Genomic DNA, 72,089 nt, shown 5'->3' with positions numbered 1-72,089 from the left:
GGGAGGAGAATGGGAGGAGGTATAAATAAAAGGAGATGATACATAGATAGATAGATAGATAGATAGATAGATAGATAGATAGATAGACAGACAGACAAAAAGAGGGGCCCTGCAGGGATTGATGAGGAGAGGGTACTAGGAAACAAACAAGTGAGATTCACAAGGATCATTAAGTAAAAATGAAATTCACAAGGAATATTAAGTAAAATAATCCATATGAAATGCTTAGCAAAATACCTGGTCCACAGTATTCAGTTGATGTTAGTTAGCTGCTGTTGTCGTAGTCATCCTCATTATCACCACCATCATTTCTTTACATGGCCAATGCCATTCCTGTAGTAAAAGAGAGAGCTGGAGACTGTTTCCCACAATGGAAAGAGAATGCTTTCTCTTACACTAATTCTACCTCCAACATTTCCTTTTGTGTAATCCTAGGCAAGTTACTTATTTCAGTGCCAGCTTCCCCATGCAAGCCTCTCATACATCTTCAGCATTAAATCTAACTCTTGGCACATCACTCCTCTAGCGGCTCCTTTGGAACTCCCACTCTTAGGCCATATTAGTTATTGTGGAAAAGCGAAGACATCAGCCTGACCCTCAGAGAAGTCACCTCAGTCCTAGTGAAATTACCAGACCCCTTAGACATACCATGCCCTATAACACAAGCCCCATCGGTGCAGCCTACAATGTGTAGCCCAAATAAGGGGTCATTGAAAACTATCAGTGTTAAATGGAATCAGAGAGGCCCAACCAAGATGGGATAATCCAGGTCACCCACCGTTGTCCCAAGGATTCTTTTTTTTTTTTTTTTTTTTTTTTTAAGGGGGNGGGCTCCATGCCCAACATGGAACCCAACGCAGGGCTTGAACTCACAACTGTGAGATGAACAGCTGAGCTGAGATCAAGAGTCAGTCGCCCAACCGACTGAGCCACCCACATGCCCCTATTATCTCAAGGATTCTACTTGTCTGGTTCCGACTTTGTATTTTCTATTTTGTGTCAGAGTTACCCAGGACTCGCTTTGTGTTAGGAGTTTAGTCTCTCATTTAGCCTTTATAAAAACCCCGTGAGGGAAACACTGCTCTTGTTACCATTTTATGGATGAGGAAAATAAGGCATAGGGTTATTGAGGAATTTACCCCAGGTTACACAACTAGTTAAGTGGCTAAGCCAGAAGCTGACCCTAAGCAGCTGGCAGCAGAACCCTGCTACTGTCCAGCCTCTTAGTAATTCCTAGGGAGTTTGGCAGTTCTTGTCAAAATGGAAACTGGACATAATCTTTAATCCAGCAATTTCACCTGAATGAATTTATCTGACAGATCTGTTTGACTTGTTGCTTGAATGCCTATATGGCAAAAGGGGAAAAAAAGGAAACATCTATTTACAGGGGACTGGTTAAGTAATTTATGCTACATAACTGTAATGGGGTGATGCAGACTCATGAAAAAGAGGGGTGCCTGGGTGACTCAGCAGGCTAAGTGTCTGCCTCTTGATCTCAGCTCAGGTCTTGATGTCAGGGTCATGAGTTCAAGCCCTGTGTTGGAGCCTACTTAAAAGAAAAGAAAAAGGATAATGCAGGTTTATATGCATTAATATGAAACTATCCCCAAGATATCATCTTAGGTGAAAAAAATCGTTTGCATAATTACGTATATTTAAAAAAAGATTATAAAACAGTATATATTGCATGCTATCATTAATACTCTTTAAAAAGAGATGGATACACACACACTATACACAATTGCAGCTTTATCTACAACCAATATCTCTAGAGGCATAGATAAGAAATCGGAACTAGTGCATATCTCTGATGAACAGAACAAGAGGACTGGAGAGCTCCTGGGGAAGGCAAAATACTTCTCACCCTTTTGTACAATTACATATTTTAAATCATAAATGTTTATTGCCTTTTCACTGATTATTTTGAAAGAGAGGGAGCAAGGATAGAAGAAAGACTCTGAGATATGGAGGTTTCAGACCCTTCTCTGAGGTTCCAGATCATTACTGGGTTTCTGGGGAAACATGGTCCAGCATCGTGGGCTAGCATTGTTCGAGTGCTTGCTTTGTGGCCACTTCTGTGTTAAGGCCTTGTGTGCCTTATCACAATTAAACCTGGCAACTATACAGGTCATTTTATTTTACTTACATCCTACAGATTACTCTCAAGCAGAACTGAGTCTGCAGAATAACCTGAACAGATCCTCCAGAAGTAAGAAAAATCTAGAGCAGGCCTCCTCACCACTATCCCATCCCTATTCCACTCAGTTGTTAAGGGTACCGAGGGTCTCGTAGACCAGTGGTTCTCAAAATGTGGGCTCCAGACCAGCAGCAGCATTATCTGGGAACTTGTTAGAAATGCGGATTCTCAGGCCCCATCCCAGACCTATTGAATCACAAATTCCAGAGAGAGGACCCAGCAATTTCTGAGCCCTCCAGGTGATTCTGATACAGGTTAAAATTTGAGGACCACAGTCTTAGGCCTAGGGCTTCACCTGGGAAATGTTTAAAAACAGCAATATCTAAGTCTTTCCCCACCAGAGACTCTGACATAATTGAATCACGATGTGGCCTGGACATGGGATTTTTCAGGGCTCCCACGTGATGGGAAACTACTGTGACCTCGATCTTTTGACGTAGCTACTGGCATCTGGGAATGGCTAATGGCACACTTATGGCATAAAATCAAGCTCCAGGGATTAGCAAATGTGTAAGAGCATCACAACTTCCCAATTTTAACTCCTATTCCCCTCTCCAAACCCAGCACCTAATCCTGCAGGCAGAGCCATAGGTGGGCAGGGCCCTTTGGCTAAGCAGATATGAGCTTATTAGTTTGAGCCCTTTAGTAATATTACTTATTTTAAGCCTGTAAATTCAGTCTTTAGTGAATGTTGACAGGAGTAGGAGAGAAAAATATCAAATTGCCCACAAAATAATTGAATAAAGGAAATAATATCTATATATGGCATAGTAAAAGCCTAATATTAGCAGCCTACTATTTCTTGGACTTAAATATTTTATCCTGAAGGTCACATCATATCACATAGTACCTCTCCAGCATAATAGGGGTTCAATTGGCATTTGTCTAATAAATGAATCCACTAATTAATAAATTTATGAATGGTTACAGGTGCAGGAGAGGCTGATTCTGTCTTTGGCATCTGCTGCCCAACTTACTTCCAATGCTGTTCTGGGAGTGAAGCATGGGGGGCAAAAGTCCATTGACAATAAATGTGCTAGGATCAGGTGAGAGAGCTGAATGTCACCTAAGGAAGACTGTAAACCCAGATGGGGAAGGAAAGGGACAAAGCAAGTCTGGAGGTCATAAAACCTGGCAACCAAATACTTCCAAGTCTCCTCCCCCTGATATAGTGGGGATGGCACATCCCCACCTGTGATATTGTGCTTTGAAGAAATATGTATTTGGTCGTTCAGATGCCTAAAATATGTTTCTCATATATATCCGGTCTTTGTCCACAATTCCTGACTCACAGCTCCCAGAGGTGTCTCTTGTTATGTTGATGAGGTGACTTTTGGATCTTACCTAAGGTTGGGGGCTGATTGGCAGGAGAACAGACCATGTGATTGGAAGGTTGGAACTTTCAGTTCCACAGGCCCAACCCCACCCCTGACCTCTGAGCAGGGGAGAAAGCCAGGAGGTTGATTGAATCACCAGTGGCCAATGATTTAATCAATCATGCCTATGTAATGAAGCCTCTGTAAAAACTCAGAAAGAACTGCGTCAGTGAGCTACCAGGTTAGTGAACACATAGGGGTATTGGGAGAGCGGCACGTACTTGGAGAGGTCATGGAAGCTCCCGCTCCTTCCCCCTATGCATCTCTTCCAACTGGATTTCATCTGTATTCCCTATCATATCCTATTATTATAAACTGTTTCCCTCAGTTCCGTGAGCCACTCTAGCAAATTAATTGAGCCCAAGGAGGGGGTCACTGGAAACCCCAGTCTGTAGCTGGTTGGTCAGAAGCACAGGAGACAACCTGGGTTTGTGACTAGAATCTGAAGTGGGGAGGCAATCTCATGGGCCTGAGCCTTTAACCTGTGGGATCTGACACTATCTCCAGGTAGACAAGTTAAGAATTGAATTAAATTGTCAGACACCCATCTGGTGTCAGAGAATTGGTTGGTGCGGGAAACACCCCCACACATTTGGTGACCAGAAGTGTCAGAAGTGTTCTCTGAGAGTAAAGGACATATACAGGAAAGAAAGAGATAGTAGGGAAAAACTGGACTTTTTTTTTCCAACTCGGGCAAGAAAAAACTTGAGTTTTTCCTTTATACCACCCCTCAGAGTTCTCTGTGACCATGTGTCTTGCTGGGGTCACTGAAAAACGTTGTGCTTTGCTTTAAGAGCCAGTATATGATCTGTCCTACTTCTCTGTAGGGTGACCAGCCTTTGGTTTGCCTGGGATTGAGGAATTTCCTGAGCTGTGGGGGTTTTAATACTAAAATTGGGACAGTTCCAGGCATTGTTTCAGGTAGAGAACATTCCATCAGCTTGGGTCTGGGGGTGAGGGCAATTTGAAGCAGAGCCCCATCAGACCAGAGACTCAGAAAATTGAGATAACTCACCTGTGGACACATTGCTAGCAAGATCAGGGATGGATTTCAGACCACATCTGACTGACTAAAGAGTCCACAGTCGTGGCCACTCCACCCAGTCTCTTATTGAAGGTATCTTTTTTAATTTTATTTTGCCTTGAAGACTCTTGTCCACAAAGGTAGGTGAAAATTCCAGCTTTCCTAAATTCATTAAATGACATTCATTCCACAAACATTTATTGTGCCCTACTGTATTCAAGGCTCTCTGTCTCAGTGTCATGGGCTACACAGAGATGAAGAAATGCCATGATTTCTTTCCTCAAGAGACATACAACATAGAGGGAAGGTAGACCATACCAATTATATCACAAAAAAGAAGCTGATAGATGTTATTAAAACATTTTATATACTTTTCTGTACTTGGCAAATTGATCACACTAAGCATGTATTAGTTTTATGATTCTAAAAGCATTTATTTTAGAAAGCAACAATTAAAACATTTAAAGTATCTTTATTTCTCAGATCACCGATTCTCAGTATAACAATAGTAATAGTGACATCTGGCTGGCCCAGTCAGTATTGCATATGACTTTTGATCTCAAGGTCATAAGTTCAAGCCCCACGTTCGGTGTAGAGATTACTTTAAAAATAATAATATTACCTAGAAAAAGAAAAAAATGTATTAATGCTTTCTTTTTTCTGAAGGTCAGTACCATTCATTCAAAGATGATAGTACAGTTGTACTTTTGACCTTCGGGACAAGGGCTTTGAAATTTCATTCATTTGTGCTCACAGATTTCTCACTGTATTCGTGGTTCCTCGAGTCTGCATGCCCACTGGGCAGGATTCTCTGGCAAGGATCAAAGCCAGCTAACTGGTCCAAAAGAGGATAGTCTTTGTTAAGGAATGAAGTGACCAGGCCTTCCTAGAGATCCTTCCCAATGGTGCAAGGGCATTAAGAATAAAGACTTACCCAGAGAGAGGGTGGTGACCAGGCATGACCAGGCATGCAGCAGCGAAAATTTGAAGCCTGGGGCCTTGAAGATAACTGAACTCTCTTGGTAGCCCTGGACAAAGAGAGTATAGTTTTTGGGAAAAGCATTACTTTCCTTCTGTCTGCAGTTGGACAGCCTCCAGGGCTGCATTGAGGTTGTGGTCTCTGAGTCAGTCAGCAGTACCCATTGCTCTGGTGGCTTGAGCAGAAGTTAAGCTGCAAATGTATGTATGTTGGAACTGTTTGGGGAATGGAGGTAGTAATAAGCAAACATGCAAAACCTACTGCTTTGAGATGGTTAGTAATAGCTGTGCTCCCTACAGAATGAGTTTCCTCATTGCCTAGATCCAAGAGCATCTCCTGGGTCCTCCCTGTTAGAATGCTGAGTGTCCATGGAGAGTTTGAGATGAGGAGGGAGGAGGCCATCTTCCAGCCAAGCCCGTGCAGTGATCGGGCAAGGCACTTCAACTGCAGCAGGGGCGGTGAGGTAGTGCAGAGGGCCTAGGGTCTGTCAGAGCCAGGATTACAGGTGATCATGCTTCCACTGAGCAAGCCAGACACAGACTTGAATGTCATCATAACCTGTGCTTGTGACATCTTTGCTCAAGAATAGCACAGACTGAATTTATATGTTCTTCATAAAATGGAAGGAAAGATATTGACTGAGACTCTCCTTCATGTCTTGAGACTTCTCATTTTATAGATAGGTAGGTAGATAGATGATAGATAATATGAAATATGTATATATATTATAATAATATGTTATCTTATTATAGTACCATACCAGTCAGGATAGTCTAGATAGGCTACATGAATACATAACCCAAAAATACTATTGACTTGACATAATAAAAGTTTACATCTTACATCACAACCCAATGTAGGAAGGGGACACTCTTGGGTACCTCTTCCAAGTGGTGACTTGGCAATTTGTCTTAAAATGCCATCAGCTTCAACATACGGTCTCAGCAGTTGCCACAGAGGGAGAAGGGAATATATATATATAAGACCAGACAGGGGGATATGAGACTAGGTCTACAAGTACGGTTTGTTACTTCTGCCACATCCCAGTGGCAGAACCCAATCACATGGCCCCATCCTAACCACAGGGGAGGCTGGGAAATGTTGGGAAATGTTATCTTTTGTGTGCCAGGAAGAGAAAAGGAAATTGACAAGTCTTTTCCACAAGTTTCTATAAGTTGGAGTTATTTCATAAGATTTTTCTTCTAATTAGGATTTGTATTTGATACTGTTTAGGCTGGATCCTTGCCTTGTGCTATATTTAATGACATCCACATGCAGTATCCCATTCTCACAACAGTGCTATGGGTTGTCAGGATGGGTGTTATTATACATATTTCATAGATTGAGGACCCTGAGGCCCAGAGTAGTTACATGACTTGTCCAAAATCACGTACTACTAAATGACAGAGCTCTCTTTCAGGTTAGTGTCTCTCCACTATTCCCCATTGTCTTCCACAGATGCTCAAACTAGATAAGGCACTGATCTCAGTATACAAACACAAGAATGCCGAAGTGTATATTACTCCACTATAATCAACCTACTTTATCTTTTCAGCTCTGGCTCTATGTTGAAAGGTGTCAGCAATGACTTCCATCATTTGGGTATTTCTCTACCTTTGAGGGTATATCTAAGCTTAGGGTGTGGTGCAGCAGGAGTGCACAGGTTAGGGGCGCCTGGGTGGCGCAGTCGTTAAGTGTCTGCCTTTGGCTCAGGGCGTGATCCCGGCATTCTGGGATCGAGCCCCACATCAGGCTTCTCCGCTAGGAGCCTGCTTCTTCCTCTCCCACTCCCCCTGCTTGTGTTCCCTCTCTCTCTGGCTGTCTTTCTCTGTTAAATAAACAAAATCTTAAAAAAAAAAAAAAAAGGAGTGCACAGGTTAGTGCAAGGTATTGGAGATCCATTTGTTCTTCAAGTTAGGTGTTTGAGGAGGCACCAACCAAGATGTCTACAGTTCCTTCTAGTCTTCCCACTGATGCTGATATATCTGTGCCTACTGCCTGTTCACATGGCCTATTCATGTACAGCAGCTTTTGGGGCCACTCCAGGGTCTAGGAAGTTCTGTAGGTCCACACCACACAGCCATTCTTCTCCACAGGCTTGTTGCCTTCCTGAGGGAGAAGGGCAGGGTACGGAGGAAGGACCCATTCATAACTTTGCTCTCTCACTTTTCATCCATCTCTCCTCCTACCCCAGTGAAGGGAAGTGTTTCTACTGTTCCAAGAAAGCCCCACTGTTGTCAAACCTTTTCCTTCTAAATCCTTTGGCTATATTCCAAATCCTCTCCTGTCCTCTGAGGGCTTTTATAACACAAAACATAACTCACAGAAGTTTTGTTCTTGTTTTGCTTTTTACCCTATCACATCATTCCTCCACCTTAAGGTAGTGAGACAAGGGCCTGCTGTCTAAGGCATGGAAGTGGGGATAGGGGAATACCAAGGAAAAAAAAAATTATTGATCACATGTGTATCACATTTAATTTCATCAGGTCCTTGTGAGGCGAAGTCTCTGTGTCATTTTCCTAAAACTAACGGTGTGGCAGGGCGTCAGGGTGGCTCAGTTGGTTAAGCGTCTGCCTTTGGCTCAGGTCGTGATCCCAGGGTCCTGGGATGGAGCCCTGCGTCTGACTCCCTGCTCACAGGAACCCTGCTTCTCCCTCTCCTCCCTGCTCATGCTCTCTCTCAAATAAATGAAAAAAATAAAAATAAATAAAAATAACAATGAGGCGAAGAAGCATTGATTAATGGGAGTTCTTCTGTCAGGGGAACTAGCAGATTAAGCCCCTTCCTGCCTGATTGGTCTTTAAATGTACTGTTTTCCCTCCCCCACCTCAACCCAGATGGCTCCACCCCTGATGGCTTGATCCTACACTCTTGGTGATCAGGTTTTCACTTGAGAATTGGGAACTTAGGGGCACCAGGGTGGCTCAGCCAGTTAAGCAGCCAACTCTAGATTTTGGCTCAGGTCATGATCTCAGGATTGTGAGATCGAGCCCTGGGTCAGTCTGGCCCCATACTCAGTGGGCAGTCTGCTTAAAGATTCTCTCCCTCTGCCCATTCCCCCACGCATGCATGTGCACTTTCTCTCACTCTCAGATAAGTAAATCTCTAAAAAAAAGAAAAGAGGGACGTGTGGGTGGCTCAATCAGTTAGGCATCTGCCTTTGACTCAGGTCATGATCCCAGGGTCCTGGGATCAAGTCCTGCATCAGGCTCGTTGCTCAGTGGGGAGCCTGCTTCTCCCTCTGCCTGCCACTCCCCCTGCTTGTGCTCTCTCTCTGTGTCAAATAAATAAGTAAAATCTTTAAAGAAAAAGGAAAAGAATTGGGAACCCGGTCTTAGAGGAAGACTCACAGCTTCGAAAGCCTATCCGTGGATGATTTACTAGTGTTCTAAATACGGAAAAGGTGATTTGTTTCTCTGAATGTTTTAGTGTTTATCACTTCCCCTGCCTCGTTATGAGCACACACTCTAGAGTAAATCTGTTCCCCAGGGGGACAGGTCATTGTACGGTAAGCACACCCACAGTGCTGAGAGGAAAAGGAAGGCTTACAGCAGCATAAGTGGAAAGATTACCTACCGCTAGTGAGAGCTGACAAACTCAGACCAAATGACAGGTGAAGAGATGCTGCCTTAAAGCAAAACATCATTTAAAAAATTCTGTTTTGCACCAAATCCTATTCGCAAAGTGGATTTTAAAATAATTTCAAAGTACACGAGGCTTTCAAAAGATGTTTGTTTTAAAGAATACAGTTGGCTTGTGGTCAAAAAATGAAGTTTGGTAATGCACAGTAACAACTCTAGTATAATTACCGGCCACAAAATACCAGATGTTCAACCAAGCCTTTTCTACCCATTTAACAGAGCCAAGCCAAGCAAAAATGCCCTGCCTAGCCATACCCATAAGTTCAAAACTCAACCTTTGTCATCAGGAAGGAATTAATTCAAAGAGCAAAGCCATTAATAGGCACAACCAGGTATTTTATTGTAAACACTTTATTGTTAATACATGTGGAGAGCCGAACTTTCTCACATTTGAAAGAGGCCTGCTTGAGAGGGAATTTAAACAAGTTGGGCTCAAGGTTGTTGTTTTTTTTATTTTTTAGATTTCTGATAACATATCTATGGGATGTGCACAGTAGGGAGGTGCTGGCCTTGGTGTCCAAAGGCTCCCCCAACTATCATTTGACCTAAGAATTATTGTGTTCCCAGTTCTGTGAACAGATCACTTTAATGTCAAGGGAATGAAAGTGCAGAGAACAGACAAAACACAGAAATGTTATAGGGAAGAAACATATTAAGAGACCTAACAATGCACTTCCTCATTATATGTAAGGAAACTATTTCCTAGATTCCTTGAACTATAAAAAGCCAAGTGAATTTGCGTAAGTTAATAAATGTTATTTAATTATATAATGACAGTACTGCAGCAAAATGTTTTGTTTCCTCTCCTTTTATTGCTTCCTGTTAGTTATTGAGAGAAGAAATCCAATGTAACTTTTTTATACTCCACTAATGATGAGGCTATCTCATTTGTTTTGTTCGTGCTTCCCAGTACATGTGTATGTGTATATATAATCAAATTGAATAAGATGGCCACATTGTGTGGTTGCTACAAACACAGATGTAAGGCTAAAGATGGGGCCCAATTTTGCTAGAGCAAGACCCCATTATAAAAGCCCTTTGCTGTGCTTTAGAATTGGTTGTTCCGTCCTGAGAGAAAAAGCGGAAACTTCAATTCTCAGAACAACTGAAAAATCTCAGGTATAAACCTTATTCTCCTTTCCTAACCCTGGGATGAGACTGAAGCTCTACATTCGGCTAAGGCGGCCCATCCCCCTTGGTTTGTCAGGGCTGCGCATCCCGAAACAGTCTGGGGCTCCCTACGCTCAGCTGATGGCGTACCTGGGCCCTCAGTGCTTCTTTGCCAGTGGTGCCCCAGGAGACAGCAGTATAGTGACACCACTGGACGGGAAGTGTGACTGTTCGGAGCACGTTCTCACCGCTTCCGGTCTGCATGCATTCTAGCTGGGTGCCTATCCACCTTTCATGCACGAGGAGACTGAGGAAGAGAACAAGTTATTAGACTTAGCCATGTGGATTCCCGTTTTTGCAAGTGAAAAGGTCTAATATTGGCAAGTTCATATGACTCAACCTAACACTTGCCCAATTTTACACAGTTAGTAGGGGTGATGCCAGAGTTCGAATTCTCAAGTACCCCAAGATAATAGCTGAATATCTGTATTTCATGTTTTTAATTTTATTTTTTTTAAGATTTTATTTATTTATTTGACAGAGAGCTAGAGAGAGCCAGAGAGCACTATTGGGAGGAATGGCAGAGGGAGAGGGAGAAGCAGGCTCCCCGCTGAGGAGGGAGCCTGATGTGGGGCTCGATCCCAGGCCCCTGGGATCATGACCTGAGCCGAAGGCAGATGCTTCACCGACTGAGCCACCCAGATGCCCCGGTATTTCAGATGACAGACCAGGGCTCAGGGCAAATGCATTTAAAAATAAATAAATAGTGCGATCAGTAGACTACTTCCTTTCTTCTGCAGTCTCTGGTTTCAAGTACTGACTTTATTCACATCGTCCTGTGAAAGTTGGCTCAGGTCAGACAAGAATGCCCTGCCCGTGGCTGCCGGTCCTGCTGTGCAGCTGCAACCAGCCCATCAGATCAGCTCTGTCAGGCTTCCTGCCTCGAAACGCCTGTCTAAAAACATCTCCCTTCCAGGATGACACAGAGCCACACACCCCATCTCCCCAGCTGAACTCCCACCGTTAGAGCCACTTGGCTTCAGCCACACGCCTTCCTCCCAGAGCCATTGTTAAAACCCCTCTGTGAACCCCAGCATCCTTTCCTGTTAACACACTGATGATTAGTTTATCATCAGATTACAGGAGCTCAGGACTTGGACCCAGTGAATTTTGTTTGAGAGCTGATGGGTAAGGTTGGGAGTATGAGAGTGAATCATGAGGTGTTAGATGTGGCAGTAACTTTAGAAGCTGTATTGGCCGATGCCAGCATTCTACAGGTGAGGAAACATATTCAGGTGCCAAAGCTGTGACATCTCGATTTTTAGGGTGGCTAATCACCCCAGTTTGCCGGGGACTGAGGAGTTTCCTGGCAGGTGTGACTTTCAGTGCTTGGCCTGGGAAAGTCTAAGATAAACCAGGACTAGCTGGCCACTTTGGTTCTTTGGAGCTTCAAACTCTCCTGCCTCTCTGGACTGGAGCCTTGAGCAGGCCTTGCAGCGACAGCTTCAGAGAGGCTCGGTACAGCGCAAAAACTCCAGATGGGAAGATGACCGCAAACACAAGCTTACATGGCACAGTTTAACCAAGGCTAGTCCCCGAGTGGTCAGGTCAGTCTCTAGGCATGAACACGGATGCCACAAGGGAGGAGCAGCCTTATGACTGAACCCCGAGCCTCTGGGGCCACAGCATTTGGGAATGCTGGTTGGATCAAGTCAGTCTGAAAATGAGGCTGAGGTCTGGTTTATTCACTTCATAGAAGAGCTGCAGCCATGCCGTTCATGGGGCCTGCAAGGGGAGGGCTGCTGCTGTTTGTCTGCTCTGGGCAGCTGCAGGGAGGAAGAAATGGAGAAGTGCTCAGGCAGGGAGAAGTGTCAGCAGGGTGCCCCATGCTACCATTGCTTCCTTTTTCAGAAGTTTTGTCATTCAGAGGTTTTGAATCCTGCAATAAGTAGTCATTCTTGGCTAACCTTGGACTTTTTCCCTCATATGTCATGCACCTAATTTTTAAATATTTCTTGGTTTTACTTCTCCTCCTGGTCTATTTTGTCCCCAGCCCTCAGTTGCTTGGCAGTTGTCTTCCCCACCAGGCCTCCTGCTTTCTGTTCTGCCGGGACCCAGCCTCTAGTTCATGCCCTAAATATGGGGGTGAGTATGTGTTGAATAGAGAAGGGATGGAAAGGGGGAAACAAGGGAGAAACAGTGCAAAGATCCTAGTCAGGCAAAACTGTGAGACAATACAAGTCCTCTTTAATATTCTCTTCTCCACGTGCATTCCTTGAAGCTACACCCCCATGCGCCCACTCGCACATGCCTGCTGGAATCTAAATTTGTCCTGATCCTCCCTTGTTCTCAACCACTCATGAAATGTCCTTCTTAGTGCCCAAATAACAAATATATTGATGGGGTAAACGAATTACTTTTACTGGGAATTGAAGTCAGAGGTAAAGACCTCAAAAGTAAATCTTAACTGTGACCTGTACAGTTAATATTCCTTCTAGGTCGTCTTAACACTTCAGTGAACCTAATTCCAGTGGAGGGATTTGAAATTGGGGGAGGAGGCGGGCAGCATAGTGGAGGATTATTTTGGGAAGAGTTCTGTGGTAAGTGTTGCCAGATTTAGCAAAGAAAAATTCAGAATGTCCGGTTAAATTTGAATTCCACATAAACAATAGATAATTTTTTAGTATAAGGGTGTCCCTTGCAATATTTGTGATATACTAAAAATCATTCGTTGTGTATCTGAAATTCAAATTCAGCTCAGTGTCCTGTATTTTATCTGGCAACCCTGTGACCCATGAGGTCTCCCAAAAATATAGCCTGTGCAGTAGAAGGCCAGGATTGCTGCGGAGTTTGGAACACTTTGCAGATGTCTGGCGGAAGGGAACCAGTCCATCTCAGAGTGCAACACGTGGTACAGTCAGGTGACTCTCTGCCCTCAAAGCCAAGCCTGCTGATGCATGGGGGCATCTGAAGTAGGCCTGAACCGAAAACCCCTGGAGACTGGCCAAGGTGCCAGTGAAAAGGGAGTGTTCTACTGGATCCTTCCCAGAAGATACAGTGTCTGGTTCCGGTGCTGACAACTAACCCATCTGATATCCGTCGCACTAAAACATTATTTTTAGATCTGAGGAAGGAGTGGCAGGGTTTTAAAAATAAGGTACTAGATGTAGGGAGAACTGCAATCAAGAAGCTCCATCCTGACCGGGAATGCAGGCCATGGGCCTGCCAGCAAGAGACCTAGAAAAGGTCAGTACTGGCAGTTTTCCACATAAAAATGCCTAAGACTGAGACCCCACACTTTCCTTATAAACAAAGGTGATGCTACTAGCTTCAAGAAAACTGCTTTTACCACCTATAATAATCTTTTTTTTTTTTTCAACTAATGAAGAGAGAGGCTGTTTCGTTTTCTGGTTTTGACTTCTGCACTGGATCTACCTTCAGTCCTTCTTCTCTACCCTGCTGTGTGTTCTGGGAAGCTGACCCTTAGGGATCCCTTCTCCACTGTCTTCTGGTTAGAATGAGGCAAAAGGAGACATCAGCAAGAGATTGGAAGTTGTGAGGACAGATAAGGCAGAAGAATAGCTTTAGGGGCGCTTTGGTGGCTCAGTTAGGCGTTAGGCGAGTGCGGGGAGGGGCAGAGGGAGAGGATTCTCATGCATACTCTCGTTCTCTCAAATAAATCTTTTTAAGAAATTTTAGCACAGCCTCAATAAAAATATCAGTTTTTATTCTTTATGAACTTGACAAAATAATCCTCAAATTTATATTGGGGACAGGAGGAGAATAGCCAGGGAAGTTCTGAAAAGAGAAGAAATATGTACTTCTGTGTGTGGCAGAAGGTGAAATGGTTGGCCCTACTAGATATCAAAACACATTATAAAGCCTCAGTAAGTTAAACAATATAGAATTAGTCCATAAATGAGCATACAGATGAATGGAACAGATGAGAATGTTCTGATATAGACCCAAAGAGATGCTGGAATTAGTATGCAATTAAGGTGACATTGCTAATCACCAGGGAAAAGAGACTATTCAGTAAATAGCATTGGTGAAACTGAATAACCATCTGGAATAAAACTGGGCCCATTTTATACGCTATCCAGTAAAATACATTACAAGGATATCAGATAAGTATTTAAATGTTAAAAATTATAACTAAAATCACTAGAAGAGGGGTGCCTGGGTGGCTCAGTTGGTTAAGCGTCCAACTCTTGATTTCGGCTCAGGTCATGATCTCAGGGTTGTGAGATCAAGCCTTGGGTAGGCCTGGGTAGGGCTCCGTACTAGACGTGGAGCCTGCTTAAGATTCTCTCTCTCTCTCTCTCTCTCTCTCTCCTCCTTCCCCCACTGTTGTCTCTCTCAAATAAACAAATAAATAAAATAAAATCACTAGAAGAGGGGCACCTGGCTGGCTCAATTGGAAGAGCATGTGACTCTTGATCACAGGGTTGTGAGTTTGAGCCCCATGTTGGGTGTAGGGGTTGCTAAAAATAAACTTAAAAAAAGAATTTATGGTATTAAAAAAATAATAAAATCAGTAGAATAAAACTATGGGAGAATTTCTTTATAACCTTGGAAGGTCTTGGTAAATATGACTGAAAATCCAGAAGCCATTTAAAAATCGATAAAATTAATTACATTAAAATAGTTTCTTTTGGGAATAAGAAAAATCACCGTAATTAAAATTAAAAGACAAATGACAAACAGGGAAAAAGTATTTTCAACTCATATAACAAAGCACTAATATCCCTTATATATAAAGCACTACTAGAAATAAGTAAGACAAAAAGCTGACAACCCAAGAGAAAAATAGGCAATGGAAATGAATAAATAACCAAAGGGTTCTGGTACCAATTCCAACAAACAATTCTCAGACACCAGCTGGGTGTCCTACAATTTAACTCCGTTCTGACACTATTTACCCAGAGATAACCTCAGATCCCATAGGTTAAGGATTCAGTCATACAAGACTGCCAGCCCTCCACTTCAGATGCCAAAACAAGTCCAGGTTGTCACCTGTGCTTCTAAAGATGGGTTATAGATCAGAGGTTCCAACAACCCCCTTCTGGGGTTTGATTAATTTTCTAGACCAGCCCACAGAACTCAAAGAAACATTTTACTTCCTAGATTACCAGTCTATTAGAAAAGGATGTAACTCAGGTGTAGCCAGATGCAAGAGATGCATGGGGCAAGTATGAAGACAGTCAGAGTTTCCATCCTCTCTGAGAGCTCCACTCTCCCAGAATCTCCACGTGTTCGGGGCACCTGGGTGGCTTAGTTGTTAAGCGTCTCCCTTCGGCTCAGGGCGTGATCCCGGTGTTCTGGGATCGAGCCCCGCATTGGGCTCCTCCGCTGGAAGCCTGCTTCTTCCTCTCCCACTCCCCCTGCTTGTGTTCCCTTTCTCCCTGGCTGTCTCTATCTTTGTCAAATGAATAAATAAAATCTTTAAAAAAAAAAAAAAGAATCTCCACGTGTTCACAAACCTGGAAGCTCTCTGAGCCTTGAAAGTTTTTCTATGAAGACTTTATTACATGGGCATGATTGATTAGATCATTGGCCATTGGTGATTGAATGCAAAGTCCAGTTCCTCTCCCATCCCAGGAGGTCAGAGGGGTGTGACTGAAAGTCCCAAGCCTCTAATCAAAGGTTGGCTCCCCTGGCAACTAGCCCCCATCCTTAGTTACCTTCCCCAAGTCACCTCATTAACATAACAAAAGATATCTTTATTGTGACTCATCACCTAGGAAATTCTAAGAGTTTTAGGAGCTCTGCCAGAAACTTATGGAGACCAAATACGTATTTCTTATTATAAATCACAGAGTCACAACTCACAGAAAAGTTCATATATATATGAAGAGATATTCAACTTCACTCATAAGAGACATGCAAATTAAAGCTATGTTGATATATCATTTTTTATATATCAGATTTTCAGAACACTTAAAAGTTTCATTATCTTTATGGGATTGTAAATTGATACAACTCCATGGAGGGAAATTTGGCAAAATCCATCAATCTTACAAATACACATCTCCTTTAACACAACAATTCCTTATAATCAAATATATCCTATGAATATGTTTAACACATAAAATGACCTAGGTACAAGGTTAGTCATTGTAGCATTACTTGTAATAGCAAAATTGGAAACAACCCAGTGTCCATCAATATGAAACTGGTTAAGTTGGGGCACCTGGGTAGCACAGTCGTTAAGCGCCTGCCTTCTGCTCAGGGCGTGATCCCGGCGTTCCGGGATCGAGTCCCACATCAGGCTCCTCCGCTGGGAGCCTGCTTCTTCCTCTCCCACTCCCCTGCTGTGTTCCCTCTCTCGCTGGCTGTCTCTCTGTCACATAAATAAATAAAATCTTTAAAAATAAATAAATAAAAATATGAAACTGGTTAAGTAAATCATAATGCTTCTATATATTGGAATATTATGCAGCCATAAAAAGGTAGAAATTCACAAAAATATGCTGTACTGATATGTAACAATCTCCAAAACGCAATATAAACTATCTACAACCTTTTGTGTGAAAAAAAATAAAATCTATATGCATATAAGTATGTATAAATTACTCTGAAATGATAACCCAAGAAACCAGTAACAGTGGATTGGGAAGAAATCTAGTGAATGGGAGATAGGGAAGGGAGAGAAAATTTCACCTTTTATATTTTTTAAATATTTGAGTCATGGGTATATATTACTTATTCAAATATTAAAAATTGTAAAGGTGCTTCTGAAAAAAATCAAATGATACAGAAATGCCTAAGGTAGAAATTAAATATTCCCCTACCCCTAAACCTACCACTCAGAGGAAACCAATGCCAACAGACAGCTATTAATCTTCAGAGATTTAGTCACTGAGAAGGAGATAGGATACTTTTTTAAAAATCATGTATTAGGCAAGGGAAACACTATTTCTGAGTCTCTGAAATGTTGTTGTGGTGCTGCCAAAGACCCTTAGACCAAAGATGAGCAGTGGAAATAAATATTGACCTCCTTCTGCAGGCTCACCATGAGCTGCTGGGCTTACATAGCACATTCAATCCTATGTGAGTTTGGGTATATGTAAAATTAGAACTGGAATAATTCTGAATTAGGTAGCAATGTAAACGCGAATGGTAGAGGCCATAAGCTCTAATGGGCTAAGTATTATGTGGATGTGAAATGAAGACATTAACATTTCAGCAAATGAAAATGTTTAGTCTGAAAAGTCTTGGCAACGAAAGCACAGAATTCAGCCAGCAAAGGCTTCTAAATTACAAGCATAAAAGAGTTGCAAAGAACACTAAAAATTATTCCTAATTTTCCACTGTTGTTATTAAAAATTATTAAAAATATTTTCTAACTGGAATCTGACATTCCACCAGTGCAATGAAGCAAACATCACATTACGAAGACCCCCTCAAGATCATGTTCCTTTGACTCAGAAAATCCCTTGATGAGTAGTAAATGAATTTTTATAAGTAGCTATGAAAAAAACATATAGAGCCTCCCTGTCTCAAAATAAATATCAGGGTCTCTAGCCAAACCAGCAGTTGATATTTTTAATACATGTGCCTTATTACAACACAACAAAACAGTGTTTATACAATACACTCTCTTTCCTCTATTCTTATAAAAGTAGTGTGTTGATGTTGGAAGAAACTTTAGAAATCAACAAGTCTACTCATGTGAACATTCATTCATTTAACAAATGCTTCTCTAGTGCACCCATGTATCAGACAAAATAAAAAGCCATAGGATAAGAAGATGAGTAACAGTTTCTGGCCCTCGAGAAACTTCCCTAAACTAACTCCTTTATTTTTATTTTGAAGTATCTCTAGGTCTCTCGAGTTCAGACCAGTATTTCTTTTGATTATGCCAAACATCAAGCATTTACGAAAATAACTAAATCTAAAGGAATGGCAATTGCCTATTATTACTTCAATGCTGTTCGCATAGTAATTTTTTGGTTTTGGATTATCATTTCAGAGAGTCTACCTGCTCTTCATTTTCACAAGTAACTTTATATACATTATAACAGCTTCACAAAACTTTCATTTCACAGATAAGGAACCTGATGTCGGTGATATTCATCAACTTTCCCTGCATCACACAGCTAGTAAGTAAGTGAACCCAGCTCTGTCTGTCTCTAGTGCTTATGTTCTTTCTACCATAGTACCCAGCAGGATTCGTCAAAATGTAAGCTTTAGAAATTGTAACTAGTATAAATACTTTAAGAGTACACGATTGTCATTTTGGTTGTTAAATACTCCGCTGCTTCACAGAGAATTTCTTAGAGAAAAGCACACTGTAACTGTAAACAATGTATTTCCGAGTACCTTAATTTCAGTTCAAGAAGGCCATGAAATGACACTGGATAACTATTCGTTTTGGTCATTACAATACCCTGCATTAAAATGATCAATGTGTAAATGAAGTTAGTGTTTTTGCCAACATTATAGACCTTTACTTTTAATCCTCAAACCTTCCTATAAGCTTATCTTTTGTTCATTTGAACTGCTTAGCTCTGTCTTTTGAGTATCCATATCAAGTCTACTATATTTTTAAGTTACTACAATATTTTTACATTATATTATTATTGTTTTTAAAAAGGTATCTGATTTTTCTTCTTTTGGCCCCCCTGGTGTGACTCCCCTCCTAACACACGTGCTCCTCTACTTTTAAGCTTTCCAAGGAGCAAGACAATCGTTTTATAGTGAATTACTGATGCATAGCTTACTCAGAGCAGGGTTTGGGTTTTTGCAATCATGAAGGTGATCTACAGGAAAAGATAATCCGGCTAAAGTCCTGTGATGGAATCTGCCACTGATTGTCAGTTAGTTTTAAAGACCTTGGACCTTGGAATCAGACCATAAAATCTGAATCATGTTCCTTAGAGCGATGTTCTTCAAATTCACCTGTGAACGACTAGCAATCACATACAGGTTTTTAGGGGCCCTTATAATTTCTTTCTTTTTTTTCATGTATTTACAGATTTGGATCATTAGGAGAGGGTTGGTAAGCAGCAATCAAGAAAGACAAAAATGTGGAAATCTTTAATTTCAACATAAAAATTATAGTACAGTGTATATAGCTTTATTATATCCCAATAGCATGAAATTATGCTACACCCTTCAAAGTATATCATACACTTAAATGAGGTTCATGGCAAAAATAATGGTGTAGATTATAGTCCTTATGTTGTTAAATTATGCACAAATACTTAATTCATTGTGAATAAATTATTGTAAATAATAATTGGGTGGTATCTTGGGACCTAGGTTGGCCCAATGAAAAGGCAAATGTTTTGGAATGAGCTAAACCTAGGATTTCATGTGAACTCTGCCACGGAAGCTTGGCCAAGTTATTGAATCGAGTTGTGTGACCTTAACCAAGTTACTGTACCAGATTGAATTAAGCTTTATCACTTGTAAAATGGTTGTTGTGAGGATTAGTAATGACTGACAAAAGGTTTGAAAGTAGAGGCTCTTACAGAGTAGGTGCTCAATAAACTCAAGTCTCACCTGGGATACTTCACAAAGCACACACAATGATTTTTTATTAAATTGAATTGATTAAAAGGAAATTAAGTGTTGGTGTTATATGACCTTCCTCCTGGAATGGACAATTGAAATTGAAAGGACATATTTCCTGCTGACAATACGGTACTTACTTCCCCAGGAGACTAAAACAGATCAACTTTAGCAAGAAATGTCTCCATAATGTTCCCTTATGAAGAATTCTATAGTATACACAAAAACTTCCTGTATCTTATAAATAAGTATTGTCACAAAATATCTATTTATTCAGTGTTTAGTTCTTTGTTGTTATCGTTGTTAATAAATCTTCAGTGACTTGTCAGGGTAGTTAATAGATGATTTTAACCAATTTGGCTTCAATTGTTTATGGTAACAACTATGGTTTCAAAGAAGAGTCAAGGTGGTAAAAGAAACAGGTAATAGTTGTTGCTTCTCAACACAGTTCAGAAAGCATGAGTAAGTAGGTCCATCAATGCATGGTGCATGGAAGAAATTCTGAGATACCAGTAGAAAGTAAAAGCTTAGTATTTTGTAGTTTCTTTCTTTACAAACTCAAATTTGCATTAACATGCATATTTATATTTTCTGGAATTTTTGTGTCATTTAAATCAATAGTTAATGTTATTTTCTTCCCATAATTGCTCTTTGATTATCTAACAGCATAGTTTCTTTCTTTCTTTTTTTTTTTTTAGAGGGAGGGGAGAGGGTTAGAGGGAGAGGGAGAAAGAGAATCTTAAACTGGCTCCACACCCAGCATAGAGCTCTATCCACATGTGGGACTCAGTCTCACAACCTTGAGATAATGATCTGAGCCAAAATCAAGAGTCAGACATTTAACCTACTGAGCCACACAGGTGCCCCTAACAGCGAAGTTTATGACAATGAAGCATCGTATGGGGATGTATCCCTTCCTTTTAGTGAATGTATAGAAAATATTATATTATACGTTAAAACTGTTCTGCCATGAAAAGATAATCAACTTCTTTAGTCATTAGAGGATTTGAAATTAAATGCAAATTAAAACCACAATCACACACACAAATGACTATACCAAGTAGTCTTAGCAAGAATGTGGAGGAACTGAAGCTCTGATAGACTGGGGAGGGGCAGAGGGAGAAGAAGAGAGAGAATCTCAAGCAGACTCCCCAGTGAGCAGGGAGACTGACTGTGGGCTTGACTCTACAACCCTGAGATCATGACCTGAGCTGAAATCAAGAGTCAGATGCTTAACCAACTGAGCCACCCAGGTGCCCATAGCAGATTCTTATAAAGTTAAAACATACTCCTACCATATGACTTAGGCATTCTATCCTAGGTATTTACCCAAGAGAAATGAAATGGATACCCATACAAAGACTTGTATGTGAATGTCCAGCAGCTTTATTCATAGCTTAAAAAGGGAAACAACCTGGGGCATCTGGGTGGCTCAGTCAGTTAAGTGTCTGCCTTTGGCTCAGGTCATGATCCCAGGGTCCTAGGATTGAGCCCCATATCGGGCTCCCTGCTCATCAGGGAGCCTACTTCTCCCTCTCCGTCTGCGTGCCCCCTCTGCTTTCCACTCCACCTGCATGTGCTCTCTCTTTCTTTCTCTGTCAAATAAATAAATAAAATCTTAAAAAAAAATGGAAACAACCCAGTGTCTACCAACATGTGAATGAATAAACAAATTGTGGTATATCCACAGAGTGAATACTACTCAACAATAAAAAGCTATTAACTATTGATACATGCAAAAATATATGAACCTCAATTATGTGAAGTGAAAGAAGCCAGATTTTAAGAGTACAAATTGTATGATTCCATTTATAATATTCTAGAACATGTAAACTAATCCACAGTTCCAGAAAGTAGATCAATGGTTGCCTGGGAATGGAATGGGGACAAGGAGAAGCAGGCAAACTCTGGAAGTGATGGATGTATTTATCATATTGATTGTGTTGATGGCTTTACACATAAATATCAAAACTTATAAAATTATTGTATGTCAATTATACCTAAAACTGTTTTATTTTTTTAAGATTTATTATTTATTTGAGAGAGAGCATGTGAGTGGGGGGAGAAACAGAGAAAGAGAATCTCAAGCAGACTCCCCGCTGAGCACAGAGCCGAACTCAGGGCTCAGTGCCACAACTCATGAGATCACGACCTGAGCCAAAACCAAGAGTCAGTTGCTCAACCAACTAAGCCATCCAGGTGACCCCTAAAGCTGTTTTGGGGGAAAAAAAAAAAGCATTGTGTCAATTTTTCATAAAAACGAAGAGACGACCCGGACCCTGTGCCATTAGGTTGGCTAGATCCACTGCCTCTTTTCTGCAGCATCCACCACTTCCTGGCTGCGGGCAATGGTGATGTTTTATTACTGGATGGTAAGGGCCTTGAATTTAGAATCCATGTTAATTCATCTGGGTCTTCCCTCAAACCTCCAGCATGGTAACCCCCATCAACTGTTAATTTTTAAATGAATAAATTGCCTGGATACTTTTTGGCAAAACATTTCAGAAAACAGTTCTACCCAAATTCCCTAATTAACTCTTGCTGTTTTGTTTTGTTTTGTTTTGTTTTGTTTTGTTTTGTTTTTGACATCTAACAGAAGCAGCAAATCTTCATGCTTAAGGGCTTCAGTGCCAGGGACCTGCTCAGCTACTTACTAACTGCTTGGCCATAGATAAAAAATAGCTGCTCCAGGCCTCTGTTTCCTCATTTTTAGAGGAGGAAATAATATACCTATGTTGTTCGTTTTCTGATAGGATTAAATAAAATGATCCATGTAAAGTGCATGGCCCATAGTCAAAACTCAATTTTATTTTATTTTATTTTATTTTATTTTATTTTATTTTATTTTATTTTATTAAGATTTTATTTATTTATTTGAGAGAGAGACAGAGAGAGGACAACCAGGGGGAGGGACAAAAGGAGAAGGACAAGCAGACTCTCCACTGACTGCGCCTGATGTGGGACTTGATCCCAGGACCCCAAGATCATGACCTGAGCTGAAGTCAGACACTTAACTGACTGAGCCACCTAGGCATCCCTCAAAGCTCAATTTTTAAAAGGTGACTGAATTCATACATTTACCATCACAAACTTTTTTAAAGTTTATGAACCCCAAAGACTGAAATATTTTATCTTTCATCAGAAGAAAGAAATGTGATAGGGGCACCTGGGTGGCTCAGTTGGTTAACCATCGGACTCATGATTTCAGCTCAGGTTGTGATCTCACAGTTATGAGATTGAGCCCTGCATGGTCCATGCTCAGCGTGGAGTCTGCTTGAGAGTCTCCCTCTCCCTCTACCCCTCTCCCTGCTCTCTCTCTCTCACAAATAAATAAATAAATAAATAAAAGCTTTAAAAGACAACAACCAAAAGAAAAAAAGAAAACGAAAAGAAAAGAAAAGAAAGAACTGTGATTAACAGTTACCTAAACCTTACCAGGAAAGATAGCTTTAAACTGGCAGCAAAGTTACTGCATATTAGGCTTTTTAGAAGCAAACAACCAGAGGAATTTAATTTATTGGAAGAAGTGCAAGGATTATAATAGCTTATTGTCACTACATTTTATACCAATGCTCTTAGATCTTTTCATTAAGACAGAAAAATAAAAACCCTACCATTAAGTAGAGAGGCTGAAGTTGCAAATGGTCCATTTAGTTTTTTCCTGCCCTTCACTTTGAGGTTCTTACATGTAGAAATCCTGTTCTCATATTTGTTTGCAAGTTTTCTCTCTAGTGAAAAATACTTTATCATTCTGTCCATGGGGAATTAATTAAACAGAATGTGGAAAACTGTAATCTCCAGGGAACCTTGCTGTCAGTACTCTCAATAAATACAGCATAGCCAAGGGACTCTACTGAGACCTGACCTAGAGTGGACTGAGCCTGGCTTTAGAATTGGCCAGCTTCAGAGGATAATTTTCCTGAGCTTTGAGCAACTCACATCATTGTTTTGTAGCCCTCTGATTTATAATATTGGGTCTAATCACATCTCCATTATTTGTAGGGAATATTTTTTAAATACATGAAATAATTATCATCATTAATAAACTGGGTTATTAATCTCCTCCAAAAATAGGGTGCTGGCCTGTAAATAAAATTTACAACTGACCCTTTAGGGCTGGTCCAGTATTAAATTTGCCTCAGACGGTTAAGTGTCTGCCTTCAGCTTAGGTCATGATCACAGGGTCCTGGGATCAAGTCCCACATCGGGCTCCCTACTCAGTGGAGAGTTTTCTTCTCTCTCTCCTGCTGCCCCCTGCTTGTGCTCTCTCTCTCTTTGTCAAATAAATAAATAAAATCTTTTAAAAAAATTTTTTTAAAGAAAAAGAAAGAAAATCTTAAAAAAAAAAAAAAAAGAGGAAAGTCCTAGTCCATTTGTTGCATGGGAAGAATGTGATACCAGAATCAGGAAATGTTATTCCACTCCTGGCTCTGCCAATAGCTAGCTCTGTGATGATTGGTAACCCCTTCACCCCTCAGTTTCCTCAAATGTAAAAGTAGAGAGTTGAACTAGATCAGGGAGGAAAAATACCCAACACATGCCACTACTCCTGTCCTTCTCTGTTCAGGGCAGACATTACTAATCAATCACTGAAATTTTTCTACCAAATTGGAAAGCTGCTTCTAAATTCTCAACAAAGCATTGTAGAGTTTGCAATCAAAGTAAAACTTAATTGCCATCTTTGGGCCAGAAGATCTTTAAAGGTTCTTTCAATTCTAATATTACTCAAAGGCCAAAATGAGAATCTATGAAATAGCAAATGCCAAAAGACAAATAACTGGGCAAATCTTACTTCTCTTTTTCACATTCCAGTATCTGAGAGTGTTAAAGACTTTGTCTGAAAGGTCTATCCAAGAGGATACTTTGCTCTTCCATGATTGCATTCAGTTTTTTTTTTTTCCAAAATGAAAACAGTTTCTTTTTTCCCCTAATTCTAAAAATGCTTACTGTAAAAATTTGAACAGTGCAGAAAAGTACAAAATAAAAGTGAAAATTACCTGATATCCAACACCCCTTGGTAACTGGTCTTGCAGACATAGCTCTAGGTGTGTTTTTCTGTACTCTGTTTATTTTTTTAATATGACAATGTTATGTATGGGCAACTTTGAGTATCACTCCGAAGCTGTGGTTCTTAGTCTCTACTCGATGTAGTCATAAAATTTCATCTTTGTCTGGGGGCTCCTATTCTGGGTGAAACTTTTCAAATGTAACAGTAAATTGAAAGAGCAAAGGATTTTTAGACCCTTACCACAACAGCACTTAAAGATTTGGTCAAATTCTCCAGGGTCCACTCTAATAGATACAGAATGGAAAGATTTGCAAAGCTTGTGGTTAAAATTCAATTTGAAAATGAAATGGACCCAGTGGCTTGGGAGAAAAGCAAGTGTTCCTCCTTTACCCCATACCCCAACCCCACTTTTTTTCCTTATTATTATAAAAGTAACATATGTTTATTTAGGAAAATACAGACAGGCAAAAATGAGAAAAATAAAATCATAAATAATCTTATCAGAATATTTATGATTGAGGCGCCTGGGTGGCTCAGTTGGGTAAGAATCTGCCTTTGGCCCAGGTGAGGATCCCAGGGGCTCCACCTGAGCCCAGGGTCCTGTGATAGAGCCCAACATCGTTGGGCTCCCTGCCCCTTCATCCCTCCACCCGCATGCTCTCTCTCTGTCAAATACATAAATAAATAAATAATTTTTTTTAAAAAAGAGAATAATTATGATTAACATTTTGGAGCCATATATGTTCAGTCCTTTTTTCCTATGCATATACATTTATATAAGTATCAACACATAATTCAAAAGCACTCTTTAAACTTCTGGGTTTTTCTCTTGGCTCATTGCACTGCAGTTTCTGCAGAGCATTGTTTCTATTAGCAGGAAACTATACAAGTTAAAACTGGCTTTGGAGATATACAGTTCTTTGTATCAGTAGTTTGCATAGTGAGGTATGCACACCAAGGAACCAAGGTTATGGGTGTGTTTTGAAATTAATACACCAATTACTTTGAATACTGCTGTAGGGGAGTTTAGTTTATCCAGTGAGCATGCTGCTCCTGAAGTTCAAATTCCCTCAGCAGATATTAACAAGTATCTTACATAACTGGTATAAATGAGGTCATGTCAGGGCCAGAATTTCTATATGCATTTACATCTCCATCTATTTAATTGATGAAATGTCTGTGTTCCTTAAGTGTATTCTGAAAGGAATATCTCATCATCTACCATCATCTACCTAATGGTATGATACTGACATATGCTGTGAGAAGGTGACTTACTTTGTATGTAGCAACAAGTATACATCATAAGAAAGACATCTTCCTCACTCACAGGGAAGTCAATTTGCTTCTAAGGGTTTGAAACTCTATTAAAATTGCAAAATACCATCCCCATATGTGTTCCCAATGATGGTTAACAAACAAAAAGCAGCCAGGAGAAACCTTGCCTTTGATATTTAATATATGCTATTTTGTTATCTATCCCTGAGGAACAAGCCACCCCCCCCCCAAAATTTAGTGGCTGAAAACAACTGGTTATAATCTCTTGCAATTCTCTGGGCTGATTAGGCACAGCCAGCAGTCTTCCATGGGCCTTGCTTGGAGTCTCTAATTGATGATGTCAGATAGTAGCAGGGGCTGGACTTCACTGAGGGCTTGACTAAGTGGGCTGGAAGGTTCCAAGATGGTTTCTTCACTCACCGGTCTGGTGCTTTGGTTCACATAGCCTCCCTCTCCACTTGGAGTGTCTACCCCCAGGGTTTTCTCCGTGGCCTCTCTTCCCACGAAGATAGGACTTCTTCCATGATGGCTGACTTCTAAGTATAAAATTAAAAGCTTTCAGGACTTTTTAAGGCTTAGGCAGAGACCTGGCATAGTATCAGTTTCAGCCTCTTTCCATAAGTTAAAGCAACTTAGGGCCAGCCTTGATTCAATGTGGGGGGCTATACGAGCACATCAACATGGGGGGTGGTTCACTGGGTGCCATTTTTGGAAACTTGTTACCCAATATTCTCTAACTGTATGCTGGACAAATTTAGAATTTCAACTATAATTCCAAAAGAGTCTGGATATTTTCTGGCTCAAACATGGAGTACAATTAAAAAGAAGAGGGAAAGAGCCTCAAGGTGATAAAGGATTTTAAAGCAATAGGTGCTTTCATAGCCTTGCAAACTTGGCAGATTAGATCAAAGAGAAGAAGGTGAAATAAATGGGTCACTGCATCACCACTATCCAAACTTTGTGTACTCAGAAGACTTAACTGATGATTGATGATGCTTATTTTTTTATAACTTTAGAACAAAGTATTATAATTCTGAAACATTTGAAGCATATATGGCGGGTTGTCTTTCCAAAAACAGCACAGAATTCAGACATCAATGGAAATGTGCAAGGGTTAGTAGCATGTGAAACAAATTGAGGGAAAAAATTAATTAGTAGCTAGGCGAGCCGGCAGTAAAGATTCCCATGGCACCAGGACAGAAGAAAACCAGCATCCTCTTTCCTGTTCCTCTGGAGCTTCTCAAAACGAATAGTATCTGTGCCCCCACAGCACAATAGGTAAGTTTATAGGGCAAGGAAGGGCCCAGGTTCTCACATGAAGATGTCATTTCAGTGTCTGCAAAGACTGGGAACCTCTTTGACATGGATGGTCTGAGACTAGGGTTCCCTTTCCTGGTGCGGAACCACCATTGAACACCAAGCAGCTTTCATTAATGTTTATTTTCTTTAACATGTTTAGACTGTTATCATATTATTCTCCTCCCTTTGGAAATATGTACTCTGTAGGTGCCTAAAATAATACACTCCCAGCAATTGCAGTTTTGAAGAATAAAGGTTATTTCATTCATTAAACTCAATGGAAATTTGTTGCTTAACAAGGAAATTCCAAACTCTTTATAAACTTCTTGAGGGCAGCAACCGTGTCATATATGACTTTGGTATCTCCTACCTTCTGGGTTCATTGTCTACTTTCTCCCATGTAGTAGTTTTAATAAGTAACTTGAATTGTTAAAGAATATACTCCTGTGCCCTTCTTTGACGCAGAAATGTCTTTTCATTATGTCTCTGCATGTTTCATGTCAGGTTCATTGTAGATAATTGCTCCTAAGCTTGTTTTCAGTGTGCAGATCATTTTGCAGGCTTTTCAAAGAACAGCTGAAAAGGTTTAATTCAAGTTGAAGAAGTTTGCTTCAATTACAAGCAATTAATTTAGGCTTCACTTACCTCAAGGAATATTTGAACATTTAAATTTACAGATAAATCCTGGGAGTGTCAAATTATGCAACCAAGAGAAGTAAGTTCTTTGTAGTTTTTTTGGGCGTTGATCTGCAATAGTCAGCCACCACCCCACACCCCCCTCCCACTCCCGACAGGTTTTTGAATGAAATAGTAAAACTTCTGCCAACACTACTTCACCTGGCTTTGCATAATTCCAAGAAACCAGAAACTAAAAACAAGGATTCTTAAAGAGTTAGAAAGATTGTTAATGCATAAGAGAAAACAGAACAAAACCATTTATCTCTTCTCTCTTAAAAAGATTTCGCAATATTCCTGTTTTCAAGTACTTGAAATTTTTTGTGGACAATGATTACTTTTTAAATAATCGCTTTTAATGTAAAACGTGATACATGTTCATTGTAGATTTAAAATAAAGTAACAACGAGGAAGATAAAAAACATTCGTGATGTTACAGCTACTATTTTGGTGAACAACTTTCAATTCTTTTCCTAGACACCACATGTTTTTACGAAGATGGGTCCATACTACACAAACTATTTTATAACTTGTTCTTTTTTTATTCTTATTTTTCAAATTATACGCTGTGTACGTAAAAAGAAACTTGGAAAGATTATGGCACGTTGTAGTATTGTAGTGTTAAAAGACGCCATCTGTGATGTTGTGTGTGCGCTCTAGTGGAATAGAAAACTCTTGCGGGGCAATACTGACCACTATCCCGACCAAAAGAGACCTCCCCGTTTGCCCTTGGCGATCTGGGCCTAGTGAGAGTGCCAGCGCGGGGGCAGTAAGCGGAGGGCGTTCAGGGTGACTGCGAGCACGAGCTCCCCGCGCGGTCCACATCTGCCCTGGGCAAGTCCCGCTGGCCCCGGCCCCGGAGGGGACGGAGGACGAGAGGGCAGTTCGCCTTGCGCAGGGCCTGGGTCCAAACCTTTAGCCCCCTCCCCCAGGGCTGGCGCCACTCTCGAGCGGTGGAGCGAGATAAACCTGGGCAAGGTTCTGCAACTCCAAATCAGGGAGGCGCAGCTCCGATACCCGCGCCTCTGCCGGGTCTCCAGGCGTGTTTGTTCCAACTGTTTAAACTGTTCCAAAGCGCCCGAACCCGAGCGACCTTCGGCAAACAACTCTTAATCTCGCGGGCCGAGAGCGTAGGTTTTATTTGCGGGGGTTGGGGGGGAGGTTAGCTCAGGGAGCGGGGAGCTAATGCAGCCCTCCTCCGGGCACGCGGCTCCTCCGCCCACGGCCGCCCACTGGGACCCCCGCCCGCAGCCACCGAGCTTCTTGCGTCAGCTGGAGCGGGGGTGGGGGATTTTCGGAAGCTGGGCCCGCGCCGCCTGCCCGGGAAGGAAGGGCCCGGGCTCTTGCCCCGCCCTCGGGGGGCGGAAGGCGGAGCGGGGCAACAGCCCGGCTGGCCACTCGGGCTGTGTTGCGGAGTAGCGAGTGCCGGGGGGTGCGGAGTAGCGAGTGCCGGGGAGTCCGGAGGAGCCACTGCCACCGCCTCCGCAGCCGGGTCCGCGCCGCGCCTCGGCAGCTGGGACAGGGCCGCCGTCGGGGAGCGCCAGAGCAGATCCCCAGCTCATCATGATGGATTTGGAGCTGCCGCCGCCCGGACTGCCGTCCCAGCAGGTGCTGCCCCGACCCTTGGAGCCCCGTAGTGGTCCCAGGACAGGGGTAGGGGCGCGAGGGAGCCGCAGACCGGGCGGGGACAGCCGCAGCCGGCTTCTCCCGTCTACGGCCGGAGTCCAGACTGCAGCGGCCGCACACTAGAGCCGCTGCGCTTGCGCCGCGCCCGGGCGGGGAGGAGAAGCGAGCGAGAACTCGGGAGGGCCGCGAGGACCCAAGGGGCAACGAGGGAGAGTAGGGGGTGCGGCCTCCGAGGGCGACTGGGTGGAGGTCTGGAGGCTACGTTCGCGTGCGTAGGGCGAAGGGGCCTCTGTAGCCGCGTCCGCAGCTTCCGGAGCTGGGACTCGGGAGCCCCAGCTGGCCCCCGGAGTTTGAGCGGCCCAGAGGTGGCCGGGCAGGAGGAGGGGGCGGACGCTGGCGGTCTGAGCCGGCGCGGCCCGGCCCTTCCGGGGCTGCGCTGCTCCTCCGCCTCGGAGCCGGCAAAAATGTGCCTAGTCACGGGGCCGCTCTCGGGGGAATTGAGGTCTCCTCCGAACTGGGACCCGGAGCCCCTGCTCTGCCACCGCCCCCATCCACGGCCTCCGTGGGCGCGGACTGTGGCGCTGCGCGCCCACCCCGCTGGACCGTCGAAGGGCGCTTGGTTGCGAAGTAATCGGTCAGTCCCTCCGCCGGATAGCTGCTAGGCAGCTTGGCGAGAAAGCCCAGCCCCCAGGCTGGGGGAGGGAAGAGGTCGCGAATTGCCCGGCGCGCTCCGATGCCCCGACGTGCGGCAGTCCAAACGGACCTGCGCGCTTGCTCGCGTAGTGAGAAAGGTTCGGGCTCCGAGATGCAAGGTCAGCCTCTGGCAACCGGCCGGTAAGTGCGGGCGAGGCCGCTGACTGAGGTGGGACGCCGCCGCGCCCCAGCTTCTCGATCCCCGCGCGGTGCTTCGCGGCGTGCGCGGATTCGGCCTCCATGGCAGTGGACGGTTGGCTGTCACGGCAGCCCTTGGTTGGCCCTTTCCTGCTTTATAGCGTGCAAACCTTGCCGCGCCGGGGCCAAGGGACAAGTTGGAGCTGTTGATCTGTTGCGCAATTGTTATTTTCCCCAGGGCGGCTTTGTCTTTGGATTTAACGTTTCAGAATTGCAGTTCCAAAATGTGTAAAGCAGGATATTCTGTTCTGTGCTGTCAAGGGTAAGAGTTTCGAGTGTAGATTAGAATTTCTATTGATTTTAGGCTGTCACTAAATTTTCTGTCGTACGCTATTTCTTCTTTGGGTGCTTTATACAGTTTTTCTTTTTCTGTTTAAGAATTTGCCTCGATTTCGTAGCATGTTGCTTCTTTTGCTAGGGCGGAGGGAGGAACACTTCTGTTTCTTAATGTTTTGCTAACAAGTTTTGTAAATTGTTATAAAAGTGAAAAGTTTCTGTTCATACTTTGTAGGGACGTTTAAAGAAGTAGATACTTCTATTTCCAACTTTTTTGGTAATTGTGTTCTTAGGAAGAAATATTTGGTTCAAGGAAATGTAACGTAATAAGTACAGTAAAAGCATATGTTTATATTCTTAAGTGTGAAGTTTTAGACTAATCTTGAAGATTTAAAGTAAGATTTTAAGTTATTGATAATTTATTAATTGTGCTTTTTTGTTGTTTAAAGCTGTTTGCCTTGAACTTTCTCCCAGTAATGATTAGGATCATATTCCCCCAGTTCGCACTAGTATGAGATAAATTGTGCTTTTCAGTTTAGCTGCTATTCAGCAGTAATTCATATAGCCGGATAGACATTTATAATCTTTATGATCGAAGGATATAAGAGGCTAATGGACTTTTGTTTTTCTAAATTGCAGCCTAGAGCTCTCTATTATTTTTAAATAATAACAGTAAGAACCGTGTAATTTAATGTTCCATACATACAAAAGCTCATAAAGCATGTGTATTGCTTTCTCTTTTAAATGTGAATTTTCAGTTTCATTTAACTACCTTTCCACCTTTAATCAGACACAATTTTCATATCTGAATACTATGAAAAAAGAAAATGGAGTAAAATTTGGAATCAGTTTCATGTCTGTAACTGTTGATTTATCTTAAATAGTTGTTGGTATTCTGGAAAGATTTCAACAGAGTCAAAAATGGATTCTGACCTTTGTCAAAGAAATTCCAGGTGTGAGATGGTACTAGGATACAGTTTTTCATCTGCGTGGGGGAGGAGATGTTGATAAACAGGGTAGTAAGGAGAGCCTTAGATTCTGTATTTCCGTTAGGTGGAAGGAACCATCCATTACCCTTTCCAAGGGTGTCTTGGAGAGATAAAGTACTTTTATTTTAGAAGGGATGAAGTTGATCTTGGACTAGACTGATAAGATTATTTTTCAAAAGAAAAATAAGACAGGTCTCTCATCTGAATGAACGAGAACAGCTTGACTTTTTAGATACGACTTTTCAGACTTTTGAGAGATTATGGAAGCTGCCTGTCGGAGAATAAATACACAATTCACAGTAGACTTTCTGCATTAAAAATAACTTGGGCCATTTTGGAGTCTTTCTTTCTTGTTAACTTGGGTTTTTATAAACAATGCCGGAAAAAAGAAATGCTGTCTTTAAGATTACCAGGATGAATTGAAAGCCAAATACACTATTTTTCTTAATATTTATTTTTATTCAGGATGAAATATCCTTCAGAGCCACATAGAAAAGGACCCCTCTATGGACTATAAGCACATTTTTTCTGAGAATTGCCTCCCTACTGGCTGAACATAATTTAAAGGGGGCTTTGCATAAATATTTTCTCTTTAATTTTTCCTTGGTCTGGGGTTAATTTTTCAGTGCAAACCCTTGAGTGCAGGAAGAATTTGGCACTAAGATGGTAATAGAGGAGTTATTGGGTACTTCCTTGCGTGCCAGGCACTGCAATAATTGCTTCACATGCATAATTCCACACTAACGACACGGGAAATACTATTATCTCAAGTTTCCAGGGGGAGAAAAGAATCCAAGAGTCCTGCTTAAAGTGCCTCAACTATTTTTTTTAAATTAATTCATCTATTTAAGTAATCTCTGCACCCAGTGTGGGGCTCAAGCTCAAGATCCCGAAATCAAGAGTCACACGCTCCACTGACTGAGCCAACCAGGCACCTGTGATCCCCCAACTAGAGTGGTAGAGATGGGAATCAGACCTAGATAGTCTGACTCCAGTGGCTTTTAATCACCACTTCCAAACAAGATCAAGACTACTTAAACTTTAAATGGAAGGGAAAGCTCATACTTTATTTAAAAAATGGATTATTTGAGAAAAACTCAGGGAAGGAGAGGCAGGAATTAAAAAGATTGATCTCTGCACCTTTTCCCCTTAACAAGAAATTCAATAACTATGTGTGTATTGGGGGAGGTGGACCTTCTTAAATACAGGGAGAGTAAATACAACCTGTCAATGGAATTACCGCATGGAGGCCTTTTAAGGAAGACACAGAGACCTAGAGGGGTTTAATTTAGAGAGGCAGGATTTTTTTTTTTTTTAGATTTTATTTTTAAGTAATCTTCATACTCAGCATGGGGTTCAAACTCAACCCCGAGATCAAGAGTTGCGTGCTCTACTGACTGAACCAGCCAGGCACCCCTGGATCATTTCTTAATATAATAGTACTTTAAAAAATCCTGGGATTTTGGCAGTGTTCCAGATTAGGGTTAGGGTTGGGTTAGGATTGGGGTTAGGGCATCACATTTTTCAGGGACCATTTTCCTTTTTCTTCACTAAATCTGTTAGCTATTGGAATCTTTGTTTACCTTTATTTGCCTTGTTAGTTGGTACATTCTCCTGTTGCATTGGCTGTTTTTGTTTTGAAGTAGTAGTCAAAAATAAATTTGATAGTGAAGATATGTAATATGGCGAAGAGTGGGAAAGACTGGGTTAAGCCAGGTTGAAGGTCAGTGGGTAAAATGGGGAGAATTTGAGTGGAAAATGGCTAGGAGATACCTGTTGGCCCAAATTAAACAGTAATCTCCTATTTGGGGCATTTCTGAATTGAGGCAAGCATAAGAGCTCAAATCTATCTTGTTGAAGCTTACTTAGGATTTTGAGTACAGTACATTTCAAAATTAAATATGTTATTTCTTACTCTTTATTGTTAAACAAGTCATCTTCAGAATTATTGTCTTATTTGTCTAATTAAGGATGCTGCCATCCAGTGGATGATTTGCCTGAAAGTTAGTCTGGATAAACCCAGGGCATTTAAATGCCTGGTCCAATCACTTTGCAAGTTTGCGGAAATCTGTTGCACACCAAGGTATAGGAAGACAGGTTTACTAAATGCAGTATTTGGCCTGCCTCCTTTACCTTTGGCTGTATGTTTGTTTTAAATTTACTATAACATAGAGAAAATAATTTATATTTTGATACATGATTTCTAGGAGTTACTAAAATTTCATTGCCACTTGCTTTTAAATATGCTCCAACAAATGTTTATTTAAAAGGCTCTAAGATACAGACCAAGGCTTTTCAATTGCTCAGTTGATAATGGTATGTTTTCTAGAAACAAAAGCAAAAATGCATTCAAGTGTATAATATTTACATTCCCAAACTGTGTTAGGGAAAAAAAAATGGTATTCTTACACTAACCTCCCCCACACAGGGACACCCCCTCAAAAAACCAGGACTGCTAAAGAAAATTCCGTTCTGCCTGAAGTTGGGAGTTTTCTATGTGTCAGCCCCGGCCACAATAAACACTTTTCAACTTTTAAGAATTTTAGGAGTGGGTCATCTGGCTGGTTCAGTCGGTAGAGCGTACAACTCTAGATCTCAGGGTCATGAGTTTGAGCCCCACGTTGGGTGTAGAACTTAAGAGAAAAAAAGAAGAATTTTAGGAACTCTGAGCATAGGAGGCACTTTTAACCAGTCATCTTTATTGCACATGGCCTTTAATACCTGTGTATCATAAAGCCCCATATGGGAGAGTTTCTGTGTGTGTAAGCATGTGAATTTATTTGGCCCAAACTCTGGTGGTAAAGACAAATCCAGGACCTAAGGAGGATTTAGAGCACCAAGTCCATCTTCCCCTGGTCCTGTTGATAACTGGCTCTTGAGACTCATTACAATCCCATCAAGAGCCTGTGTTCTGGAGGATTAAAAAAAATTCCTTGGCAATGCTAAGTAGTCACTCCTTTCTCACAAGCTCGGAAATGGAGACTTTGAGGCCTGTAATAACAGCATACTGGCAGATCTGAGCCCTCCATTGCTTTTTTTTTTAAATAAGAGAAGAATGATTGTGTAAGAAAAGAAAAAATAGGATCATTTTGACTTTGAAGCCTTCTTTTGAACTTGAGTTTTTTATTTTCTGCATTAGTAATTTTATTAAATTGCTTTTGCTCTGATACTTGTCTTGACTGTGTATCTTTTTTTCCCCTTTACAGCTAAATTGTAAATTCGTTGGAAGCTGGGCAGAGAATTTATATTTCTGTCCTTTTAAAAAAAAAAAAAAAACAGCTTTATGAGATAGAATTCACATACCATACAGTGCACCCATTTAAAACAGACAGTTCGGTGACTTAGTGTACTTGGAGCTGTGCAGCCATCATCATCACAATTTTAGAGCATTTCCATTACCCCAGAAAGAAAGCCTGTATTCACTAGCATAACTCCCCATTTCCCTTCAACTCCCTTAGTCTCTGGTAACCACTCATCCATTCTCCGTCTCTGTGGAGTTGTCTATTCTGGATATTTCATATAAATGAAATCATACTGTATGCAATTTTGTGTGATGGGCTTCTTTCGTTTGATGTAGTGTTTATAAGGTTTGACCATGGGGGTAGCACAGGACTTCATTCTTTCTCTTGCCGAGTACTGTTCCACCATATGGTAATTTATCTTCTCATCAGTTGATAGGCATTTGGTTTGTTTCTACTTTATGTATTTCTTTTTGTTCCCTGCAGCAACAGTTCTTAAACTTTGTTGTCTAGAAGAATCACCATCAGTATTTTAAAATACCGGCATCCAGGCCATATCCCTTATTAAATCAAAGTCCATGGTGGTGGGACCCAGGCAACAGTTTTTTTGTTTGTTTTTTTGTTTTTGTTTTTTTAAGCTTCTGGAAAGGGCACCTAGCTCAGTGCTTGGTACCCCTCGAAGGTATGGTTTTAGGATGTCTGTCTGAAATCATGAAAAGAAGTTGTTTTGTATTTGATCACTGATCTTCACATCCTAAGGTTAACACCTAAATCTGGGAACCGTTTTAAGGTGCCTGGCAAAATGTTTGAAATTCAGTACATATAACTTGAGCTCTTTAAGCTCTTTAAGTTGATTTGGGTGATAATTTTGTTATTAAAAACGTTTTCTCCAAGTGGGTCAGAATTTTTCTGTGTTTTGTCAGGAATGTGACCTGTGAGAACATGCCACCTGGATTATTTGAGATAGTATAGAAAAGGCATTGAGGACAGAGTGCTTGGGCAAGGTGTTGGAGAGCCTGGAGGCCAGGACAGGGTTGGCCTTACTCTGGGAAGTTCTTTGCTCTGTATTCCTCTGCCTCATTATCCTATTTAAAAAGAACGAAAACCTTAAATCTATAAGGCATTTTTAGCAGGTCATTTTTTGACTCCCCGTAATCTGCCTGGTGAAGTCTCCTTTATATTCTGACCTCAGTGGCTGCCATTTGTACTTATCTGAATGGCTGGCTGGTGTACATCTTTGGAAACTGAGCCTAATTTCTGAATGATTTGCGAGTGTGCGGATTTTGTACGGCACAGCAGTACCACTCAAGAGACTTGAAGGTGTGGTTCAGGGCCTTCTGAAGCGGGCTTAGCGGACGGGATGGGAACAGGCCCAGAAGGGAGCAGGCACCCCGCTCCAGCCTTGGCCTCTCCGTAGTGTAGCCGGGCAGAACTTTTGCAGCCCATCTCCAGCCTTTCCCCACCATCTGTCATGGGAGGGGTGCCGTTAGTCACCTCTTGGGAAGCTGCTGCTTTTCTCACACTAGTCATCAGTAGTTTGAAATTCTTTTAACCTGTTCTTTTAAGATTTAAAAAACAGTATCTTATTCTTTTATTCTTAGAATTTTGTACTGGGTGATGGATGTAATGAATGTTAAAAGTACCTTTAAACAGAAGGATTGCAGTGTGAACGTTTAGGTTATTGCAACGCATACTTGTATTTCAAAGAATTACTTCTCCCATTACATGCCTTTTTCCTTCTTTGCCAGAATGTAGCCGTCATTCAGGGTGGGTTAGTTCCCATCTCCCCCCCACACACACACCTCTGTGTAAGAGGTGGGGGCAATATTGACTGCCCTGTGGGTGGCCTACTGATAAAGGGTATGGAATTTTGCTTTACTCCAGACTTGACAGCCTTTTGTCTGCTCTGCTTCAGCACAAAATAATAATGCGCATGCATGTAGAAGCCAGCCTGTTCCAGTCTGAGGAATTAGAATCCAGGGGAAAATGATTATGGTGTGTTGTTGCTTTCTGTGAACAGAATCGGAACAGAGGTGGGGCGCCTGGTGGAACTGCGCTGTGGGTTCTGTAGGAGCTTGAGGGCTGGCTAAAGAACCGGCCCTTTTTGCTGCTTTATTTTATAGTATTGGATCCGGGGAGTCATGCTGCTGTGTCTAGAGTGTTGAAGAGCCCTGAATTTTTTGACGTAGGAAAAAAAAATTAAGGTTAAAACCCTGGTAATGAAAACCACCCAAAATAAAAACTGTATTTTTTTAATTGCAGTAGGGAAAATTGGCAATTTTTGAAGTGTTTTTTTTTTTAAGATTTTATTTATTCATTTGAGAGAGACACACACACAAAGACAGAGCACAAGCAGGGGGAGAGGCAGAGGGAGAGGGAGAAGCAGGCTCCCCACTGAGCTGGGAGTGGACATGGACATGGGGCTCGATCCCAGGACCTGGGAACCATGACCTGAGCCTAAGGCAAGCCGCTTAACCATCCAAGCCACCCAGGCGCCCCAAGAAGTTGTTTTTGTTCTTGGTAATTCTCAGTGAACCGTAATTAAAATATACATTGAGAAACCAACCCCAAAGGACAGGAACAGGGCTGGTTCACTTTGTGCTAGCTGTGGCCCATATGTTCTGCTGCTGGTTCCCTGGCTGAGACCAGGACCAAGAATAAAAGCCATTCTGTGAATTCAGGCTCCTTTCTTCTTCTCCAGCGACAGGCTCACCCTCTGCCAGAAAATTCTTTACCAGGCTGCATGTTTGGGAGAATCCTTGGGGGCAGTGGATTGAGAGTAGGATGATGACTCTGAGGAGGGAAATTCCAGCTTCTGTTTGACTTGGGAAAAAGGTTCTGTCATGAAAGGGAGAGAGTTTGGGAGGAAAAAGAACACTAGCTTAAGGGATTTCTTTTAATGAACCCAGGAGGAATACAGACCTTTGGACTCTTCCTGAGGAAAGCTTCAGATGGACCTGGAATTTTTACCTGAAGGAATCTTTAATACTTAGATTTGTTCTTCAGCATGCAGCTCCCAAGTTAGATTCTCCATGTGAGGGAAGGGAAAGCATTTTCGAGTATTTACCTATGCTACTTATACTCATCACCGTTAGTTCTTGTAACAACCCTATTAATACAGGTTTTGTCGTTCTTGAGAAAACTCTTTGGAGAGGTTAAGAAACAGTCCAGAGTTCAGTTTACAAAACCAGAAACCACACGAGGTATTTCCACCGGGGAATTTAATGTAGGAAATTAATTCCGTATGTGATGGACAGACAGCCCAGAGATGAGCAGCGTCAGGAGGCCACTGCCCTCTGGAAGTTCGCATCGCGTCAGGAGCTGGCAACCCTAAGAGAAGGGCTCTCCCTCCCACCCTCCAGCACCCCTCGTGCCCCTTCTAGTTAACCAAGTACACATATGTGACCACTGGGCAGTTCAGTAATAACGTAATCTTAGACATTCCTGTAGAGGACAGACGTCTCCATTCAGGGAGTTCCCAGTTTGGGGGAGTATTCCCGTTGTTGGTAGGTCATATGCCTCCCTTCCCCTGTGAGGTGTCCTGGGATGCCAGGGCAGGAATGATTCCACGTAGGGATGTTTCTGGTGTTGCTGAAGGACTTAGGCTGCTGGGTCCTGAACTTGGGGAGAAGTTCAGAAAGGAGGGAGGGTATCTTAAGAGCTGGGGAACCTCACATCTTTTCTCATTGATCCTGATAAATATTCTCCCCCAGAGGGATGGTAGTAGAAATGACTCCCCTAGATAGCTCACTTATCTCCCTTTCTTCAGCACTTGTGTGTGTTTTGGTGAAGATAGTAATGGAGATGGGGGGGAGGGGGTGAGTCGTTCTTTGCAGTTCACCTTTTACCAACTCACTTCCAATGTGAAAAGAATCAGCCTTTTGTTGTTACAAGGTATCTGAATACAGACAACTAGCAATTTCATAGAGAAGGAAAGGAAAGAAGCTAACATTTACTGAATACCTGCTGGTACTGAGTAGATCTTGGACATATTCTCTTACTTGATCTTGACAACAAATCTGTGGTGATAAGGGCCATTACCTCCATTACAGACGAAGGAAACCTGTTCAAAGAGTTGAGTAACTTGTCCAGGGTTATGTTCCTCCCAGTGGCGGAACAGGGATTTAGAATGCCCACAATCCCTGTTCTCCCTTCCCTGTTTTCCTCCTTCCTTCCATTTCTTCTTTTCTTGTCTGATGACTATGGGTGTTTTGTTAGGTGCTTAAGAGTGAGGAACTCCTGTACAAAGATTAATTAAGGCAGTGTCCCTACTTCAAGGAGCTTGCTCAGTGTTGATCAGGAGTGCTACTGGCATAGGGGCTGAACTGCTCTTCGGGGTGGAGGACTGTCCCGCATGCCAGGATATTCAGCATCATTGTGACAACTAGAAAACCCTTCCCTCATCCCCGTCCAATATCAGTTGCTCCTTGGTGGTGGTGCCAGCCCGGCAGAACCACTGTGGTACGCTGACTTCCAGAGATGGTTCAAAGCTAGGACTTTACTGTGCCCAGGAAAGCTTAGGATATTACAGTAATCCCCCATTATCCGTGGGGTAAGTTCCAAGACCCAGTGGATGCCTGAACCTGAGATGGTACTAAACCGTATATATACTATGTTTTTTCTTCCTATGCCTACATACCTAGGACAAAGTTTAATTTATCATTTAGGCACAGTAAGAGATCAACAACAGCATGATAAGATAGAACAATTATAACAATATAATGTAATAAAAGTTATGAACATGGTCTCTCAAAATACTATACTGTACTCTTCTTGTGATGATGCGAGATGGTAAAACGCCTGCGTGATGAGATGGACTGAATGATACGGGCCTTGCTCTGGCTGCTGTTGACCTTCTGACGATACCTCAAGAGAGGATCGTCTGCTTCTGGACCTTGGTTGACTGCAGGTCACTGAAACTGGTGGAAAACAAAACCGCGGATCAGGGGGCACTCCTTATGTACTTCCCTGTTCTTTGTAGGCAAGCCCACCACCACCTCAGATGTCAGCCTATGCACACCTTTTATGCTAAACTCGCCGGGAGTGATAGAGAAAGTGATGAAAGCTCCGGAAACCAGAGGGGCCAAGTACATTTCATTTATTCAGGTAGATTGTGTGGTCCAGTTCACTTAACACAGAGATCAGTGTCACTTGATACAGTAATACTGTCACTGCTAATGTGGACCATTTCTCAGGCCTACAGCTGCAAGGAACCTGTCCTCAAAAGATAAAAAACATTGTTTTAAATTTTCAAGATGAAGTTAAAAGTCATGTACCATATCTCTCTGGGTCTTTACTACCTTTTCTACCACGTACTTTGTGAAAAAGTCTGAGCAGTGAGTATAGAATAATTGAAGAAGTTAAGATATTATGGTAATAGATTGATGCTTTGAAAAAAGTCTAGAATATGGGGGCAAAGTGAGGTTGCCATGTTTGACCGTCAGTCTGAGGGACATAACTGGTGTCCTCCAAGAACATACACTTAGTATTTATGTTGACTGATTGATGTGTTACTCAGGTTGCAAGATTCTTTGATGGATATTTGAAGATACTGTCATGTTGATTCCCTCAGAAAATCAATTTTGTTGTTAACTTGAAGGGGTAAGTGTTTATAGTTTTTAAGGTGTAATACGTTGATTTTAGTAAAGCAGCCAAGGAATAATTTGAAGTATTGCTAACTATGAAATAATTTTAATAAATATTTTTTCTATGACTAGTTGTTGGGTCATAACTGATATCAAACACAGTATCTTTGTTATTTAAGTAATTAGAATTCTTTGATCCCACATACCTTAGGTATGCAATTAAAATACTGAATCCTGAGCCTACATGTATACTTACTCATTCCACAAATATTTATTATGTATTTCCACACCTTTGAACTTTCAGAGCCTGAAGTTGTTTTACTCTTACAAGATAATGCAGCAAATGTGTTGTCTTCCTTGAAGGACATTCGCTTTTCAAACGGCCCCTCCTCCTGATATCTTTTTGCTCTTTGTACACCTGGATTATACGTATTTCATTATCAGTGAGCATAAATGACTTTACATCTCTTTCCTCTCTGGTTAAGATATGACTTTCTCTAGGGAAGGAACTGTATTTTACTCATTTTTATAACTCTGGTGTCTGGCATCATGCCTAGTGTTTACGTAATAGTAGTTGCTCTGTAAAGTGAGGGTGAGCCTGTTACAGCCTTCTAGCAGCTTGGTATTTACACAAGCTCATCTGTGATGTGTGACAGCTCCAAGACAGTACAGAGGAGAAAATGTCATTTCCAGCTGGGGTGCTCAGAGAGGACATCCTGGAGGAGGTAGCATTTTAACTAGATTTTTTTTTTAAGTCAGTAAGATTTCTTTGGCTCAGGCTTCCTTTGGAAGTCTGAGGAAGGGCGCAGGCGGGAGCTGGGCTCTGACAACGGATTGAGTCACTAGGGGTGAAGGGTGAAAGGTTAATTTGGGGCTGACTGTAGAGAGCCCTGCAATGCCCATGTGTGGCATTTCAAGTTTTACTTATGTAGTTCAAAGTCACAGAAGTCTTTGGAAAGGGGAAGACACATGAGCTGGAGGACAGGAAGCTATTATGGCCCATGAATCAAAAGAGGGCTGGGTTGGAGGCAGAGAGAAGGATGGGGGTGGCTTAGTTGACTTGGCATGAGGGCATGTACTGAGAATCTGTATTAGTGACTCCAGTCTGTACCACCTTTGTTAGCCATTTAAGAATTTTTTCAGCCCCCCTTTTCAAAGGAGGGGAGGTTTCCTCTTTCTGTTGGCCCCGTCATCTTAGCACCTGTGCTCAAACTTGCACACCCTGCTGTTGCTGTGTTGTAAGAGAAAGCATCCGCCACTGTATTCATTCCCCTGCTGGAAGGGGAGGGAAAATGAGCCAGAAATTGCCGCTTTGCTGGAGGGATGGATTGTTTTCTTCTCCAAGATGGTACAGAGCCCTCCTCTAAGATCGATTCACTCTTACTGCCTTTTCAACTGTTACAGTCTCATCCTTGGCTATCAAGCCCCGTGATTAGCAGTATTCACCCAAGAGACACCCAAGAGAAGAAAGAACCGACAGTATCCTCTCTTTTTTTCCTCCCCCGAGTGCTTTGCTTGTAAGCCCCAAGCTGACAGAGGTGGGCATCTGACGCTCTCGGCGATGGCAGCTGAGGTCTCTCGGGCTCTTCCCAGTGCTGGCCAGGGTGTTGATGCTTCAGCACACGGGTCTCGTCCTGTGCGTTCCTGACTCTGCCCGGTGAGGTGGACATGATCCCTGTTTTGTAGGCAGAGAACTGAGGCCCAGAGAGGTCAAGCTGATGGACATTGTGGTGGGATGTGCTTCGGTTTCATCATCACTGGAACGTGGAGGACCCCTACCATGGCGCTCTGACAGTTAAGCCAGAGAAGAACTAGCCACGAGACCGAGCACACTGCGCACATTGGACAAACGGTGGCTGTGTTTATTGTTCCCACGATGTGTCTCTTCTCTGTCAGGGATGTTTGTTGTGGGGGGCTGAGATTTCTTTGGCACACCTGAAAAAAAAACCCTCCTTGAATTCTAGCTTTGTAGAGGCATAAACATTCATGCCCGTTTTTGTTCTTCGCTATAAACTTATTCTCCTGTGGTCCTCCCTCTGCATGTCCCTCACGTTGGGCACTGAAGTCTCCAGAGACAGAAAACCAGTCCATGGCAAGACTTCACGTGTGCCCTGTGACCGCAGAGGGCTGCCTGCTGCCCCGGTCTCCCGGGGGGACCCTGCAGCCTACCCGCCAGGTTCCCTGTACTGATGTGCATTGATAAGCCGTCTCATTGAACTCCTTCCGACAGACTCCTTCACTTGTGGCAGAATTTCTTACTCTGGGGTTCTGGGCCTAGAAAAGGAGCAGTGTCCACAGGCAAGTTGAACAAACAGAAAGCGTTTGGGGAATAGAAGTCTATTAGTAGAAGGCCAAGTCCAAATATGAACTGAGCTGACCCTGCGACCGTTGTCCTCTTCCCAATCCTACCCCTTCTTTTAGTCTTTCAGGACTGAAATGTTCCTTTTGTAATAGCTACCCCTGAGTGACTCTGGCCTTAAAAAGGGGGGATGGGGTAGAGTGGTAAAGGGAAAGAAGACCTTCTGGAAAACCCTTGAGGGGAGATGACACAGCTGAAAACTTCGACATTCACTACTCTTTGATATTGCCATGCAGATGTCCGTATGTAAATAAATTATGACCTCACCTTCTATTTTTTTTTTTTACAGTAGTTACACCCAGAAGTCTAAAAGTTAGATGCTTCTCGTGTTCATTTGACATCGCAACAGGAGTTGAATTTATTAAGTTTTAATACCTCACCCCTGGTTGTCCTTTATATTTTCAAGGGGCATTACATACTTTTTTTTTCCTATGGAAAACAACTCTGTAAGGCTAGTCTTAGTGTCCCGGTTATCCCTGATAGGAATGGCACAGTGAGGCTCGGTGGCGAGGTCCAAGCTAGTCCGTGCAGCTAGTTAACAGGAGAGCCCTAACTGGTACCACACTGGGCAGTCTCCCCGGAGAGACCTAGGTTATCCTGAAGAAAAGCTTGTGGTATTTGAGTGCTTCTGTGACATACACCTGGGTTGGATCTCATTGTCATTTAGTAGATAGGGGTCCTCAGGCAAAATGACTTAACCTCTTTGTGCTTCAGTTTCCTCCCTCCAAAAGGGCAATGATTATAATGCCGCCTGCCTTGCAGATTGCTGTGAGTAAATGAGGTAATAGACGCCAGGACGTGCGGAAATGTTGACCACGTAGAAAGTGCACAATAAGTAGCCGTCATCATTAGTTATTACTTAGATTGTGTCGTACCTCTCTTTATCTGGAGTCAGAATCCTGCGGCAGGCACCGTGATCTTTGATTCTCAAATCTTAATGCGAAGACGCACCGGGTAACCCTTGTCCTTACGAATTCGTTTAACAAGTGAATTGAAAAGATTTGCATTAAGGAAAATGAAAGATTTCTGTACTGATCTTAAGAGCATGAGCTAGGAGACATACACCAGTTACAGTTTTGCTGTGCGAGGTCTGGATGCTGCCTGGCGTTGGCAACACCTGCGGGTGTTGTGCATCTTCAAGCCTCTGCATGTGACTGTAGCTGAAATATAATTTCCAGACTCAGCCTAGTTCATATCCTTAGTTGGAACATCTAGTGCTTTCCCATCACCTAAGCCCCCCGATTCTCTCCATTCTTCAGATGACCTTTGCAATAGTCTGGTAATTGTGTGGCTTCTGGACTGGTAAGTGCTGAGTAACGGACCATCAAGGTCCCATCAGTCGTTAAGAGCCCCTTTAGGCATTCAGACTTACGCGAACACTTGAAGGTCACTGTAGTGCTTTTTACAACAAATCGCTAGCAGTGTCAATACTACCTGGTGAGGTTTGGAAGACTTAATGTTCCCATTGTATCCCCAGGAAGTAATTTGCAAATCAGAAAAGATTGGTTCAATAGAATTACCCCCATAGGAGTGTGGAGGGCTGACTTTATAAGCTTCCATGGAGCTGCACCATCATTAACCACTTGTCACTTTGGAGCACTTGAAATGGGGCTAATGCAGCTGAGAAACTGAATTTTTAATTTAAAGGAATTTTTATTTAAATTTAAAAACAGGGGCGCCTGGGTGCCACAGTCGTTAAGCGTCTGCCTTCAGCTCAGGGCATGATCCTGGAGTCCTGGGATCGAGCCCCACATCAGGCTCCTCTGCTGGGAGCCGGCTTCTTCCTCTCCCACTCCCCCCTGCTTGTGTTCCCTCTCTTGCTGACTGTCTCTGTCAAATAAATAAATAAAATCTTAAAAAAATAAATAAATAAATTTAAAAACAAACAGTGTTAAGATCTTTTGTTAAATATAATTTTATTCTGGGAGTACAGTACATTTCGTGATCGTATCCATGAGATTTGTTGTAGTGTTTATTGAGTGTGTTACCACTTCTGATACCTCACTGATAATTTTAAATTTTGTTACATGTTAAAATAATTTTTTTGATATATTGGATTAAATATACTGTTAAAATGAAATTCACTTGTTTCTTTTTGGTCTTTATAGTATGGCTACTAAATTTTTTAAAATGATACATGTGGTTTGCATTATATTCTATCGGACAGTACTGCTTTAGAGCATTTATTACAGGTAGCTAAAATTAGCTTGTCTTAAAATTCCAAATTAGATTTCAGACTTACATTTTGGACATCATAGAATCAGAGGTATTTAGAGGAAGGGATCTTAGGAGTTACCTAACCCAGCCGTGTCCTTTGGCAGAGGAAGAACCCGAGGCTAAAAGATACTGTAAGATGGCATGACTAGATGGGGACCAGAAACTGGTGTTCTTGATAGCCTACTGCCTCGTGCAGCGTGGCCTTGGAAAGTTGGTGGGTGTCAGGGGTGCAAAGAACTTAAACTTCCCCCAGATCCAGACTGAAGAAAAGGACTTTCAAAGTAATTATTTTCAGGGCGCCTGGGTGGCTCAGTCAGTTAAGTGTCTGCCTTTTGCTCAGGCAGTGATCTCAGGGTCCCAGGATCGAGTCCTGCATCCGGCTCCCTGCTCAACAGAGAACCTGCTTCTCCCTCTCCCTCTGCCTGACACTCCCACTGCTTGTGCTCCCTCTCCCTGTCAAATAAATAAATAAAACTTTCAAAAAAAGAAAAAAATTATTTTTGATGGTAAGGAAAAATAATTTTTTTGCTTTGCCTAACAATGGACAGGATGGTCAGTTCCGTGTTTGACATGTATTTTTGTTGGGCTGTATAATGATACAATCATGGGGAGTAGTAATAAGGTAAAAATAATTCCCATGCTTTGTGTGAACATTTACTTTGGGAACCTCCACACATCTGGCTGTCATACTTTAAGAAGTCGTTTTCCCAAAGCCGGAAGATTTTAAACCAGACCCACAGTTGTTGTCCTTGAGAAAAAGACTGAGCTTGACTTCATGTGTTTATTATTTGGGTAGGTTGTCTTAGGTCATTTGGTAAAAGTCAAGGCCTGTTTTATGGTACTGTTTTCTTACAAGGGTAGCAAAACTGATTTAAAGGAAGAAGCCACCAACAAACTACAAGGAACACCCTTAGAACAAACCCGAATTTTATTTGTATTTTGAGGCTTGGAAGAAGAAAGGGAGGCATTATGATTTACCAAATGGTGATTTGATATATGAATATGTCCATCAGATTAGGGGAGGCTGCTTCTGCCTAAAATGCAGGTGACAAGTGTGTGACCTTTGACAGCCTATTTCAACCTCAGTTTCTTCATCCCACTGATCTTCACACAGAGTAGTGTGAGGATTAAATGACATAAGAATGCACGTGAGGCGCACCTGGGTGGCTCAGTTGGTTAAGGTCTGACTCTTGATTTCCACTCTGGTCATGATCTAAGGGTTGTGAGATCAAGAGCCCTATGTGGGCTCCACCCTGGGTGTGGAGTCTGCTTAAGATTCTCTGTCTCCCTCTCCCTACCCCTCTGCATCTCGCTGGTGTGCACGTGTGCTCGCCTCCTCTCTCCCTCTCTCTCTTAAAAATGAAAAAAATGAAAAAGAATGCTCGTGAAAGTGTTTTCTGATCTGAAAGCACTATGAAATGTATGGGCTCCTGTCTTCAACGGTTTTCTTTCTCCAAAGCAGTGTAGAACTATCTCTTGGATCACACTTGTTCTCAGTGAACCATTGGATGATTCCATCAAGTTTGGAATGTGCATTTAGTGGGTACATGGCCTTGTCTCTGTGATTTGGAGGTTTGGGGGCTCCATGTTGATTATGAGTTGCTTTTGTTGTGGTAGCAGAGATGATCTCCTGAAGGGGCTTAGTTCGGACGTGTTGAGCAGGGGCACAGTCTTCAGGAAATTTGGAGGTGGTAGAAGGAAAGTTCTGCACAGAAGAATGCATGTTAGACATTGGTCAAATAACAGGGTTTTATAGGCCATTAATTTGGCTGCAGGGTTCAGTGCCACACAACAGTTTTGTGAAGGTCTGTTTTCAGAGTAATTCCTAATATTTCATGAGTCCTAAGTAATAGACATTGCAGTAGAAAGTACCTTAAAATCTAATTTATGTTAGGTTGACCATATGACCCCTCCTTAGTTCTGCTTCATCAAATGAGACCTAGGGACAGTTACTCATTTAGCATCTCGTGGCCTTAGGAACCTCATTTGTAAACCTGGGGTTTGGACAGTGGTCTCCAGGATCACAGTCAGCTTTCCTTAGGCCGTTGCGTCCTCTAAATGTAATTTAATGACCAAGAAACATCTGTTCCTGAGAGACTTGTCCCTAGAAAGAATGCTTTCTCCTGGTCTTTAAGAACTTGGGAGAGGCGTCAACTAGGCTGGACTTGCTTTTTTCCTTTGACGTTTGCCTTCTCTGTGAGAAAGGCAGAGGTTTTTGGGTCTGCCTGACATGCCATGGTATTTCCACTGTTGAGACCTGGCCCAGCCTCTGTCTTACCTGTGTGTGCCACAGCCTCTCCGTTTCTTGCTTCTGCAAGTGTTCCGCTAGTTCCAAAGGCATCAACCAAGGTTAAGCTGGCAGGAGCAAGTCTGGACATGGACTGGTGGTTAAAGAAGTGCTGCTTGCTAGCCAGCCAGCTGTAATGTTTATTCTCAGCTTTAGCCTTAACTTCATTGGTAGAATGTAGAGGGAGGGGCTGGTTTTGGAATGATTCTGGAATTAATATAGGAGACCTTGTACAGTTGATACATGTTAATCATAAGGGTACCGTGTGCCAGTATGATGTAAGGTATGCAGGATGCATGAGTGGGAAATGGGCACTCCCGCACGTTGCTGGGGTGGGTGTGAAAGGCACAACCACTGTGTTAGAGCTGTTTGGCAATATCTGTCATAATTACAGATGCATGAGCAGTTAACCCTTGAACAACACAGGTTTCATCTGTACCGTACGGGTCCGCATAAACAAAGATGTTTCCGGCTACATGTATTTTCTCTTCTGATTTTCTTAATAACGTTTTCTTTTCTCTAGTTTACTTTATTGTAAGAATATAATATATAATGCACAGAACATAGAAAACGTGTTAATCTACTGTTTGTTACCAGTGAGGCTTCTGGTCAAAAGTTACACGTGGATTTTTGACCACGTGGGGGCTTAGCGCCACTAACTCCCACGTTGTTCAGGGGTGAGCTGTACTGTTTGACCCAGCAGTTCCACTTATAATTCTTTATTCCACAGATGTCTTCACCACTTTTATGGGATGATTTATGTACAAGGATATTCATTATAGTATTATTTGTAGTAGTAAACGATCCAAAAGAACTTAAAAACCCAAGGAGGGACTAATTAAATAGTTATGTTATTAAATAATATATTGTTCTAGTGCAGCTTTATGATGAAATACTGCTCAGCCATTAAAAATACTGGAACAGGAGCCTGGCTGTCTTCATCGGTGAGGCATGTGACTCAGTCTCAGGGTTGTGAGTTCAAGCTGCACATTGGGTGTAGAGATTACTTAAAAATAGGGGTGCCTGGGTGGCTCAGTCGTTAAGTGTCTGCCTTCAGCTCAGGTCATGATCCTGGGGTCCTGGAATCGAGCCCCTCATTGGGCTCCCTGCTCAGCGGAAGCCTGCTTCTCCCTCTCCCACTCCCCCTGCTTGTGTTCCCTCTCTCTCTCTGTCAAATAAATCTTTAAAAAAAAAAAAAAAGACTACTGAAAAATAAAATCTTCAAAAATAATAATAGAACATTTCTATGCCCTGATTTAGAACTGTCCCTAAAATACATTAGTAAGTGTGGAACACAATGATTATATGCTATTTGTGTGTATTTAATAGAACATCTTCCTAAGAAAACACAAAAAATTGATGCCAGCAGTTGCCTTTGGGAAGGGTAACTGGGAGATTACTTTTGCATCTTTTAAATATTGTACCACATATACATGTGTTATCTGTTTTAAAAAAGACATTGTCATGCCCTAAAGGAGTTCACAGTTGAGTCAGACCTTTGTAAGAAAGCCCAGATAAGAGAGAAACAAGTATGGGGTGACTGCTGTCTTTATGGGAAGGTAGATTTAAATGTGAACCTCTCCTGGTGCAGCCAGGTGCACCTGATTTACCCGGGAGTCATCAGGACAGGCAGGTCTGAGTGTAAAGAGGGACAGCTTCCAAATCTTCGTGTCCTGCCTGGGGAGAGGGCACTGGGGCTAAAGCAGTTTCCAGACCTCCTCCTGTTGAGGTGTGAATGCCGGGGAGCAGCCCCACAGCTTGGGAAGAGCCTGGCAGGCCCAGAGTCCCTTCTGGGTTGGAGTCCTGGCTCTGCCACTTGCCAAACATGTGATTTGGGGCAGGGTTGCTCTGTGCCCAAAGCCTAAATATGTTCATCCCTAAATGAAGATAAACCAGCTCCCTTGGGCACTGCAGTGAGGCCGGAATGAGATACTGCCCTCGAATACCCCTGTCTGTCCTGAGTGCTTGGCCAACACCAGCTGTAATAGAAACCTTCAGGCTGGTAAGTTAGAGCAAGAGAGGTTCGGTTAAAAATTAAGATGGAGCAAAAATGTATCAATGTGTCTTTTCCCCTCTGCCAAGTAACTTGGAAGAGTCGTAAAGTTAGAGAGGTTGGTGGTTTTGGAATCCTTGACCTCTGACCTTGGGGCAAGTCATTTCATCCTCTGGCCTGCTGCCCTGTTGGGAAAATGAAAGGGGCTGTCGGTGAGTCCTGTGGTCCCTTCCAGTTGTAGCGTTCCGTGACAGTGTGGCATTAGCAGTAATACCCAGCTCAGCTGACATGAGTCATGCTGACGGAGAAGTCCACATGTGGGGAGGAAGTCTCTGGGTCTGAGAATTGGCCTTGTGCTGGAGAATCCGTGCCTCCGTGGGGAGAGGGGTAACACATTACCGCCACCATTGTTCTGTGTTCTCTCCACCTCCATAACCTCCTTTGCATTTAAATGTTTCCTTGAATTAGACCTTTGGAAACCAGGTACAACCCTTGTTTATCGAATGGGGGACATTCACATTCACACAGTTGTGACTTTATGTTGGTTGTGACCTCTGTGAGGTCTGTCTCTGCAGTTCAGTGATACTTCCCGTCATGCTGCCTTGGGTCCTGTATGCTTCTCATGGTGTCCAGACTGAGATCAGAGACTGACTTATTTCTGTACAGTTACCAGGACCTGAGAGGTGATCTGTATATGTGGCTTAGATGCGGAGATGGGGAGATGGAGAGGTGATCCATTTGGGTAGTTACGTGCACTAATCTTGTTGATCTTGACCCACCACCTGTATTATAACTACCACCATCCTAGTAAAATGAGGTTTTAGACATTAGTGGCTCATTATTTCAAGAAATACCTCATACTCGAAAGAGAACATGCAAAAAAAAACCCAGACCCCTTAGAATGTATTTTAACAGAATGTACAGTTAAAAAAAAAAACTTGGGTTTTAGATAGTTTATATGTATTACCACATATGATATATCTGTATCTCATATTCAGCACCTACCCCCACCATGGCAGACAAGGTCTCTGGCTAGCGGCGCTCAGCCAGTGACAGTACGCACTCAGCCTCCAAGCCCGGGTGACTCCCCGGACTCTTACTTTCTAAAGCTAATGGTAGGCAGTGAAATCTGAAAAGGAGCTTTAAGATTGAAATAAATAATTTCTTTTCACAAATGCAAGACCCAGGGTGCCTGGGTGGCTCAGTCGGTTACAGGGCTGCCTTCGGCTCGGGTCACGATCCCAGGGTCCTGGGATCAAGCCCCATGGGCTCCCTGCTCAACGGGGAGCCTGCTTCTCCCTCCGCCTGCCGCTCTCCTTGCTCATGCGCTCGCTCTGTCAAGTAAATAAAATCTTAAAAAAAAATGCAGGACGCAAAGCAGGTGGATCACAGGGTGTTTAGAAGTAGCGGAAGTGGCTGTAAAGAGCCCCAGCAGTTGAGTCGTGCTGGAGCACTGCTCTCCGTCCTGGTGGACGCCCTGTCGGAGGATGGCACCTAGGATGGGCAGGCAGGGCTGTTGACCTCACCGTGGAGAGCCGAGCCATGTGGTGAGTCCACACCCAGTGAGTTTCAGTGAACCTTAGGTAAAGTAGGTGGAAGAGTTAGAGCCAGCACTCCTGAAGGTTCTTTTGGAGCGCACACGCGTGTGTGTTGGTGTGGTGTGTTTCCCAGTAGAATCATTCTTTTTTTTTTTTTTAAGATTTTATTTATTTATTGGTCAGAGAGAGAGCACGAGCAGGGGTAGCCGCAGGCAGTGGGAGAAGCAGACGTGGGACTCGATCCCAGGACCCTGGGATCATGACCTGAGCGGCAGGCAGCCGCTTAACCGATTGAGCCACCCAGGCGTCCCCCCAGTAGAATCATTGTAATAGTGATGGGAGACCTATTCACAGAGTTCCTTTCATGTGTGAAGAACAGCATCCAGAACTGAATGTGTATCTGTGGCTTGTTTAAAAAAATGCAAAAGAGATTAGAAAAATGTATCCTGAAGTTTGTTTATCAAACTGAGCCATTCTCCTGGCAAACTCAGGATAAACTCTCTGAGAAGCCCTCTCGGGCCTGACGGCAGTGTCCACTCCCATACAGACCACCAGATAAGAAGTCTGTTGGGGTGCCGGTGTGAAACTGCTCGTGGATGAGTGGGAGCTGTGCACTCTTTGTAGCAGGTGGGATCACCTACCCTTTTGGAAATTCAGTGTCGTTTCTGACTTCTTGGGGCTAAACACATATGTACCTCCTGAGAAAATCAGCAGTCCAAGTTCCGATTCTCTTCACTCTCCAGTTTTGCTTTATCTTTGCCTTGTGTTTGCAGCTTACAGACAAGTATAATGGGTGAGAGTTCCAGTAAACTGGCTGGATCATATTTCTTAGATTGAATCATTGCTGAGAAACTTGTTTGTGAACAGGAAACAGCCCATGAAAATGTCTGTACGTAGTAACGTGCCAGACTCAGGAAACGGGACCATTTTCTAGTTGAAAGACAAAAGGGCAGAAGGACGGTACCACTCCTCAGGGAAGAGCAAACTCATGATCTCTTGGTGTATTGGGGAGAATTTTTATTGTCAGAAATCACTGGTTGTTGAAGATTGGGGAAATAATCCTTACAAGATTTCTCTAGAAGGAAGACTTGGACTAGTGGTAACTGTTACTGCCTGCTTAGAGCCTCTGCCAACATACAACTTTTTGCTTGGCCCGTTATTTTTTAAAATGGAGCTGTAGTTACACAGAAGTTAACTCAGTGACATTTACACTTGGCCTAGACAGCTGAAAAGGCCCCCTCCACGTCTAACATTCTGTGATTTTACATATGTGTATACACACACACACACACACACACACACACAGAGTTTGTGACTCTTACCTAAATTATTGTAGCAAATATATTTAAACGTTAGCACATCAGTCCAGTAGAACCAAAAGTGTCTGAATGTGGGCAAATAATAAAGAAGAACCTGTCATCTGCCTTCTCTAGAATGCTCACTGGAAAAAGAACTGGTGTTGTGTTGCGTGTCTTCTTGTAATGAAGCAGTAGGATAGAAGCTAAGAGAAGTAAAATGGGCAGATAAATATTTATGAAATATAATAGTCATCAGTGAGATGTATTTTAAAACTACACCTGCTTATTGTCATTTTACTTTATTTAGTAGGGACTGTGACTTGTGAATCAAGGAGAGATTTGTTGTTTTATCAGTTCTTCAGAATTTGAGTATGCCCTGGGTTGTGTTGTAGCCAAACATAGTTCTTCATGTTGGACAATGGGATAGGATTCATGTTCCATCTGGTTTTGCTCAAAAATATTTGAGCAGCTTCAATGGAGAAAATATTAAACCAGATTTCATTTTCAGGTGAATAATATAACCCACCTGGGCATAATCTAAAGACTGACATGGATAGGGAAAAAAAATTACTGAAAAAATAAATTAGACTCTGAATGCCAATAATTAATATTTGATTGAAAGAGAGATCTCAGGGAGAATAAACTTTAAAAGACTTATTATTTTCTTAATGGAAATACATTATTATTTTTTTGAAAGATTTTTATTTATTTATTTGACAGAGAGAGACAATCAGCGAGAGAGGGAACACAAACAGGGGGAGTGGGAGAGGAAGAAGCAGGCTCCCAGAGGAGGAGCCTGATGTGGGGCTCGATCCCAGAACACCAGGATCACGCCCTGAGCTGAAAGCAGATGCTTAACGACTGAGCCACCCAGGCGCCCCTATTATTATTATTTTTTTAAGATTTTACCTATTTGAGATAGAGTGAGAGAGAGAGCACAAGCTGGGGGACAGAGGAAGAGGGAGAAACAGACTCCCCACTGAGCAGGGAGCCCAACTCGGGGACCCTGGGATCATGACCTGAGCTAAAGGCAGATGGTCAATGACGAGCCACTCAGGTGCCCCCTGGAAATACATGATTTTAAGGAGTAGCTGGAGACATGGTTTCATGCTTACCTGGTAAAATTGAAAGTTTTCATTTTCTGTTTACAAGTTTAGTAATCTGTGCAGTTAATTTTTTTTTTAAGTTTATTGGTGAAATTTATTTTTAGAAGCAAGCCTCCCACCTCCTTCCCATCTTCAAGACAAAATAAAGAATGGGAGAGGGAGGGGAGGGCAGTGGGTTGAGAGCTGCAAGCCTCATTTACATGTGTGAATATATTATAGAAGCCATTTTATTTTTCATTTCAGATATTTCCCAAAGCCTCAGTTTACAGAATTACTTAATTTAAGAGGAGATTATGCCATCTTGCCTTATCTTTTCTAATTTTTTTTGGATCATCTGAGTATGAAAAATGCTGATTTGTTCAAGGCCTTTGTCTTTATCCTGGAACAAAGATGTTTGTTTCAAAGTGGTATGAGTTAATAATCCAACTTCAGATTCCCCATAAGACATGTAATAGATTACACAGATGGCAAATGATGATATATACATTTTAAATATGACTATTCCGTTGGACCAGATGGTGATTTAATGCGAATTGTCAAACATTTATGTTTCTTATTAAATTGTCATCTTTTGTGTAAGCCAAGCTAGCAGCATAATTGGCAACACGCTCAGGAATCACTAAAGGACAACAACAAAAAATTCAGACACTGAGTGGCTCCGTATGGCATGTGAAGGCTCACAGCCAGTGCCTGCGTTGCCCTCAGAAGCTTTTTCCCTAGTCCTAAGGAAACACCTGCTGGAATGCTGTAGAAACCGTCCCCCTGCTTTTCTCTCCTTCCAGGCTCTACTGATCTGCTGTTGAGCATGGTGGCCTTCCTCTTTAGGGGCTTGGATAAGAAGCTGTTCTTTCTCAGGGCCTCAGATTTCTGTGCATTAGAGCAGTTTTAGCTTTTCCTTAGGCACTTCCCTTGTGTTAATGGGCTCCACCCGGACTCCTTCCTCCTAGATGGCCCACAAGCTTTGTGGGGGTGGGTCATTTGTGGAAGAAGTCATGTGCCCAGTCACAGGGCTCGTTGCAGGAAGTGCTGCCTGCCTGTGAGAGTAGCACAGAACAGTCCTGAGGCCGTGGGACTCCCAACAGCAAGTCTTAGGTGGACATAGTTCTCATTTTCAACATAAAGCTTTGAAGATGTCATACAACGTCAGATCCCTGAAGGTGTTTTCCTCTGAAAATGATGTGAAAATTTGAGTAACACAGAGGATAATATATGAAGGCCATGATAAGAAACCCATTGTTGCTTCATTCTAAATTTGATCAGAACATCTGTTTTAAGGAATTCAAGGTAGTTAAGACTACCCTTGCTTTTATTTTTAAGCAGTTTTCTTTTAGAGACTTATCATAGCAACAATAAACATTACAGAAAAATAAACTTTAAAACACAGAGGAAGACCTCTGAGGACGCTTTGAAACCTGTTTTGGTCTCACTGTGATCTCACTGAGGGCTACCCAGTCTGCCTTAAGAACAAGTAGATGTTGCCACTTGAAACATCTTTTGGTGGCGTTCCTGGTGGAGACAGTAAGCTCGGGCTCCCTGGGCCCGGCGTCATTTCAGATCAGAGCATAGGATGCTCATGAGCTGATCCAGATGATGCTTCCTGACTGACTTTTCCTCTTTGTTGATAAGGATCCATCAGGGTGTCCTTTTCTTTTTTTTTTTTTTTAAGATTTTATTTATTTATTTGACAGATAGGGACAGCCAGCGAGAGAGGGAACACAAGCAGGGGGAGTGGGAGAGGAAGAAGCAGGCTCCTAGCGGTGGAGCCTGATGTGGGGCTCGATCCCATAACGCCGGGATCACGCCCTGAGCCGAAGGCAGACGCTTAACCGCTGTGCCACCCAGGCGCCCCAGGGTGTCCTTTTCTGAGCATGTTATGGGGAAGTTTTAAAAACTGAATCCGTTTGGCTGTGCATTGAACGGTAGTCTTCTGAGGAACTGAGCGACAATCGAATGGGTGTATGTGGGTACATGAAAGTAAACACGAAAGCGTATGTTATGTGTTGTTTTCAACGCATGTTGCACAAGCCCAGTCGTCCATTTCGGACCCTCCCTGAGGAGGAACCAGGGAGCGTCATTGCTGAATGTTACTGCAGGCTTCCACTCAGTTAGGTCCGCAGCTTCTTGGCCGTCCATTGGCCTTGGGTTTGATCTTGCTTATATTACAGCAAGTACTAGAACCATCACTGTCAGCATGCATAGCAACATTTGCATAGACTTTACATTTATAGAGAGATGGCTTTCACGTCTCACTTGATCCACCATCTGTATGATGGGGTGGGGTAGAACAGTTATATACTGAATTTATAGCTAAACGATCTGAACCCACTCAAGACAGCTCATCAGGAGGAAAGGGTAAGAAAGGAAAAAATAGAGTTGTATCAACTCTTGGTGTGACAGCCACTGGTCATTTGAGAGTAAATTACAGTAGAAATTTTCTTTCAGCCCGTAGAGCTGGGTTCTGGGAATACTCTGAAATGGTCTGATTTGTTAGCAGGTATTTGCAGCATAAACTGCTTCAGTGTTCTTTCAGTTCTTTTTTTTCTTTTTCTTTTTTTTTAAGACTTTATTTGTTAATTTGACAGAGGGGCAGCAAGAGAGGGAACACAAGCAGGGGGAGTGGGAGAGGGAGAAGCAGGCTTCCCACTGAGCAAGGAGCCTGATGTGGGGCTTGATCCCAGGACTCTGGGATCACGCCCTGAGCCAAAGGCAGACGCTTAACAACTGAACCACCTAGGCGCCCTATTCTTTCAGTTCTTTAACGAAAAAGAATCAAAACTGGGTGTTGCTTTTTATCCTGGGATCTCGTAACAAGGAGAAGCCCCCACCAAGGCATCCTGGGGACTTGAGGAAGGGATGCGCCAGAGTGGCCCCAGCTGCCGGGACACGTGTTTGCCTTTCTCTTCTGTTGATCTGAGGAGCTCAATGCTGTCCGCATCGGTTTTCGAGAGGGACTGGAGTTCAGTTGAGATGGAGTGAGTGATCATACATTCTTTTAATTTTTAGTACTGGCATGTAGTGGATGTGAAAAGTCTGAAGACCTCCTTAATACCTTGGTCCCTTAGCTCCAGCTTAGAGAACAGCCTCGATAGGATACTCTGCTGTATCTAAACTCACTAATAAGAAGGTAGGACCTAACCAAATCAGAATTTTAAAGTAGGTTTCTCTCTGCCTTGGGCCTTTGTCTTTCACATGACGTTTGGATAAACGTGTCCATTAAAGTGGAAACACATCATTTTTAAACTGGAAATTATTTTCATGCTCTGTGCTAGTGGGGAGCTCCCTGAGGAGATAGCCATGTGTGAATAAATGCTCTGTGGTTCCTGTTCTGTTGTCGTGGCCAGGAAGACGATTTGAGGTGATGTGTTCAATCCAACCTTCTGTAAACTAGCCACTTTTTCACACCACCAAGATGTTTAAAGCAAAGTATATATATGCCAATGGATTTTATATCCTGGCCAGTTTGGGAACCACTGGTCAATGATCAGATTTTATATTTTTAGTGTAACTTGTGGTTAAAACAGCACGAGTCCAAGATTGAGGCTGCCCAGGACATATCCCTGTACACTTTCTAGCAGGATCCTTTTTTTCTAAACCTCAGTATTTTCATCTGTGAAATAAGAATGTTATCTTTATGTGGTTGTCTTGTGGATTCATTTGTATATATGTAAAGCACTTTGAACAACGCCTGGCATGTAGAAAGCCTTTGATAGACGTTGGCTTAAAAACAGTTCTAAGGAGCTACAGATGTTCTAACGGTACCTACTATGTGTGCCGGTTACTCTGCAGCGCGGCTCAAGGCTGGAATAATGATAAAGCCCATGAGTGGGGTTTCACAGCATTTAGGATTCTGTCACCAGCGCTAGAGGTGGCCTCTGCTCTCCATTTAGCTGTGCTGCCTTTAGGCTGGGTGGCCTGCTCCCCCTTGTTGGGTAAAAATAGCCTGACTGCTCAGTGAAGCAACCACCGTGTTATTTTTGTCCTTGGAGGCAGAGAGTAGTAGAGTCTAGACACACTGGGCAACCCAGTGCTGCCAGCTGTCATCAGAACCCAAATACCTATGTGACGTCTGTGCACACTGTGTCTACCTGCCTTCAGGCCCCAGCTCCCTTCCGCCATGTCTTTTTTTTTTTTAAGATTTTATTTATTTATTTGACAGAGACAGCGAGCGATAGAGGGAACACAAGCAGGGGGAGTGGGAGAGAAGAAGCAGGCTCCCAGCGGAGAAGCCTGATGTGGGGCTCGATCCCAGAACGCTGGGATCACGCCCTGAGCCGAAGGCAGACGCTTAATGACTGCGCCACCGAGGCGCCCCATGTCTTGATTTTTCTAATCTCAATCTCATTATTTTCAGTATAGGTGACGTCTTAAATGGAAAATGATCTAAATGTCTTACTTGTGTAGACTTTAACAAAAACTATAAATAAAAAAATCTGCTTCTGACATGTGGTTAGGAAAATCTCAACGTGGTACCAAGGCCTAGCTTTGTTATAGAAATCAAAATAACCATTCCCTCATTGGAAGATTCTGCCCATATCTTAAAACTTTTAGTACCTTCCATCCTTCCCTGGAGCCATGTTTTTTTGTTTTTTAGTTTTGTGTTACTTTTTTAAGAGGGTTATTTGTGATTTCTCAGAAGTGAAACTAATGGGTACTACCTCTTTCTCAAGCAGCCTCTTGCTTCACTCATGGGTCACAAGATTACCATTAGCTAAACTTTTCTTTACTGATTTGTTCATGCCTCAGGAGCTAAAACTCAAGTCAAGAGGAAATTGCTTTAATAAATGAGCCACAGGGACAAGAGTAGCAAGAAATGATGAGAGAAAGTAATTCAGTGTAGGAAATACCAAAGAATGGTGATATTTCACAACTGCTAGATTGACATTTAACAGGGGATCCCCCCACCTCTGTAAAATGGATATTTGCTGAGGTTTAGAAAAAATTCCACATATTTGATCATGTTTTCCAAACTTCATTTCTCATAAGAAACCAGTGGCTTGGAGTGCTTGCTCTAATTTCTGTATTCCATTATCAGGTGTGGGATTTCTTGTAATTCATGAGCTTTAATGTGCACCATGTTACTTTGCTCTTCAGTGACCTCTGCTATCACCCAGTCATTAATAATCCAAGTAAGAAGTGATTAGAATGGATGGCTGTGTTTGTAGGTTGTTGTTTCTTTTAATGAATAGATTCATTGAATGGAATTAACTGTGCCCTTCCAGAACATTGGATCTGTGTTCCTACTCAGATTGTCGTCTCCCTACCCCCGACCATCAGCAGTGGCATAATGTAAATTATATGATATCTGCCATTTTAAAAACTATGTGGTTTCTCGCTCTCCTTTTTTTTGGACACAGGATATGGATTTGATTGACATACTTTGGAGGCAAGATATAGATCTTGGGGTAAGTCGAGAAGTATTTGACTTCAGTCAACGACGGAAGGAGCATGAGCTCGAAAAACAGAAAAAACTTGAAAAGGAAAGACAAGAACAACTCCAAAAGGAGCAAGAGAAGGCTTTTTTTGCTCAGTTACAACTAGATGAAGAAACAGGTGAATTCCTCCCAATTCAGCCAGCCCAGCACATCCCATCAGAAACCAGTGGATCTGCCAACTACTCCCAGGTACAGAAAACTCAGTTCTTGGGGCACCTGGGTGGCACAGCGTTTAAGGGTCTGCCTTCGGCTCAGGGCGTGATCCTGGCGTTGTGGGATCGAGCCCCACATCAGGCTCTTCCGCTGTGAGCCTGCTTTCTTCTTCCCATTCCCCCTGCTTGTGTTCCCTCTCTCGCTGGCTGTCTCTATCTCTGTCAAATAAATGAATAAAATCTTTAAAAAAAAAAAAAGAAAACTCAGTTCTTGCGAAGGTGTGTGGCAGGGTTTAAGGAACAAATACTGGCCCAAGAGCTAAAACATCTGGATTTGAGTTCCAGTTTTTCCTTTTACTGTGTCTTCATGACCATATCAAGTCAACTTCCCAGCCTCAGCCTCCGGATGAGTTCAGTACCTGACTGACCGGCCGACCTCACAGACTTGTTGTGTAAGGATTACAAGGGCATCAGTTACGTGACGGCACTTTGTAAGCTGTGGAAATACGTAAGAATCTAGCAGCAGCAGCGGTGGCAGTGGTAAAGCTAGTAGCACAGATCACTAGCGTTTTGTTCACAGATGAGCAGTCGAAGCTCAAAGACGCAGTAGCTTGCTTAGAGCGCTCAAGAAATTGGGGAAGCAAAGACTGGAACCCAGATAGTCTGGTTGGTTTGATTCTGTGCTCTGTACTACAGTAAACTGATTTCTGAAAGAAGATAAATGTTTGATTAACTACATTGTAAACATTGTATGACACAGAATAATTTTTTTCTTCTTTTATGTCTTTCCCTTTTATCTAGGTTGCCCATATTCCCAAACCAGATGCTTTGTACTTTGATGACTGCATGCAGCTTTTGGCAGAGACGTTCCCATTTGTAGATGACAATGAGGTACAGCGTTTGGCCAACAGTGAAACTCCCCAACTTTGTCTAATACATCCTACAAGTGTATCTCCATTTTAAAAAAAGTGTTTCAGGAGGAAATTTTGTCAAAGAAACCTTAGCCTATAGATAACTTTACAATTTAAAAAAAAAAAAAAACCCTACACAATACAAAACCAAAACCACTTAGACCCCTCTATCTGCAGAACCCTGGAAACAAATAACTCATTGGTTATAGGTACTTAGAAATAAGTTTTGGTGAATAAAAAACAAGCTGGGTAAACCAAGACTTGCTCAATTAACAATTTTAAATTTATTGTGTTTGAAGCACTATACTAGGTATTTTTACCAAGAGATAGAAATTTAAATCCTAAAGATTGTTACTTATTTTGAAATTTATCTTCAAATGCATAGGATAAAACAAGCTAGTAAATGGGTCAATTTGGAGTCAGTTGAGCAGGGGGAAAAAGGTGTTTCGTTATCTAGAAATCGGGGTGATAAGTGGTTGTAAGTAGAGAAACACAGCACCGTTAGCCAATTCCAGTTTCAGGCGTTGTGAGGGGGCCTTGGCGTGCACTTCTCCACTGTTGCTGGCAGACTCACATGGATCAACGCTTTGTCAATTTCAGGTTTCTTCAGCTGCGTTTCAGTCCCTTGTTCCTGATATCCCCAGCCAAGTCGAGAATCCAGCCTTCGTTGCTCCTACTCAGGCTCAGTCACCTCAAACTCTGGTCGTTCAGTCAGTCATTGCTGATCTAGACAATATGCAGCAGGACATTGAGCAAGTCTGGGAGGAGCTGTTATCCATTCCAGAATTGCAGGTAACTAAGATCTAAGATCAATAAATACCAAAGACACTTTTATATTAAGTGTCTTTAGATTAATTACTCCAGTTATTATTGACATGGACGGATTGGAGGGTGCTTTTAAATTAGTCATGAGAGGGGCGCCTGGCTGGCTCAGTCGGTAGAGTGCGTGACTCTTTCGGGGATGAGAGTTCGAGTCCCACACTGGGTGTAGAGATTACGTAAATAAATAAACTTCAGTCACAAGAGCTGCCCGTGCTCACTTAAGTGCACTTTTATTAGTAAAATAGACTGGATGTCTTGAGGAAAGATCTGGTCTTCGTAGGCCAGAAGTCTGATCTAGGAACTGTGAAAATAATACATATGCTTAGACATAAGTATCTGTTAGAAATGGGAATTATCTGAATTACAGAAAAGCCTGGAAGAATGGGGGTGGAGAGAGAGTTTACCATCTGATAGAGATTATCAGCTATTAAAAATACTTGCTATCAGCAGCACCTGCCTGTCACTCAGGGGAGCGTGTGAATCTTGATCCTGGGGTTGTTGAGTTTAAGCCCCATTTTGCATGTAGAGATTACTTAAAAACAAAATCTTTAAAAATAAATAAATAGGTATTTGCCATGAGAAACAGATTATCAGCTATTAAAATATTTAACCTTGATTTACATTTAGTAAAAATTTCTTTCCCACACAGTGTCTTAATATTCAAAATGACAAGTTGGTTGAGACTAGCACGGTTCCAAGTCCAGAAACCAAAATGACAGAAATTGACAACAATTATCATTTCTACTCATCAATGCCCTCACTGGAAAAAGAAGTAGGTAACTGCAGTCCACATTTTCTCAGTGCTTTCGAGGATTCCTTCAGCAGCATCCTCTCCACAGAAGATTCCAGTCAGTTGACCGTGAACTCATTAAATTCAGATGCCACAATAAACACAGATTTTGGTGATGAATTTTATTCTGCTTTCATAGCAGAACCCAGTAGTAGCAACAGCATGCCCTCCTCTGCCACTTTAAGCCAGTCACTCTCTGAACTTCTTAATGGGCCCATTGATGTTTCTGATCTATCACTTTGTAAAGCCTTCAACCAAAACCACCCTGAAACCACAGAATTCAATGATTCTGACTCTGGCATTTCACTCAACACCAGTCCTTGCATGGCATCACCAGAACACTCGGTGGAATCTTCTGTCTATGGAGACACACCACTTGGCTTCAGCGATTCTGAAATGGAAGAGATAGATAGTGCTCCTGGAAGTGTCAAACAGAACGGTCCTAAAACACAGCCAGTCCAGTCTGCTGGAGACACAGCCCAATCCCCATCACCATCTCCAGGGCACAGCGCTCCAGCGCGTGATGCCCAGTGTGAAAACACGCCAAAGAAAGAATTGCCTGTAAGCCCTGGTCATCGAAAAACCCCATTCACAAAAGACAAACATTCAAGCCGCTTGGAGGCTCATCTCACAAGAGATGAGCTAAGGGCAAAAGCTCTCCATATCCCATTCCCTGTTGAAAAAATCATTAACCTCCCTGTTGATGACTTCAATGAAATGATGTCCAAGGAGCAATTCAATGAGGCTCAGCTGGCATTAATTCGAGATATACGCAGGAGGGGTAAGAATAAAGTGGCTGCTCAGAATTGCAGAAAAAGAAAACTGGAAAATATAGTGGAACTGGAACAAGATTTGGATCATTTAAAAGATGAAAAAGAAAAATTGCTCAAAGAAAAAGGGGAGAATGACAAAAGCCTCCATCTACTGAAAAAACAACTCAGCACCTTATATCTCGAAGTCTTCAGCATGCTCCGTGATGAAGACGGAAAACCTTACTCTCCTAGTGAATACTCCCTGCAGCAGACAAGAGATGGCAACGTGTTCCTTGTGCCCAAAAGTAAGAAGCCAGATACGAAGAAAAACTAGATTTGAGAAGATCTGACCTTTTCTGAGCTAGTGGGTTGTTTGTTTTGGGGTTTTTTGTTTGTTTTGTACTGTTATACTAAAAGCTCCTACTGTGATGTGAAATGCAAAAATATACTTTATAAGTAATTCTATTCAAAATTATAGTCAAAACTAGGATAGAAAATAATATAAACTTTAAAAAGCATTAAAATAAGTCATCAGTATGCTGAATCAGTAGTTTCACTTTAACTGCAAACTTAATTTCTTAGAACACCATTTGGGCTAGTTTCTGTATAAGTGTAAATACTACAAAAACTTATTTATACTGTTCTTATCTCATTTGTTACGTTCATAGATTTATATGATATGACATCTGGCTAAAATAAAAGCAAATTGTTGCAAAACTAACCACTATGTACTTTTTTATAAATACTGTTATGAACAAAAAGGACATTTTTTTATATTAAATTGTTTAGCTCTGGCAAAAACCAATTTAGTTGAAAAGCTGGTACTAATAAAGGAATATTATGACTGTTAAGTTGTTCTTTGGAATTCATTTGAGTTTGTTCACAGTATTTTCCAGAACAGTAACACACTTAACATACTTAGGTATTCTGCATTTTCAGAATGTTTCCAGTCACTGAAAATATGAAAAGCATTTTATGCTAAACTTCTGGTCCCAGAGCTATAAAGAAATAAAGTATATCAAGAAGATATTTTATCTCTTCAATAGCAAGTACATCTCAACCAAGGAAAATACTGAATGTTGACATGAAAACATTGATTCAGTTTACCCACATCAGTACATGTATGCCTACTTTGTGCTAGGTATTTTTAAAGTACAGAGGACACAATGGAAATCCCTGTCCTGGAATTGTAGACAGCAGAACTACACATGCCAGGATTGGGAAGGCCAGGAGAAAGGAAGCATTGCAATTTGAAATAGGGTTGCAGGGGCACCTGGGTGGCTCAGTTGATTAGCGTCCTGACACTTTCAGCTCAGGGTCATGAGATCAAGCCCTGTGTCAGGGTCTGCACTGGGCATGGAACCTGCTTAAAATTCTTTCTCCCTCTCCCTCTGCCCCCACACTAGAATAAATAGGGTTGCAAATAGGAAAAGGCTTATTGAGATGGCAACATCCAAAGGTGTGGGAGACCCACTGTATTAGCTAAAAAGAGTAATGCAGACAAGAGAAATCCAAAGGCTCTGAGGCCTATTTGAGACAGAACAAGGACTACATGGCTGAAAATGGAGGGGGGAGAAACAGAGGGCAGGTAGAGTAGAATGTGGCACAGAACCTTGTTACACCTTCATGATGGCTTTGGCTTTACCTAGCCAAATGGGGAGCTATAGGTGTTAAGTAGTAACATCTGATTTTTAAGTTTCCTTAGCCTTGTGTGTTGAAAATAGCCTAGAGGGTTAAGATGGGAGCAATTAGATGAATGGGGGGAGCTCTGAAATACGTGGGAGGGACAGTGTTGTCTTAGTCTAGGGTGGTGATAACAGGAATAAGGAGAAGGCACTGGATTCTACAGGTTTCAAAGGTAAAACTAAAAATTTTCTGAGAGAATGGATGTTGGGCGAAGGTGGAGTCAAGGACTTAACATCTTTAAGAACTGAGTTGCCCTGAGATGAAGACTGGTGAGAAGGGAAGTCAAGGTGGGAAAGTCAGTTTATTTTAGGACATAGAGATTAAACATATAAATAAGACAAAATTAAGGCCCCACAAAACAGAAATCTGCAGGCTTTCCAATAGACCACTCACATTACTGATTCACTATTTCTTCATCTGATCAGTTTGTCTTATATTTTGTTTTAAAGTGGGGAAATGGAGATTCATCTTGAGAGTTACACATCTTCAGAGTAAGCACTACATGTGGATTATTCACTGAGTCCTATTAATCCATTAGGAGCAATACAGTACAGAGGTCCACAGGCCCTAAAGCCAGATTGGCTGGGCTTGATGCTGCCATTTTCCTAGAATGACCTCCATTAACTAAAGTACCCAGGCTAGTTTCCTGTCTGTAGGGCAAGAAAGTACTGAGTTACTATACAAAAAGTACTGTGCCTAGCTCATTAAGCATCTTATATCTTATTAGCCTTATTAGGATGCCTTTTAGTTGCTAGTGAAAGAAACTGAAGTGAGATTAGTGAGAGAATTTGACTTGAATGACAAAGCTTAGGGTTGAAAATGAACTCAGGAACTAAGGGGTGTCAACAGGCATTCAGATTCTGCCCCTGGCCTTTCTCATGCAGTCAAGTATCTCCTGGTGGTGGTGGTGGTGAGATCCCTGGAGACTTCATTTTTCCAACCTCAAGAAAAAAATCTCCGATCTTGACTAGAGTGCCCCACTCTTAGACAAAATTATAGGTGTGTGTTGGGGGGGGGGTGGTGGCATGAATTTGAAACCAGCAGCCCCACCTGGAACACCTGGAATTGGCGGGCACTTGGCAAGGGGTGAAAAGCGCTGCTGGGCAGACTGGAATGGACTTCCAGCTCAAGAGCAGAGGAGTTCATTCCAGTAACCATAGTTCTTTACGACACCTGAAAACATTACTTTGAAGTACTAAGCATACTGCACTATGCAGAATTAGAAACCAAAATTTTTAAATATAGTAAATCCTAACCTCATAACAAAAACCAAAGCGAAGTTTTCATCTCTTGATCTGGACTTGAGTTAGAGCTTTTTACCATCCTCAGATTAAATTTGGCTATCCAATTGTTAAACATGAAACTCGTTTCTAGTTTTAAAATGTATACCTATGGCTCTTACACTGATGTATATCAAGCATTCTTAGAAATCGTAACTGAAGGGTACTGCATTTGTTACATGAAGAAACATCTTGCTGAGATTTCTCAAGCCCGTCATTTTTAGGGAAGGGGTGGCTGCTCCACCTGTACTACTCACACCTCAGAACACACACAAAATAATTCTCATTTGTAAAGATATTTACCAGGACAGGTTCAGTTTTCAGTTGCTTTTTATACTTTTTGAGAGCTGGAGAGAATTTGAAGACCTCAAAAACGTTCATTGTATGGGGAGAAGAACTCTTTGAGACATTGGCGTAACGGGTGCCTGGGTGGCTCAGTTGGGTTAAGCATCTGCCTTTGGCTCAGGTCAGGATCCCAGCGTGTTGGCAGGGAGCCCTGAGTTGGGCTCCCTGCTCAGCAAGGGGTCTGCTTCTCCCTCTCCTCCCCCCTTGTGCTTTCTGGCTATCTCTGTTGCTCGCTCTCAAATCTTAAAAGACACTGGCATAATTAACTTTGTCACCCATTAAATTTTAACTATGCTTGAAGATATTAAGACAGTACCTGTAATTACCACCAAAAATATCTTTAGGGACCATGGACCAGGCGACAGATTAAGTTCTTTAAGCCATTATTATTTAACCTTCAGACTTTATGAGGGTAGGTATAATCTCCATTTTACAAAAGAATAATTTGGTAAAACAACTAATCTGGATAGAATGTCAAAATTTTGACTACTTCCAACATTTAATGAAATTTAACATTTCCTTCAATATTAGAGACAACAAATCACAAGTATTCACAATGCTTAAAGTGTTAAAAATCCTTACCAGATTCCTGTTATTTCAAAATACCATTTGTGCATCACCTCAAAGTCTGAAGTCAGACCCACTACCCTCACTTAATACTTGAAGCATGTATTACTAAATCAAACTTAATATTTTGATTACTATTTTTCGAGGGGGAAGGGGAGAGAATCTTAAGCAGGCTCCACGCCCAGCACAGAGCCCAACATGGGGCTGTATCTCAGATGCTGAACCGACTGAACCACCCAGGTGCCCCTTGATTACTATTTTCAATGTAATGTTTAATTGTACATATTTAATGTATATGAAACCAACATGCCTAAGGGTCTGTTGGCATCACACTGCCAAAGTTTAGCATGCGTAAAAAAGAAACCCCAAGTAACTTGCCCAAGCTCACAAAACAACTTAAGTTCGTATCTATTTTATTGATAGTTAACTTGATACGAAGACACAAAAACCTATTGCATTTTTCCAATACCTATTAAGGATTTGAGAGTAGGAGACAAAGATTAAATCCAAACAGACCACCCATCAGTTCTTTTCCTAAGTACATAGTCTAAAGGACAAAAGTTGATTCAACATTTCTGTCAACAGTGCACAGACTAACAATGTATCTTTAAGTGAAAATTACCTGTATTTTAACTTCAGGTGTTAAGTAGTTAACATTTGATATTCATCTTTGTGATTATAGGCCCTCCTAACAATTGTAATGGCTATACACATGGATGCAGTGACCCTTAACCATTTCGTATTTTAAAGTAAAGCTGCCAACACACTTGTACTTAACACTATTTATCCACATTTATCAATAAATTTTACAAGCTATCTTGGGCAAACTCCTATTTCCTAGCTAGCTTTCAGTAGGACGTCCACTTAACCTTTATCGCTTAGATGGCAGTTCAACACACCCTGCCATTACAGGTCTTTGGGGAAAAAATCTAAGCAAAAAAGGTGTACCTTATCTATTATTAACCTTAACCCCTTCCCAATCCTTGGTACTTTCTATACGATCCTAACTGTAACAAGGTCCAATTTTTGCAAAACACTAATCTCCAAGATTTAATTACAGTCTATGAATACGTGGAAGATTCCCATCTTTTCTCATTGCCTGAATATTTAACATTTTCATTCTGAAAAAAATGGCTAATATACTTATTTTGGTAGAAATTAAGTCCACTCTTGCCGAATTACTTTGGGACTCTATTGAACTAGGATATAAGGTACTTAAAGCTACACAATAACAAAACCACTGCATGTGTTGTAATCAAGTAAAATGTGTTGCAATCCCAACAGCTTAAATTCCTCACATGAAGTATTTAACATGTTATGAACGCTAAGAATCTACTTGTGCTGTCAAGTTTTCCTAAAAATCACAATTCTCTAAGATCTACCTTACAAACTCATCACCTTGAGAACTGTTATCACCTTTATTTGGGTTAAAATGCAGTTTGACTAAATTTCATGCTTTTTCCTCCCAGCCCAACCTCACACCACAGCCGACTCAACCAATTCACTGCCTTTGATGGGGGTGGGGGTGGTGGGGTATCATAACCTTAACTCTATTTCTTTCCCCGAAGTTCACATTCCTCACTTGCCACCCCAGCATCTCACCTACTGGTATTCAAGACTTACATCCTTAATAGGCTTTCAGTTTATTTTTTCCACACCTATTTCTAGTGTCACATATTTGTTTTCCACTGAATAGAATCCATCTTTAAAATTTACTGCTTTGTAAAGGATCATTCCAAGTTTCCTGTTATTTTACTAATAATGTAATATTCACCTAGTGTTTAAAATCACATGGACACTGTGAAGTACAAAAACAACACACACATTTCTAAAAATATTTTAATGAAAAAGTTATCTTTCTGTAAACATTTCATTATACTACAAATGAAACATTTGAATCCATTACAGACCACCTCTTAAGTCTTAAAAATCAGGACAAAACATTGAAATTTAAAAGTAATCTTGAGTATTATGTAGGCTAACAATCCTTTCATCACCCCTGCATTAATTTGCAAATTATCCGACTACTTGTGACATCAATTATTGGAACTCCAAGATACTGCTCTTAACTAGAAATGTTTCAAGTTGTGACTTACATAGTGGAACAAGCTTACATAGTGGAACAAGCTTATTTCAGTTGTTCAGATACTTAACAAATCTTTATTACCCAATTTTCTTCAAGATTTCAGTGTGCATCAGGTTTCTTGGGGTTTTTTGAAAAAATGTAGCGTAGGAAGCGGTAACGTGAGATGGCTTGACAAGATCAGCTTTGAAGTTTGCCTCAACCATTTCCCCTTCTTTAGAACCTTTTTTTTTAAACTGGTGCTATGACGGAAGAGCACATTTCTCAGGAATGACAGTGGAGCTACATTTACATAAAATCACTTTATTTCATAAGAAATGAGATGGACTGTAAAGAACAATGCCTTTTAAAAAATGTTTCCTGTCTTAATTTCAACACTAAAACCAGTAAAGAAATTTTAATGAAAAGGGTATTACCTTCTTCAACACTTCAATCTATGTGTAGAAATTCAGTTCTGATTTAGGTACGGAAATAGAGCCAACCAGTCATTTTCTGAGAATAAACTTAGGCAAACTAACCTATCTACTTATGAACCTTATAATTTAGAAACTGTATGAAGCCTGTCCAAGTGTTTGCCCAACATGGGGCTTAAACTCATAAACCCAAGTGAGAATTGCACGCTCTACCGACTAAGCCAGCCAGGTACCCCTCAAATCTCAATTTTTAACAAGCCCCTTTGAGGCAGCAATAGCCCTTATGAATAATCAGCAACTGATATGAATAATAAATAATATCTTAACCATTCTTTGGGAAATCTTTTAAAAAGGAAACATTAGCATAATTAGGCCCTACTAGTTCTGGACAGCTGGATAAAAAGAACCAAAAGTGTATCTTATTAGTTCAAATAATTCCCTGAATTTATATGCAAGAGAATTTGAGGCCACTTGAATGAAGACCATTTTTCTATCTGTTCACCTGACAAATGAGGATTGGCAGTTTAGTGCTTCTGTTGTGTCATGCTTATTACCTTACTCCTCCTCTTACCAAAAATCACCTGTACCCTAAAGACACCAAGAATGAATTATATACATGAGGCCACATCTGACTCAAGATACTCATGGTTGTTGCAGGGCCTAAAACTGTTTTATGTGGTTCTCAAAGTGTTCAGCTGAATAATTTTGCCAATGTACCTAATAGTTTGAAAATATGTAATGTGTATTTGTAGGGAAACAAATGGTGTCATCAGCTTTTACTGTGAGCTACAAACCTTACCCAGCCAGAAACCTTCGTATTTAAGATGGTAGGAAAGACATTCCTCATTTAGGCAAGAAGGGTTCTCATTCAACCTGCAAATCAAAAAGATTACTCTTACCTTGCTTTACAAAAAATTACTCTTTAATTAGTGAAAAAATTCAAATTCAAGCCTTACCTAAATGCTTATTGCCCTTCCTTGCAGGTCTAAATGCTAGACCTAGTGACTGTGGCAACTATCTCTCATTGATGTTCCAATAGGCGAAGAGCTCCTTCCTGCTAGACTTTCTTCGATATTTCAGTTGTAATAAGCAGATTTAACTAGCTTTTGGAAAGTTGCTCACTATCACCATAGTATCTTATGCCTTCACTTCTCTGTAGTTGAAGCTCTTGCTGCTGCCTTGTCATTCTTTATTTATGCTGACTTGTCCATACTCAAAAGGCTGCTGAAGTCCTGTCTTAGTGAGTCTCCTTTGATCCAGACTGTGCTTAAAATGCACATCTTAGGTCCTTTAAAGCTGGTTAAATCGCTCTCCTCATGGCTTACTTTTCCACACTGTTCACAAGAACTAAGCTAATACAACTTATAAACAGGTTACATACACAGATTTCACCTGCTTATAGGTTGCAAACATCAACTTACTGAAAATATTTTCACTATTAAACTAGTTCCAGAACATAAAAAGTTTGTTAACAGTACAATTAACCTCATATGCCATTAAAGGATACTGTCAAGGTTGTGTCAAACAATTTCACAAACAGAAACAGGAAATGTTAATCTCCCCCATTCCTTCAACCTTTATTATGTGGAATAAAAGAACTTGAGACAATTTAGCTCAATTTTAATAAAATGTTTCCCAAGCAGTACTTTGACCAGGTACCCAGGTTTAAGTTATGAACATTGACAGTGTCCATTTATATAACCACATTTGAAGTTGTTAAAGACTTAACCATTTTCTAATATTAGCCTATTTTCTACGCTGCTTATTCACATATGTCCATTAACAAATGGAATGTTGTCTGTTACATTTATTGGTTTGTGAGTGTTTTCTGGAGAACTGCAGTATCTGTGAAGACCGATTTCCATGCTGGCATTGCATGCATCCAAATATTAATAATGCACAGAGGCACAGAATTAGAGCAACAAGAGAGCATATTCAAACACTAGCACGCCCCATTCCCCTTTTTATTGCTTGTTTTGCTTAGTACTTCTGAAAACAAAAATAATCTCGAATTCAACGTTCAACTGCCAAAGAAAGAATAACAGCAGAGCACACAACTTAGGGCTTGAATGAAATTGTAAGCACTAGCTGGCGCAAAACAGTAGACATTGGTGTTTATATATATGACCTTATCTGAAACTCTTCTCAACCAAGGTCTTCCAAACCAAACTGCTAACTCATACCAATATGATTCAGGTTCAAGCATACACATGGAATAACAGTGTGTTCTTCTGGATATTAGTGAGCAAGAACTCGGACTATGCAAATGTGAATTCAGGTCTCTGGGAAGTGAGAAGCTTGTACTAAGCAACTGTGCTACACTTCTACTGCAGTAAAGTCATCTGGGATTTTATCTAGACTGTCCTCGGTTTTATCCAATAAAATACAGAGGGTACAAACAGGAAAGCATGCCAGCCAGTTAAGGGTTCAACAATGCATGATTTTTATTCTCTTGCTTCTGAAAGCTTGTACCAAAAAAATATATATATTAAACCAAGGAAAATAACTGAAGACTTATGGGCCTCTTGTGCTTTGAAAAGGGAAAAAAAAAAAAGGGTAGCCACTAATTTGCTCAGACACAGGCTTAGTGGTCCTGTATTTTGAAGTTTTTAAGAATGGTTTTTAAGGGAAGGGAAAACATCCACTACCCCTTTTCCAGAATTTTAAAGAGGGCAGTAGACATTCTTTACACCCAAATAAAACTATGGCAGTTCACATGTGACCAAGGTGAATGTAGAATGGAGATGTTCTAAACACAGCTAGGACTCTCAGCAAAACTAACACACTAAAATCATATGATTACATTTTGAAAGAAAATGCACAAAAACCAAATAGGAATTTTGAGATTTTTTCATTTGAAGGTAAATCTTAACGCTATTAAATTCACAAATATGCTAATTTAAATACCCAATTCTATTTATCTAAAACACACATTGCAAACATACAAATATCTATTCTCTCCACATGTCAGAGCCCATTCATTTCATGGTTTGGAAATGCAGAGAATAGATTCCCCTTAAACTGCAAGTCAGCAGGTGTTTCTTTACAGTTAACTTTAGCAAAATTCATACAAAATAGTAATTAACAAATGATCTTCTTTACTTGTTAACTCACAAGGAAACACCTTCAAAACTGCATTTTGTTAAAGTTTCTGTACTAAAATGTAGAAAAACTGAACTACACAAATATTGAAAAGTTAAAAATTCCTTAATTTTTTATTCCTGGTACCACTACCACAATTTACAGGGCAATATACCTGATGTAATGAAAAGAAAAAGAAAAAGACAAAGCTACAACAGATAAAAGACCTCAGGAATGTACATCTAATTGACACTACATTGCATTAATC

The 72,089-nt window shown here is 41.7% G+C and overlaps 2 protein-coding genes across 7 annotated transcripts in view; one reads left to right on the top strand and one right to left on the bottom strand.

The window, feature by feature from the left end:
• The first annotated feature begins 29,458 nt into the window (after positions 1 to 29,458).
• NFE2L2 (nuclear factor, erythroid 2 like 2) lies at positions 29,459 to 63,217 on the top strand. Of its 3 annotated transcripts, none has more exons than XM_011234207.3 (5): positions 29,459 to 29,711; positions 58,862 to 59,128; positions 59,893 to 59,982; positions 60,603 to 60,794; positions 61,474 to 63,217. In XM_011234207.3, exons 1-5 carry the CDS (start codon positions 29,667 to 29,669, stop codon positions 62,698 to 62,700), a joined length of 1,821 nt encoding a protein of 606 aa, XP_011232509.1. In that variant the 5' UTR covers positions 29,459 to 29,666; the 3' UTR covers positions 62,701 to 63,217. The 3 variants fall into 3 exon arrangements, with proteins under 3 accessions (XP_011232509.1, XP_011232511.1, XP_011232510.1); XM_011234209.3 differs by lacking the exon at positions 29,459 to 29,711 and adding an exon at positions 29,786 to 30,563; XM_011234208.3 differs by lacking the exon at positions 29,459 to 29,711 and adding an exon at positions 30,624 to 30,882.
• A 4,852-nt stretch (positions 63,218 to 68,069) lies between these two features.
• HNRNPA3 (heterogeneous nuclear ribonucleoprotein A3) overlaps positions 68,070 to 72,089 on the bottom strand; it is a 10,321-nt gene continuing 6,301 nt past the window's right edge. For 2 of the 4 annotated variants that reach the window (XM_034654783.1, XM_034654785.1), the window contains exon 11: positions 70,345 to 72,089. This exon is cut by the window's right edge and continues 210 nt beyond it. The gene's annotated coding sequence lies outside the window, so the exon portion shown is untranslated. Of the gene's footprint in view, positions 69,614 to 70,344 lie in introns of those variants that run through there. The other 2 variants (XM_034654784.1, XM_034654786.1) reach the window with 2 other exon arrangements.

The sequence above is a fragment of the Ailuropoda melanoleuca genome, chromosome 2, assembly GCF_002007445.2.
Source record: "Ailuropoda melanoleuca isolate Jingjing chromosome 2, ASM200744v2, whole genome shotgun sequence".
In the NCBI taxonomy this organism is placed as follows: Eukaryota; Metazoa; Chordata; class Mammalia; order Carnivora; family Ursidae; genus Ailuropoda; species Ailuropoda melanoleuca.
Note: the sequence above shows the minus strand (reverse complement) of the source record. Positions and strands in the feature narration are given on the sequence as shown.

Excerpts from the sequence above, each read along its gene's own strand:
- NFE2L2 (XM_011234207.3), top strand. The coding sequence starts at position 29,667 with ATGATGGATTTGGAGCTGCCGCCGCCCGGACTGCCGTCCCAGCAG. Across the intron at positions 29,712-58,861 it reads CCGGACTGCCGTCCCAGCAG|GATATGGATTTGATTGACAT; the intron begins GTGCTGCCCCGA and ends TTTTGGACACAG. Across the intron at positions 59,129-59,892 it reads GATCTGCCAACTACTCCCAG|GTTGCCCATATTCCCAAACC; the intron begins GTACAGAAAACT and ends CCTTTTATCTAG.